Source organism: Neovison vison, chromosome X, assembly GCF_020171115.1.
Source record: "Neovison vison isolate M4711 chromosome X, ASM_NN_V1, whole genome shotgun sequence".
NCBI lineage: Eukaryota > Metazoa > Chordata > Mammalia > Carnivora > Mustelidae > Neogale > Neogale vison.
Window position 1 is genome coordinate 96,975,650 of NC_058105.1, and position 71,133 is coordinate 97,046,782.

Consider the following 71,133-nt stretch of genomic DNA (forward strand, 5'->3'; position numbering starts at 1 on the left):
TGCTTTCTCCCCTGCCCTCTGTCTCCTGATGCCTCATGACCTGGGTGGGGTGGGGGAGGACTGTCCTTCCCCAAACTCACTGTGTCCCCACCCCACCCTGGTTACCAGGCTTGTCAGTAGTCAATCTCGCGACTTAACTTCCTTTGTGTGGGCATACTGAAAGTGCCCCTTCAGTCAAAACGACCTTGGGGTTTTTCACTTCCTCAAAGTCGGAGCTGGGATGCGGAGCTGCCAAAGCCTTGTGGGTGGCTTTGGGCCTCCTCATTAAGCAGGTCATAACCTGCATATTCTCCATTTAATACAGCAGCTATAGGTTTGGGGGAGGGGCAGATAACACCGGCCTACCTTGCTTCCTTTTTCTTCCTTTCTTTTCTTAACATCTTATGACGGGAAATTGAGCCTTACGTACTGATGGATCAGGTGACCCTGGAACCCCCCCGCCCTTACAGGAGGGCGGCACTGTCATCACCAGGTGGCCCACATTTCTCTTTGGCGGTGGTTGGCCCAGCTCTTAGACTATGGGCACGACGAAGGAATGGTCAGTTGGGTGTTAAGGCCTTTGTCCCCAGTAGGACCGGGCTGGAAGGTAACAGACCTTCCTCAGGATGGCTGCCGTGGGTCCCTTCTTTTCCACACGTTGAACGCGGGCAGCCACCAGTGAGGGGAGGGGGGATCATCTTCACAAAGGACATTTGTAAGTCAGGTCCTCTTCAAGCATGCTCATGGGGCGGGGGCGGGGGAGCAGGCCAAGAGGGCAGCAGCCAGCCACCTCTTTTCATGAGGTGACAGACACCAGACGGTGTGAGGAACTCGGCTGCGCCTTCTGAAGCCTAGGCTCAGGGTAAGGGTGAGGAGGGTCAAGGTGGGCCGACATTGCCACTTCTTGCTTTACCCAGTGGGCCAACACCGGTCAGAGGGGCAAAGCCAAGTTCTCAAGGCGGTGCTGTAGGGTCTGCCCCTTTAGCCACAGGGGCCACAGAGTGTCATGGCTACATAGAGGGGCCAGGAATGGGGCCAACAAGGCCACCAGACCCCTAGGCAGTTTTTTTTTACCAGCTCCTGCCGACCTCACCTCATTGTGAGCGGGAAGGGAAGTGAACAGAGCACATGCTCGGAGCCCAGCACGGGGCCGGCCATGCTGTCGCGGGGGCCGCCTTGGAATTCCAACCCAGGCGGCCTGGGACTCTCCTGACTCACTGTGCCGCCTCCGCCATACAAGTTCATCGCACACCGAGGCGGCCTGTCAAAGGCAGACGAGGCCCGTGGCTATTTTTTGTGCTGACTTTTCACCAGGGGGACGCCAGCCAAACAGAGCTGGTGTCACAGGCCTGACGGGTGTCAAACCCTGTGCGTGAAAGATCGTCCGCCCGCATGATCCCAGCTCGCTCATCGCCACCCCCCTGGCCCCCCCAACACTTACCTCATTACGGAGGGGGCCGGGTAGAGGGTGGGGGGGTAGGGGGCTCGGGAAGGGAGGGAGGCCGCCTGCAAGTGTTTATTCTTTTCAGGAGCGAGTCTCTCTCCTAATTAGGAGGTGATTCTGTGAGATGAAGCCCAGGTGGGGCATGAAGGTGGGGGGCTGGAGTGGTGCTCCAGCCGCCTCTGATTACCCAAACCCCCAGCTGGGGTGAGGACCCCTCACGTGGGGCGGGAAAGCGGGGGAATAGTAGTTTCTGATACAACGAGAGACAAGAGAATAATTCTACGAGGCCATGTAGAACAAGCGGAGAGAGAAAAGCTCTTTGAGTGCAACAAGGAGCGGGGTTTTAAAATTTCATTTGCGCAGCGGCAGGTCTTGCCAATTGGATCCTTTCCAGAAAGCAATCTGCTAAGTCTGACAGTCGGAAGAAATGCCGGGCTGCTGAGCCAGGAGAGGCTGGGTTTTTTTAAGGGTTTATTTTTCATCCAGGTCCTTTGTGAGCAATGGCTTTTTTTTTTTTTTTATTCCATTTTAAAAGAAAAAGACACGCAGCGATCCTCTTTGTGAGGCGGGAAAGGGCTTCCCTGACCATCTGGGCCTCAGAGGGACTCGGGGAGAGGCGCCTTTGTGTGGGGGCAGTCAATCCCCGCGCGGGTGTCGTTTATCTGTGCTGCCACTCACACCGGGCTGGCCTCGCTGCTGGCTGGCCCGGGGCACACGCAGCAGCTCGGAGCAGTCCTCCAGGTCCTTATCTGTGTCACGGGCAGGAGGTCGGGGGTTGGGGGGGGCTCTCTGAGCCCACCCAGAGGTACATTGTGTTGGCTGCACAGAGCGACAGATCCTCACCGCAGACACGTCTCTTTGCCCAGCTCCATTCTTCAGCTTACAGCCCTCCCTCCCTCCCTCCCTCTGTCCCTCATTTCCCCCCACCCTTTCCTTGCATCCATCCCCCTGCTTCCAGCGGGGCCGGGGGCTTTAGGGTGAGCATGGCTTCTTGGTCGAGGCCAGCTGTTAGAAGAGCATTTCATGGCACACGCACGCACACACGCACACGCCCTCCCAGCCTGGCCTGTCAACCAGGCTCCGGAGCCCGAGCAATCTTTTTATAGAAATGCTGAGGTGACGCGCTGGTCCTTTCCTGAGCGCTGGGGCTGTTTTGTCCTTGGAAAAGATTACACTCCAGCAAGGCCCACCGAGGAAGCCTGGGCACACGCAGCTCCCCACGGGGGCATACCTGGCTGAGAGAGCGTTTTGGCCATGCTGGGGCTTGGGCTTTTCGGGATGGCGTGTTGCGGGTGTCCATTTACAGCGTACAGGGCTCGCTTTCACCCACAGCCTTGTTGGGTCCTCCCAACAACCCGGTAATATAGGATTATCTCACTTTCGGGATGTGGATCTGTCCCATTTCCCGGATGAGTACATCGAGGCCCCACAACACCCCTCTGGCCCGACTTCAGCAGCAGGGAAACGGAGCAGGGGTAAAGTGAAGTAAATTGCATACACCTCATTTATTCCTACCCTAGCCATGCCATTCCAGGATGCACTATACCTGTGTCCTCTTCCACGCTTGCTTACAAGCTTGACATCTGTTGCTTTAAAACCAAGGTGATTGCTGGGTGGAGGTCACCTCACCTTGCTGAGATGTCACGAGGTCCCCCATGGCAAAGCTGCTTTCTACAGAAATGTCAAGGGCTCGGAGGACACAATGTCTCCAAGCGACTGTGGCTCCTAAGACTCCTAGAGCATTTGAGGCTCAGCCAGGAGGAGGCTGGGGCTGGGAGTATGGGCTTGTTGAGATATCTATCTCTACCCAGAACCCCCTAGAATCCAGCCCTTTTTTCTTGGCTAGCACAATGCTTGTGACAATGGTAAGATGAGAAGGGCAAGAATTTGGGGATGGGGCGGAGGGGGGGGGTAGCATTTGCAGGGCCATCCCCTGGGTGCATCACAGGTAGTTTGGAAGCACCTAGAGGCATTTGCAATTTAAAGTCCAGCCTTCGAGAAGCATGTTGGAAACCTGAAGTTGTATGTGTCTGCTCTAGGTGGACATGAATCTTGGAAGACCCAACCGCCCCATTCTGTCTACAAGGTCACGGCCACAAGTCTGGAAGCTTCTGGATTGGGGGAGGGGGTGACTTAGGACTGTCCCGAGGACCAAAGAATGAGGTGCCAGCATGCCACCAAGCCTGGCTCAGGCTGGGGCTTCTGAACCAGGGCTCGAACCAACAGCCCGACTAATTGCCAGAGTACTGAAACGCTTCTGTGTCCGTGGTCCCAAGTGCTTCCTGCTACCGGGGCTGCCCTGACACAGCTCAACACACAGGTCCCTGGCCCAGGGAGCGAAGGGAGGCTGGCGCTCGCTCCTGATGGCCAAAGCCCAGGCTGTCCCAGCCGTTCCATATTTCAAACACCACCCCCACGGCACTCTGCGGCTCACTCCCGGAGCCAACCTCATGGGTTTCAGCTCCCACCCCATCCAAGGCCTCCAAGCTCAGAAATGCCAAACGCGCAGCGAATTCGGGTTAAGCTGGCCTTGCTTCGTTCCATGAGCCAGGCTGTCCGGAGAATAACAGCAGCTCCCAGGATGTCAGGCAAACGGCCCCTGTTGATTTTCCAGGACTTGAATAGCAGCTCCGTGGAAAACGTTTCTGATTTGCGCGGAGGCTCTCCCAGAGCCCCGGCCCCCGAGAGGCTGGCGTAATGCTTCCTTTCATGTGGCAGCATCGGCTATGACCAGCGTGGGTTCTTTCTGTCAGATATTACGAGTGGTTATTACCGAGGCAGCCTGGCTGCCGTGCGGGGCTCGGCCCTCACTCGGGGTCTGGCGGGGCGCTGCTGTTGTAGCTGAATTTTTTCATCTACAAGATCTGAATCCAATCTAGTTGCAGCGAGCCTGTTTGTGTAGCAGAAGGGAGGTGGCAGGGGTGGGGGGAGCAGAGGGGGATGGGGTGGGGGCGGCCCACGTGAGGCCGCTCATCCTTCCGGGAGGTTTTGCTGGTTAATGAAATCTCTGATTTGTTGGCTGGGGGAGGCCCCCTTTGGCTGACGTTGAACAGCTGATGGGGACATCGGCGTGTCAGGATGCCAAATGGTGACAGTTTGGACCTGCACCAAAGGAACGGGGGTATTTTCCGCCCTGATTGCCTCCAGTTCAAATGCGAGTGGGCTTTTTTAAATCAGGTGGATCCAGGCAACAATTGGAGAGGGGAGCACAGGCAGCCTTCGGCCGTGTGCGCAAATGTGTGTGTGTGTGTGTGTGTGTGTGCGCGCGCGCGCGCAGGGTGGCGGGCCATCATTTATAATTCCACATTTATAGAATTCGCAGGGCTGCGTGTGTTTTCAAGCTTTATTTGAATCCTGATGCTCTATAGACAGGCCAATTATTTCTCCCCTGAGGAAGGCAGGCCCCAGAAGGATGGGGGGCCAAGCCCCCGCCTGGCTCGGCTGCACAGCTTTGTGCAGGACGAACAGGGGCGCCTGTCTTCCTGTGGCCTTGCCCTCGTCCCACGCACGCTGAGCCTCGGCTAGGAGACTATCTTCTTTCATTCTCGGGGGCGGGGGGAAGTCACTGGGGAGGGCAGTAAAAAAAAAATAATAATAAGGTTCCCCCCACACACACTGCTGTCTGAAAGGCCCTCAAGGGCAGGTGCCTTTGGCCGCGTCAGCTGTGGTTTTGAGACAGAGGATTAGGAAGCGCCTAGCCCCTCTTCATCACCCCCCAACCCCCACCTATGGAGACCCTCTGCAAGGGTGGGGTGGGGAAGGGTACTGTGCTCAGTGAGGTGAGGGTTCCTCCAGCAAGGCAAACCTTTCTGCTTGGATTTACTTCAAGTGAAAATCCAGGGCTTTTCTCCTGGGTTGACACCTGCCCTAAACTCACCTCAAACCGGGCATTGATAAGCTGATCAGTTGAAGTAATGCATGGTTCTGTCTGTCCGAGGCAGCTCTGAGGCTTGTCCTGTAGCTTGGCCCTATACCAAAAAGGGCAAGGGGGTTGGGAGGGGGATCTGGGGTGCCCCTCCCGCATGCTGGGGGTAGGGTGGGGACAGCTGTGCTTTAGCCTTTGGAGGGGTGCTGGGGAAGTCAGACACTTGGCCTGAGGGGGAGGTCCCTAACCACATGTGGGGGGCCAGGGACGGGAGGATCAGGTAGATCTGTTTTCTTTCAAAATGCTGGGATTGTTACAGCCCCAGGGCAGCTCTGTGGGGCAGGACCCCCGGAGATCTGGTTGGGGTGCTTTCTCTGGTGCCATGGCCAGAATTATCTGCTTCTCTCCTGGCCTTGTCTTTCATCAATGCATTGTTTGCATGAGCCCTGGCGTAACCAGCACGGAGCAGATGAATGAATGGGGCATGGCCCTGCACAGGACAGGGAAGTAGAGGCTAAGAAGGGTGAATACATTCACTCCGTGTCAAGGACCCCGGGGCTGCAGCCGGGGCGAGAGACAGATCCTGTCTGGGGGATGGGGGAGGTGCCTCACGAAGCCGACTTTGGCACTAGGCCTTGAAGAATAAGGATTTCACAGTGGAAAATGACATTCCAGGCGTTAAGCATGAAGGAATCGTTCTGCGATGAAGAAGGGAGAGTCGCTCTAATTATAACTGACACACTGATTTAAACATTTATTCACTCCAACCATACAAATATACACGCGTGCTCACACTCGCAGCACAAACAGCAGGAAGGGCGGTGGGGGAGGGGTCCCAAGGGCTCTGCTTTTAGCGACAGCTGGAGTCTTTCGATGTAAGAGGACTCTGCTTTTTCCTACCAGGTCTAGTGTCTGCTGCTACACCTCATAGACCTGTGGCCAAGAGACAACCCTCAGGGCTTCAGAGGTCTCTGATGTAGGTAAAGGCACCCACTGCCTGGTCTTGTGAAAACCTGGTGACCGTTCCTCCTGGGGTGCTGCCCAGGTTGGGTTCCCCAGAAAGTAGGCTGTAGCTAGAGCTTTGTAGGCAGCCTCTGGATGGGGCACTTTCCAGATCAGCATGTGCAGGGGAGCAGAGGAGGCAGGAGCGGGCAGACAAGTTGGACTGGAGTGTGGTTGTCCTGGAGGCTCAGCTGATCCCACAGGGAACTCTGGGACCCGGAGGACCCCACAGGGTTATCCTGGAATTGACGCCAAGAGGCAAGTCTAATAAACTCCAGCCATTGGTAGCTGGCTGCCCATGGCTGCATGAAACCAGCTTGGCTGGCCCGCACAATTCCAAGAGGTTTCTTGGCTGAGGGCATTGAGAGCTGAGCCCCCCATTCCCCACAGCTGGGGAGATGCATGCCACAGCTGAGAAGGGCACTTGGAGGGGGTGCTTTGCAGAATCTATTTTAGGTCAAGGCTTCCAGGTAGGGGAGGGCGGTCCTACCTTGGTCTTCTGGGGCCACCCCAGGCTGGGTGTTGCTAGCTCATGTTCTTGCTCCATGCCCCTGAGTCACTTTCAGCACATTTAGTAAGCTCCCAGTCACACACACACAAACAGGAGGGCTCTCCACGTGTCCGGCTTTTGATTAGATTTTTTCTGTGTGCTATTCCAGGCTTTATTTTTCAGAAGAGTTTTAGGTTCGCTGCAAAATTGAGAAGAAGATACACCATTTTCCCACATCCTTTCTTCCCTCCCCACAACTGCAATCCCTCCATTATCAACATCCTCCTGCTACCAGAGTGGTACGTTTGGCATAACTGATGAACTTACACTGACATGTCATTATCATCCAAAGCTCAAAGTTCATTGTCACCCAAAGAACATTAGTATTCACTCTTAGTATTGGACATTCCGTGGGGCTGGACCAAGATACAAGGACATCTACCCATCATTAAAGTAGCACACACAGTACACACAGTATCTTTACAGCATTAATCATCTTCTATGCTCTGCTGAGCCATCCTTTCCTCTCCCTGGTGCCTGGCAACCACAAATCTCTTTATTGTCTCCATAGATTTAATTTTTCTAGAACCTCACAGAACTGGAATCATAGGGTAGGTGGCCTTTACATGTCAACGTTTTACCTTTGGTAATATGCACTTGTTTCCCTCATGCATGTTTTTTCATGGCTTGATAGCTATTTATTTATTTATTTATTTATTAGTGCTGAATAAGGAAGAACCCATTGTTTGGATGGACCACAGTTTGCTTATCCACTCATCAAACTAAAGGACATCTTTGTTGGCTCCATGTTTTTGGTGGTTATGAATAAAGCTGTTATAAACATTCCTGTGCAGGTTTTCGCGTGCACATACATTTTCAACTCCTATTGGGAGGTTAGTACCTTACTTGGATAAGTACCTTACCTACTAGGTAAGATACCAAGGAGTATGATTGCTTGATTATACAGTAAGCATCTGTTTACTTCTGGAAGAAACAGTCAAAATATCCTCCAAAGAGTTCCTGTTGCTCCGTATCTTCACCAGCAGTTGGTGATGTTGGTGATCTGGATCTTGGCCATTCTAATAGGCGTGTAGTGACAGCTCATTGTTTCAATTTGCATTTTCCTAGTGGCATGTGTGGAGCATTTTTTCACAGGCTTATTTGTTGTTTGTATATCTTCTTTGGTGAGGTATCTGTTAAGTTATCTGGCCTATTTTTTTTTTTTTTCTGTTTAAGTAAACTCCACACCTAGTGTGAAGCCCAGCATGGGGCTTGAACTCATGACTCTGAGATCAAGACCTGAGCCAAGATCAAGAGTTGGATGTTTCACCTACTGAGCCACCCAGGAACCCCTTGGCCCATTTTTAAAATCAGGTGTTTGTTTTCTTATTATTGAGCTTTAAGAGATCTTTGTATATTCTGGATAATAGTCCTTTATCAGATGTATCTTTTACAAATATTTTCTCCCATGATTAAATGTTTTTTGATGTGCTAGAGTGATCTTTCTTACCGAGACGAGGCCGACTAAAAGCAGAGTGTGCTCACACACCACTTAATTTTACCCTTCCCCTAGCCCTTCAAGAGAAGCAGGTTAGGAATTTTCACCTCCATTTTACACAGGTGAACACTGAGGATGAGGGTGGCCATGTGACTTGCCCACAGTATGTAGCTAATAAGTGGCAGAACTGAACCCCGTGGACAGTAGGATCCCTTAATGAAAATCGCAGCACAAACACTTGGGAGAAGAATTATTTCTTAGCCTATAGGCTAATGATTTCCAGCTGTGGCAGATTAGATTACTGTTTCTAATTCTTTATACTCCCTCACTATTAGGGAATGACATGTCATGGCCTTTGCTAAGTAACTTTGTGGTACTTCCTGCTAGGGTCAGTGTTATTTCCCCACCCCATTCCTGCTGGCCTTTGCCATGGGACTTGTTTTGGCCAATGGAATGATCATGAAGGAATGTGAGCTGAGGCCTTACATGTGCTTGCATGATTTGGCTTAGCCTCTTACGTTCCAACCATTGCCGTGGGAGACCTTACCCTGAATAGCCATTTGTCTCAGGATGAGACAAGGGTCCAGTTTATAATCTGGTCTTAAGTCCAGCTGAGCCCAGCTGAAATCAGCTAAATTGTAGCTGACCTGCAGGTCTGTGAATGAGAATAAACAACTGCTTCCTCTTGTAAGCAACTGGGGATTTGGGCCTTGTTTGTTATTCAGGAGTATCATGGTAATAGCTGACTAATACATTAACCCCTATTGTCCTTTAGAATAATTGGGGAGTTAAAAAATATCCCCATTCTTAGGCATTACCTACAGAGATTTTGATCTAATGGGGCGGGGGTGGGGTCCAGGCCTTGGTGGTTTTTCAAAGCTCCCAAGGGTATTCTGAGGTGTGGCCAGGGTTGAGAATCATGACTCTAGGCTTACAAAGTCATAGCAGCCCATCCCCATATCTATTCATCAGGGATGTGCCTAAGCAAAGCAATGAGGTCCTTGATACACAACCTCTTGGTTTAGTGCTCCTTCTGCCTTATTACTACTGTCCCTCTCTCCCATCAGTGTCCCCTCCTTTAGACATTTCTTTTCACTATCCTTTATGTTTCATGAGAATTCACATAAAGGAGTTGCTTCCCCTGGCATTATTTGCAGTTCAAGCTTCATCTCTGAAAAGTAGAATAAAAGACTCCTTTCCAGTTAAAAGATCTGTGGGTAAAAACTGAGCAGAGCAGAGGAATTTTTGGGGGGCAGACAAGAGTATTTTGCAGGAAATCAGACCTTCTGCTGGAGGCAGGGAGGGGTGAGTGGGGAAGGTGAAGGAGGGGAGTGGGGGTGAGGGGGCTCAGGTGCAGAGACTGAGGACTTCCAGGGCAAAAGGAAGATTAGGGAACTCGTAAGACTTGTTTCCAATGCACAGAAATGGGCAGGATCCAGCTTGTTGGAGACCCGCCTGTGCGAGTTTCCCCAGTGTCAAGAGGGAATGCAGTCACTGTTCTGGGCAGTCATGTGATGCCTACTTCCCACAGCCACAGGCCTCCCAAACCCCTGGGCTACAAACCAGAGGGACAAGACAGGACAGGTTCCTTCACTATTTCAGGGGCCCAAAGTGCCCCCTTCCTGTTTATTTCTCTGCCTCCCTATTACTCCTCAAGGCCTAGACACCCCTCCTTTCAGGCCTCCAACCCCTAAAGAGGTTGATCTTACCCTCTTCTTCTGATAATTGTGCTTGACTATCTATGACTGGGCCCAGACCTTTAAATCACAAAAATCCTTTCATACTCTGGCTTCAGGGAAGCCCACAGTGACCCGGCACCTCCTCATTTTTTTATCCTTAAACACAAAAGGCCGATTCTATCGAGTCTGGTGGGATGTCGTGTTTCACTGGTGACTCACACTCCCAAAGGGAGCCTGAGAGATTCCCTTGTACTTCTCTAAATGCCATAGAGGTGTAAATACAAGTCCAATCTCCAATAGGACATTCTCCTCCAACCTCCTCTCCCAAAGGTCAAGGTGTTAGAGGGAATCTGTGCCATAAGCACTGTTTGCATTACACATCTGTCTCCTGTGAGGATTGGCATGAATGACAGCACTCAGGGTAGGTGCGGTGGTCACCTCCTAGGTCCCTTTCAGTGAGGGATTGGTTGACCCAGTTGCTGGGAATGGTGTTGGGCCTTTGGTGGTCAACATCATCAGGGGCAGCCTCCAAGGTTGGGACTTTAGGTCACACCCCTTCCCGGGCCATCTCACGTCCAGTGATTAATCCACGGGACAGTGTAAAGGCTTGGCCCTTTCAGCCCAATGGGGGACCACTTGGAAGGGCCATTCCAGTTCCAGAGCTCATCACGGGGCCAAGGTCTTAGCTCTTTTTTGCTACCAGTGTCCCAGGCTCCTCACATCCTCTTTCCTTCCATTTCTCATCTCCTGCTCTGCCCCAGGGCTCTATTGGTTCAGTGTCCCCTGAAAAAGGTGCCAGGTCCTCGGCTTCCTGGAATGGCCCACTGGGTGCTAATGTGCCCCTGTCCTGCTTAGCATTTGCGACAATGGTTCACAACACTTGTGGAAACTGGTTTTCTGCTGTCAGCAGGAAATCTCCCCCACTTCTTAGCAATCATCATTTCATTTGGATACATTCTGTTCTTCTCCATCATTAGAAAGAGGGCATGTGTCACCCTGGAAATAATTAATTCTTGATAATTGCTGGTCTGAGAAATGACTAGATAACACACTCAAAATCACTAGATGTTGCTGCTGATAATAATAACTATAACAAAAACAATCGCGCACTCTTTATTTCAAATAGTTGTTTACCTTCCTCTTTAGAGAACTTGGTATTAGGGTTATTAGCAAATAGGAAAATTTGCTGACTTGAGCTTTGCCTCTCATTATCTTGCCCTGTGAGGAGACTTTCCAAACACCGAGATGGTCAAAAACGTGCAGCAAGAGAGAGGGGAAGTCGAGGGGAGGCCCAAGTGATCGTTCCTCTGATGGCTGGCCATTGGTTTTGTTGAGCTCCCCTATTTATTTTGCAACTCTCACAGATGTCTGTGGTCTTGCCTCCCCTTTATCTGGTAAGAGCATGTTGTCATTTGAGAAACCAACCATGGTGCTTCATTGTGGGTGTCCACTTGGCTGGGTCCCAGTTGCCCAGGTATGTGGTCAAACATTATTCTGGATGTTTCTGTGAGGGTTTCTTTGGGTGACATTAAAATTTAAATTGGTAGACCTTAAATAAAGTCTTAGTTTCTCAGATAGCAGGATATAAGCCTGGAATTGCTAGTGGGGCAACTTCCCACCATGCCAGAGAAACTTTCCAGACATGAAGTCAGTACAAAGGAGGGCAGAACCTATAAATGGACGCAGACAGAGAGAATGAGTACTAAGGACGTCATTTGAACGCCTAGATCAAGCCATGCCTGAAACTACATTCCTCTGGACTTCTTAGCTGCGTGAACCAATAAATTCTAAATTCACTGAGTTTCTGTGACTTTTAAATGAAGGAATCCTAAATGATCCAGTAACTCAGGGGCTTTTTCTCTTAATGTGTGTGGCTGAGTGGGTCAGGCCCTTCAGGGTAAAGGTAGCTGGGGAAACGGCGATGGAACATCCCTAATCACTTCGATTATATATACTGGGAGGCTGAGGCTGCATCCATGATTGATTAAGAAGGCCTTGTGAAGCTGGAGCCCTCTGCTGTAGTTTGTCACATTGGTGGCCCCAGTGAACCACAGCCGCCAGGACTCACCTCTTGTGTGGTCTTTTGCCACGCTGCCTCTGGGGACTTATCCACGTGACTTGCTGTGGTTACAGGGACACTAACTGGCATCAGGCTGAGGCTTCATAAGCACTTCTGCATTGGAGTTTGTCCTCTTGGAATGCTCTCATTTGGTAACCAGTAGTCATGCTGTGAGAAAACCCAACCCAGTGTCTGGAGAGGGCATGTGGAGAAGAGCCAAGGTCACCTTACCAACAGCCAGTGATGACCAGCATGAGTATGACTGAGTCCATCTTAGGCATTGCAGCCCCGCTGGAGTGTCCTCACGTCCGCGGCTGCATGCGTGACCTCAGCTGACCAAAGATCAGCAATGGTGATTCTCTGGTCTCCTAGCGAAGAAGTGAGAGGGGGTGGTCTTCTGGTGCTGGAGGTGCAGGCTTGGGATGCTGCTGAGTGACAGGGAAAGCGTGTCACATCCAGGGGCCTCCCATTTCATTATTTGGACTAGACAAATGACCCTTCGAAAGGCCAAGCCAAAAGAAGGGGCTGGACGCTATGACATTTTCAAAGTCATCCACTATCCGTTTTTGGGTTTTGTGTGTGAGGTGTAAATGAATGAATGAACGAGCCGCATGAATTGCATTGGCAAGGACTGTGAGGGCTCGGCCCCGAGAATGGGAATAGTAATTTCTCGAACTTACATAGACCTTCCTATGCACTCAGCACTTCGCTAAGTGCTCTGCCTGGCGCGTCCCACTCTGTCCTCACTACGATTTCCATGAGGAAGGTACTGATGTTGCCTCAATTTTACTGGTAAACAAACCCCAAAGTTAGACAGTTTAGGGTGGGTTTTCCCCCCTGAATCAGACCCTGAGCTGAAATCAGAGTGCGAGTGTTTGGTGAAAAGCCGTGATTCCAGAGAGCTCCGGAGGAAGCAGCAGCGATGGGCGGATGCTGCCGTGGCTGATCACCCCCCAGTCCTCCCAGGGAACTCCGGGACAGTGTAGAACACAGCTGAAAGTTGTCCCACCTGAGGGCAGGGGAGCTGGGGGACTTGTCCTCCGACTCCCGGCCACGTTGGCTGAAGACTGCTCCCGGGAGTCTCCACTTTCTTGGCACCTTGGTCCTGCCCTGTGGAACCACAGCGGCTTTCGCTCCTGCATTCGGAGAAAGCCCCCAGGCTCCTCGCAGGTTCTTGCAGCCAGAAGCTGTCAGCTTGCAAGGGAATCCAGAGCCCTGAGTGCACACAAGCGGGGCGCCGCCAGCATCTGCCACATTAAGTACTCGCCCAGGGTCACGGCGACGGTAAGCGGCGAAGCTGCAGTTTGAACCCAATTGGCCTGACTCCAAGTGTGTGCCCTTGACCTCTTGGTTCCCGAGCTTCTCTGGCGGTGGAAAAGAGCACACACAGCCACAGTGCTTTTTCTGATGACCCGTTGGAGTCGGTGTTAAAAGTAATTCATTCTAATAAAGGCAAAGCCACGGCTTCCACACCTTGAAAGAACACCAGCGAGTCTAAAATAAATACATCCTGACACAGCCCTGAGCCGCTGCTGCTGGAGAAAAATGCTCCCCGCAGACGCCAGGGAGGCCATGGCAGACAGACGCCGCCCCCTCCCCAGAGGGCACGATTGGCCCCCATCCAGGGGCAGGGAGGGAGATCGAAGGCCCCGTGCACTTTCTCCCTGGAGAGCTTGGTGAGCTGTGCCATCATAACTGCCCTCTGTGGGCTGCGCCAAGCCCAGGGGACAGACGCGGCACGGTCAGTGTGCCAGGTCACTGCCTCTGCTCTGTCCTGATGGCCACGGTTGGTCTGACCCCCCACGTGGTCTTCCTGCCTCACCAAGACACATGAACCACCAAGCCCAGCGATGAAAGAAGGAGGAGGGCCGGTGATGGAGAAGAGAACGTGCTGGCGGGGCTCTGCTGACCGCCGGAGAAAGCCTTGGGCGTCGGGAAAGCACAAAACCTTGGGAGGCAGAGGAGACTTGCCCTGCTCCTCTGGAGAGAGCCTTTCAAATTTGGCCTCAGGCTCTCAGCGATCCCCAAACTGCCTCGGAGCCCTGGGTCCCTGGTGGGCCAGGCTGGAGAATGAAGAATCCCTGCTCGGCGGTGGAGGCTTGGAGAGAGGCAGCCTCGGGGACCCTCGGGGGCCAAGGAGCGACAGGACCGCAACACTGGCAGGGCCGTTGGGGACTGTGCATCTCAGCTGTTTTTTTTTTTTTTTTAATTTTTTATTTTCAGCTGTCCACCCCACAGATGCTTAGTGAATTGGAAACCTGGGCCAGAGGAGAGCAGGCCAAGCAGGATCTAGGCGTGGCTTCCACCGCCTCCTCGCCCCTGCCCCTTCCCTGACCCGGCTTCATCTGGCCTGTCCCCCCTGCTTTTTTCTCCAGCCTCCAAGCCATCAGTTCCCACCCCCTCTCCCCATGTCTGCATCTCAGGTGCATTTTGGAGCTGGCAGGAAATGCCTCACCCAGCTCTTTGGAAATATCCGTTCTTTGAACCGGCCTCATCAGTATGATGAAGAAATAGAGAGCAGATCCAATCTATCGGCGTGTTTTTCTAATTACCAGATTGATTTACCAGAGAAGTCTCCCCAGGAATTTGACTTCTCTGCAAGGTCTTTGCGAGCTCTAAATTTGTTCTCTGAAAAAAGCCCGGCCAAATCCACACAGATTTGGGGGAACCGGGTCCCTCTAATCAGGGCGCAGAGCTTATTTGTTTTCTAATGGAATCTGAATAGAATTTAACGCACAGCCATTCCGTGTGGAGTGCATTCATATTTTTAATTAACAAATTAGGAGCTATTTTGTTCCCCTTTGAACGGCAGTCATGTGGGCCTGGTTCCTTTTCGGCCAATTTAGTCAACTCGGATGATTTTAATTACAACAGTCACGAGCACCAGAAATTCTGCGTCTGACAGCTTCGCGACCTGCTCCATTGACTCTCATTTAAAAGCAAGTTCTCCCCGAACAGAGATCTCCGAGGGCAACAGTGGGCATCAGGAGAGGGGGCTAGGGACGGTGCCCTTGGGCACGAGCAGAGAAAAACCTCATTTTCCATTGTGAGACCCATTAGTCCTGATAACAAGGTTGCCAGTTCTCTCAGGCTCCGGCTTCCCTTTTTTTTTTTTTTTTTTTTTTTAAAGAAGGGTGGCCCTTGCGGGAAGCGTCTGTGTATTGCATGGGCACAGAGAAAAATGATTCCAGCTTTTGAGCCCCCGGCCTACCCTGTCCTTGGATACTTGTTCCCGTGCTTCTCAAACTCTGACCCATGCATGGAGAGCTTACCATGCAGATTCTGACTCAGTGGGCTCAAGGCGGGATGGGGACCGAGCTTCTGCCTTTCTGACGAGCATGCCAATGCTATTGGTCCCTGCACCGTGCTTGGAGAGGCTAGGCTTTGGCTGGCTGTGTGTGTTTCGGCTGGGGCACTCCCAAATCCGGAAACAGGCCGGTTGGCTGAAATGTGATTGCACAAAGTGCAGGTGCCATGGCAATGAGTTTTGGGTGTGGGAAGGCAGGTGGGAGGGAGTCTTTGCTGGGGTGAGAGTCCCTTCTTGGATTGGGGGGAGCTGAACCTTCAGAGGCCCCTCTTACTTTCCCTGATCTGCTTTGGACCTCCCTCGACACATCTCCCATTAAGGTCATTGTCTGAGCCCTCGAGGCCACTTTGGTGGCCTTGGCGGACCATGTTGGAACAGTCTACCATGTTTATGAATGGCTGATGATTGGGCTGGTAGAGCAGGGGTGCCTGGGGGGTGGTCGGGGACTTTGTGGGGGTTGATGGAACCAGCAAACCACTTTGGAGGCAGAGAGAGTCCATACTGGAAACAAATCTGTCCCCCAGCCCTCCCTGTGCTGGCAGAATGGATGCTGAATTAGCAAAGCAGAGAGAACCCGGGAACACAATGTTCCCTGAGAGGTTGCAATCAAAAGGGTCCCAGCCCCCCACCCCCTGCTGAGAATTCTGTGAATTTATGATGTGTCGACAGTTTGAGCCCAGCACATAGCTGTCTGATGGGCTACAATTAGGAGTGTGTGCTAAGCCCCTCCCGATTCTTCCATCATGTATTCATGGAATTTATGTGGTATCAGCAAAGTGAGCCATGTGCACATTTGGGGCAGGAATTTTAGAACTATGATGTAATCATCCCCAGAGAGGTGGCCATGAGAGAAGAAAGGAATAGCAGTAAAGACAAATGAAAAGTCCCAAACCTATTTGAATCTGCATTCAGAACCAACAAACTGTGTGTCGTGGTTATTTTTTATGACATTTTTGAGACTATCGGGGATCTCTGATGGCATTAGGGAATTTTTGTTAATTTTAGGGTATGATAATGGAATATGGCCATGTTAAACAGAGGGTCCTTATCCTTAGTGATGGGTGCTGAAATATTGATGGATGAAATGATATGATGTCTGGGACTTGCTTTAAAATAACATAGGGATAGGGGAAGTGGGTGAAAGAAGATAGATCATGAATAGATGATTATTGGAGTTGTGTGATGGGTATGTGGGGAGTTATTATTTAATTCTATCTCTTTTTGTATGTTTCAAAATCTCCATACTAAAAAGTGAAAAGAGTTCTAGATCACATTGCTCATTTTGCTGATACCACATTAATTCCATGAGAACGTGATGGAGAGAGAGATCAATCTCCAAGATTGTGTAAAAGGCATTGCCCTGTCTCCTCTACCCTCTGGGCTGGGAAAGGGGACAAAAATGATCAGAACATGATGAACCAATGCAACCACACCTTGGTGGTGTGCTGTAGAGGAAATGAATGAGACTTCATTTTCGAAGAGGATGTGGGGGCTTAGGGTTTTACTCTGTCTGGGGGGAAAACACTAGTCTATTCTGGAATGTGTCTTCAAAGCTCGAATCATTTCATCCATACATCTCTGTGGATCTCCGTCTGCCTTTACAGGTGAATAGGATTTGGGGGACTATCTTATTGATTTCCCTGACCCTCGTCTCCACCCAAGGCTGGTAGACCAGCTACCCCAAGCAGACTGTGAGCCTGACCTTGAGAGTGTTAGGGGTGAGATTCCGAGATGGGAAGGTAGGCTGCACTGTGTCCATCATAACCAAAGCTATCCAAGGTCAAAATTATTATTTGGTCTCAAACTGAGTTGTCCAGGGAATGGTGAGGAAAGGGATCATCATGGGACTTGGTGGAACAGAACTGGAGGAGGGGGAAGAGGTAGGGGTTTCAGTCATTTTGGCTCAGGGTCTGCACAGTTTCCAATAATCATGCTGTTAGCAAAATGAATCTGGCTCAGGTTTAATTACAGCCCCAGCTAAACTTTACTGAGCATTTACTACCCTCTTAAGTAGATATTAATATGATTCCCATTTTGCAGATGAGGAAGCTATGGCTTAAAATGAGAACTTTAGCAACTTGTCCAAGATACTCAATTAGTAATGGTAAAGATTAGGGCTGGACTAGCGTGAGGCAAGTCCGGCACAAAGTGCGCGACATGTAAGGAGACCCTTAGTCTCAGGTCAAGTGACTGCCAATCCTTGACAGTTTACATGCGGGCACTCTGGGAAGGGTCAGAACTCAAACCAAGGTTTGTACAACTTCAGCATCTACTCTCCCAAGTGAATGCCCAGGGATTTTCCTTTCTAGCAGTGGACTGATTGGACAGGGTAGATGGGGAGTCATGATGGAGGGAGCAAGAATGCTAACCGGAGTTGGTGGGATACAAAGGAAAGAGTGGAAAAGGATCCCTTCATATTCCATCTTGACAGGATCATCCTTGGACTTGACCTTTTAGGATTATAGTCTTTATGGTAGGGCTCTGTTCTCTCTATGCAGCTGTACCTTGCCTGTCTCATGAGTCCGGGTGCTGGAAGTCTGAGATTTTCCCATCTCAGATGATCTTGTCCAATGTAGAGTATCTGCCACAGAATGCTGGAGATAGGCTTCTTTGGGACCTTCCCCTTGAACTTTGATAATATGGCCTGCACTATGATGGGTCCTTGGTAGATGCGGACTTCCTTACCCTTCGTGGCTATTTTTAAAAATTAGACAAAGACATTTGCAAAGGTCTTTTGCCCTATTTACTGCTGGTGGGAATGTAAATTGGCTCCATCCCCCTTTGGAAGGAGGCCCGTTTCACGATATCTGCTAAAGTGAACCCTAAGCCCATAACCCAGCAAGTCCACTTGGAGGTGAGCTCAGAGGGTTCACAGAGAAGCATTACTTGTAAGGGCTGCTCCCAAATGGAAACAACCCGGATGTCCGTCAATATGAAGATAGAAATAAACCAGAACACTACACGGCACTGAAAAAGAAGGACCATGGATGAATCTCACTGGAAAAAAGGCTAAGCAAGAAAGTCAGACACAAAAGTATAGAATGATTTATTCCACTTCTATGAAGTTCAAAAACCAGCAAAACTAATCTGTGGTGCATACGAATTATACTAGTGGTTACCTTTGGAAGGTAATGGATGGGTGATGGGTGAAAGGGTGCTTTCTGGGCTCCTTGCCATGTTGTATCTTTTCATTCTTGCGTTTGAAAAAGACATTCGTTTTCTCTCTTTTTCGCTTGGGGGAATATTGGAATTGCCTCTGCAATAGCTCAAGGTTCTCACTTGCAAACAATAAGGTCCACTCAGAATTGTTAAAGGAGAAAGTGATTTATCAAAAGATCATAGGTAGCTAATGAACCCCTAGGAGGGCCAAGACCTGGCTTTAGATGCGTCTGCCCCAGGGCAAGGCAGCCCAGACAACTTAGCATGAAACACCCATCCTCAGTGAGCCGATGCTTTAGCTGAAATCTCCCTGACCCTTGGACCTGCAGCTCAGCCCCCTTGACCCTCGGCATTGGGTGCCAGCAGCTCCGCCTCGTCTGTCCCAAAACGTAAGCCTGTGCCACATTTCTTGCCAGAAGATTTAATGTCCTTGCATGGGTCTGACGTCTCGCATCACTCACATCGTGGCCCAGCCTCATGGAGTGTGAGGATTGCTGGTACCCAGATCACGTGCCTGACCTTGACTCTAGAGGATCCCGGGAATTGTCGTTTTGAAGCTTTGGGGCCCTATCATGGAGGAAGGCAAGCGGGAACTGGGCAGTCAGCACTAGGGATGTGCTACGGCAAAGCCCCTCTCCCTGGGGGGAGGCTGGATGCCCTTTTCTCCATGGGTCTTGTCCACATTTAGCCCTGCTTCACTCTCCCATGCCCTGAAGCAGGCCTTGCTTGGCTCCTGATGAACTCCCTCCCGTGGTTGGCTAGGAGACACCAAAAGTCATTGATTTGGAAAACACAGTAGAACCACGGGCCAAATCTCACCCACAAGAGAGAAATAAGAATAACTCCCAGGACACCTCAGGGGAATTTCTGCAAGCATGATCTTCCCTTATTTTCTGCAACATTTGGAGCCTTCCTGCCTTAGAAGCCATATTTGACAATTGCAGCTGATTTTTGCTAATACAATAAGATGCATAAATTAACATTACATAAACATAAACATTAACATGTTTCTTAGGGAGCAGACTGTATTTGTGTGGGAGTACCTCCAGAAGCCTTTTGGGGTAGAAGCTGAATTGGGCTGGGAAAGCTGCTCTTCAAAAGAAGAGGAGGAGAATCTATTTGCATCTGAGGGGGAGCTGGCTTAAGGGATAAGGAAGCATGGAGAGAACAAATCAGATGGAACAGACCAGAAGCTGCATGACGTAAAGTCATCAGGAACTTTCCGAAACTCATGAAGTCACTGGGAGAATGAATGACTTGTGGACTTCAGGATTCTGAATCCGAAGAAATGAAGGCATCTGGATTTTTTTTTTTAAAAAAGATTTTATTGGGGCACCTGGGTGGCTCAGTGGGTTAAGCCGCTGCCTTCGGCTCAGGTCATGATCTCAGGGTCCTGGGATCAAGTCCCGCGTCGGGCTCTCTGCTCAGCGGGGAGCCTGCTTCCCTCTCTTTCTCTCTCTCTGCCTGCCTCTCTGCCTACTTGTGATCTCTCTCTGTCAAATAAATAAATAAAATCTTTAAAAAAAAAGATTTTATTTATGAGAGGGAGGGAGAGTGGGAGAAGCATACTTTCCACTGAGCAGGGAGCCCGACATGGGGTTCGATCCGAGGATCCTGGGGTCATGATTTGAGCCAAAGGCAGACAGTTAACACCCACCGAGCCACCCAGGTGTCCCACATCTCAATTTTTAACAACCTTTCCTCGTTATCATGATGCAGTTGGTTTGGGCAAGGAGGTCTTATAAACAATATTGACAGTTTCAAAATCCCTGTTGCGCTGACATGCTCCTTAAGATCACTGAAAGTCATATTTACTTCCCCCCAAACAGTTTTTCAAGAAGCACTCTCCTCTCACATTTTGTTCAGACCTTCCCAACCTTCCTTTCTACGGTAACACGTTACAGAGAATGGAAGGCTCTGCAGAAATAGATATTTCCACAAAACAGGTGTTTCCCCAGCAAGATATAAGAATCTTCTTGACTACAAGTAATAGGTTTGCAAATGAAATATGGTTTAAGTAATGAGAAAATCTAATGAAGTCTGGTTGCAGGGTTGGTTAATTCAACATTTTAGACAGGTCATTAAAAAGTGAAACTCTTCCTATCCTTCTTTACCATCAGAATACTGCTTTTTAATAATCTTCAGCTTGTCTCCTCATGATTACAAAATGGCTGCCCCAGTTCCAGCCCTCAGACCCTTATCCTACCATGTCTGAGGCAGGGCATAAAGAGGAGTTCCTCATTACATATCCTTTTCAATCAGGGAGTATCTCCTTTCCCAGAAGCTATGCAGAAACCTCCTCCTCAAGTTGCCCAGGGTGATATGGCCATGACCCAGCCACAAGGGAGCCTGGGAAAGTGAGTATCTGCCAGTCTTAGACTTTTCAGGCAGATAGGCTTTGACAGGAAGAAAGAAGTGGGAAAGAGGTGTTGGAGAAGCACCCAACAAAATCCACCATCGTGATTTCTTCGAGTAGCAATGAAGAGTTTCCAGGTGTTTTGGACAGCTGTGTTTCTTTCTCCTCCTGAACAAAGATGCAGAACCCCTCAACCTTTAGGGTAGACTCAGCATGGAGTAGAGAAAAGAGATCACCCCAGATATGAGTGAATTTGTGCTCCATTGCTAACGGCTGTAAGGTCTCTCACAGGTCCCACCCTCTCCTTTTCTAATTTGAAGGTTTTCCAACTCTAATTCTATCCTGGGCTGAGAAATCAAACAACCAAGTTTTATTAGGAACCTGTGTGGAATAGGAGTCAATAAGCTCCTAATGAGGGACTGGGATGTTTCCAGTGTTAGTACAACGTCTAGAGTGGCTCAGAGGCTCCAAGACTTTTTTTTTGAGGAAGGAAGTGACCAATTTATTTCTTATTTATTTAAAATCTTCTGATTTGAAAAAAAAAATCAAGCTTACAGTAAAGTGACAAAAACAGTAGCATGAATTCCCCTATGGACAAGTCATTGAGGTTCAATGATTCTTACCTTCTTATCCCATTTTCTCTTCCGTGTGTGTGTGCGTGTGCATGTGCATGTGTGTGCACATTCACACGATATCACTCCTTGTCTGCTACTATTATTGGTGGTATTATTGCTAGGGTAGAACCATTTGACCATAACTTGCCGACGTGATGATATTTTAATCCTAAATACTTCTGGATGTACCTCTTAGGAACACAGCCATTCTCGTATGGAACCACAGTACAATGATCAAGTCCAGGAAATTTGGCATTGGTATATGATACAGAGATTCTGAAATCGGACCCTGACACAACTATTTCCATTCGGGCCTCGTGCAAATAGTGCCCATTGCCCCCAGTCATATGCTTTATAACATTCGTCTTTTGATCCGGGATTCAAACCGAGGTCCTGCATCAAGTGGAATCAGAGACTTTTCAAGTCACTGTGGAGCTGGGGTCTGGGCTCTGAGAGCTGAGGAGGCTGGATAATGTGTGTCTCTTTGGGTTGCCGGCTCCAGAGGACTTGAAACTTTTCTGAAACTTCACTCACTTCTTTATCTCACTTGATCCTCACAACAACCCTGGGAGGTAAGTAGGGCACAGGTTAGCATTTCCATTTTACGGATGAGGAAACAGAGCTTCAGAGGGTCACGCGGTGGGTTCAAGCCAGGAGATCTGTGGTCTGGCCCCGGCTTTGCGCTAAATCCACAGACCTTTCCTCCACTCCCCAGGCGATTAATGGGCGGATGAGAGTTTAACCAGCCTCACCCTTGTGGGAGTTGGCCGTGTGGCGGGTGACACTGCCTGTGTCCCGGTTGGCGGTCGTCCCCGTGGTGCCAGGGACAGGGCAAGCAGAGGTCTAGGAGAATGCCAGCATGGGCAGGAGACAGGCAAGCGGAGAGAGCCCTCTCCCCTCCCCTGGTCCTGGCTGCAACGTTCCTCTGTGACATCTGAGTGCTCCCGTGGGACACTCACTGGCTTAGGGACCAATTTCCCCAGCTCCAGCAGGAGAAGGTGGGTGATGGGGGGCAATGACTTTCGTGGTCCCATCCTAGGGCATGAATACAGAAGGCTGTGGCTGCCCTGTCTCCAGCCCCATTTGGCCCTTACCCCATTAGGGCACACCTCTTGCACTTCCAGATGCCAGCCTCCTCTGCATCTCTTGGTCCAAGGGCTTCTGCTGCACCCCCACACACGGCAAGAGAGACGTGGTGCCAAGCTCCCGCCCCTGCTCGCTTTCCCTGGACGCAAGCCTCACCCCATGCATTTGTCGATAAATACCCCAGCTCCCTTGCCTCTCTGATGGGCAAACTGAGTGTGGTCCTCGAACTTGTGCCAGTCTGGGAGCTGTTCATTGCTGGTTTGTGATAAGTATGGGAATTGGGAGTAAGCATTTAGGAACTTCTGTAGGAATTTTTTTTTTTTTAAAGATTTTATTTATTTATTTGGCAGACAGAGATCACAAGTAGGCAGAGAGGCAGGCAGAGAGAGGAGGAAGCAGGCTCCCTGATGAGCAGAGAGCCCGATGCGGGACTCGATCCCAGGACCCTGAGATCATGACCTGAGCCGAAGGCAGCGGCCCAACCCACTGAGCCACCCAGGCGCCCCTTCTGTAGGAATTTTGTGGGTAGTTATAGGTCTCTTGCCCCAATCATGAAAAAAAAAAAAAAGTGGGCTTGTATTTTGCACATTTTTGTTTTTTTAAATTTTTTCTAGTAATTCATTTTTATTGTCTACTGAGACAAAAAGCAAACAAACAAACAAACAAAACCACCACGGAACAAATCCTTCACTGTTGATAGTTTGTGGAGAATTGTCTCCTGTCCCCAGCGTGGGGCATTGGGGTCAAGTCGTGTCTCTCCCCACCACTCCTAGCGCATGCTCCGTGGGCCAGTCTGTCCGTTCCTATTGGGATTCCCCACCTCCCCATAGTGCTTCCCCAGTTAGACCCCCATACAACGGATTTACATGCAAATTCTTGTCTCGGGCTCTGCTTCTGGGGGGAACCCAGCCTAAGACAATGATTTCTAGCCCTTTCTAATTATCCTGCTACATCCTGTGATTTGCAAGTAGTTGTACTTTTGAAATGAAATGCCGTGAAGTTTCTACGTGGAAATAACTTTTTTTGAAATATCTCAAGACTTAAAGAGCATTTAGAGTCCTTCAGGAGGCATTTTCTCCTCTCCCCCTTTTAAAATAATCAGAAAAATATGTTCTCTTGCATTTTAAGAAGCCCAGTAGGTCCTCGGGGCTGGGTAATTCGGTGGCTCAGCAATTCCATCAGGGACCCTGGTTTTCCATCAAGAGGCATTTTGTATCCCTTCCGTGTCTTCATCTGTCTGAGAAAATGATCCCGAGTGAGATTTGCAGGACTGTGGTCATCTCTCTCGATCCGCACCTTGCCTTCCTGAAAGCCGCTCGCTGCCCATTGCCCTCCCTCCCATCCTGGGGACCCCCACCAATGTCTCAAGCATTACATACCCTTTGCATTTCTTTCTTCAGCTCCAGAGGTCCCGGGACCTGGGAGGGGGAGCTCTGAAGCTGGACTGTATTCATTCCCCAAGTCTTCTAAATACAGGGGATTTCAAAGGAGCTGATCACAAATCAAAGTAAAGAGCCACAGTCTTGGCTTTGTTCCCTGTCTGCTGTTTGTATATTTTATATTATCATGGGCCGGGGGCGCCCACAGCGGGGCCTGCTGGTTATAACTACAATCAATCAATCCCAACCTATTTTCAGGACCTGCCAGCCATCGGGACAACTTCCAGAACAATCAGAGTCCTCTTTTTATTATTTAAAGGCAGGCAAAAGGATGCAAAAATACTTAATGAGAGGGTCGGGCTGACCAAGGGACAGACTGACTAAGGCCTGAGTGCCTCCATCTCCGAGGCCCAGAGGGCAGACTGGGCACGCAGGTAATCACTTTGTCCTTGTCGTTGGGGTAGGGTGGGTGAGCCCCACAGCTCAGATCTAACATGGAAGAGGTGCCTAAGGGGTCAACGAGACATTTAGTACGGGTGTCCTTGCCACCTTCTCAGTCCAGACTTCGGTCCCTAGCCAGGACACAGCGGCCGGCATCCCTAGATATCACAAGTGGCAACCGGTGGTGATGCCTGTGGCTCTCCAGGGCACACATGGAGCCAGCAAAGGTCCACATGGTCCCCTTTGGACTAGAGGTGTTCAAGAAAACACCGGATGGCCAGGTACATTTGAATTTCAGGTAAACAATACTTTTAGTGTAAGTATATCCTAAATATTGCATGGGGATATACTTATGCTAAAAAAGAAGATGGATTGTTTATTTGAAATTCGAATGTTAGCTGGTCTTCCTTTATTTATACTTGCTGGATCTGGCAGTTCTACCTCGGGTCCCTGTTACTGTCGCTGCACGTCCCTCCCAATGGCTCCAGTGGACTTTTTCCCAGAGGACAATGCCTGGGATTCTTCCCCACAGGCCTGGTCTCGGCTGCTGGAGCCTCTCTGCCTGCACATGTGTAGAGCGGAGGTGCCTAGGGGTTCCCTTTGCCTGCCCTGCCCCAGGGTGGTCCAGAGCCCACTGCCAATGATTGCTGGGACCAGGGGTAGGGAGGCCCAGCTCTCCTGCCTTGGATCCGGAAGGGTCAGGTGGAAGCTCCCGTTTGCCAAGCTAGGCCCGACGCTGCACAAGCAATGGGCTTCGCGCCCTGGCCTGGCTTGCTTCCCTTGAGCCCTGGCCAGTTTTTGCTGGGAACTCTTCCTTTGAGAATAGTTCGCACTGGAATCCTTGGCTCCAGGTCTTCTCCTGGGGAAACTCTGCCCAAGACAGCTAAGTTGGGGTGGGGTGTGGTGGTCCTTAGTTGGGGGGGATGGAGGCTTACAGTGAGCTGCGAAGAGGGAAGGTGGAGGCAGCAGGGAAGCTTCCAGAGAGAAAGGCCCGGGTCCCGCCTAGCTCCCGAGGGAGAGGGAAGCATCGGAATGAGGCAGCCTGACTCCTTCCTAGTCTGGCTGGGGACGGAGGGTTGCCAGCCACTTGGCCTCCAGAGAGGGGCCCGGGCACCTGTGTCCTTCCAGGGAGCCCAGCACTGCCAGTGGCCCTCCAAAGCCCAAACTCATGTCTGAGGGCCGCTCAAGCCAGACACGAGGCCCTTGCTCTCAGTCTGGCCACTGGTTAGACTTGCAAGCGTTCAGCGTGCTGCCCGGCATGCAGAAGGTAGCCCGGGGAGGTTGAGTTACTGCACGGAGTTGCTCCGTGCTCTCCCTGACTGTGCACCATGCTTCCGGAAGCCCTCCTGCTCAGATCTGCAAAGGCCCCGCGGCATAGGACATTTGACAAGACTTTAGGTTCTTCAGTGCTGATGTGGGGACGCCAGACGCCATGGCAGTAGCATTGGCAGGAGGTGGGGGGGGGCATGCGGTGGCAGGGGACCCAGGATCAGGCCGCCCCCATTCCCTTCAAAAAGGAAAGCTTATTCTCAACCTCGGCTGCACATTTAAAAAAACCTGGAGAAGTTTCTAAAAATTTCAATGCTTGGATCTCACCCCTAGGGACTCTGTTTTAATTGGCCTAGGTAGGGCCTGAGCATCGGGATTTTTGAAAGCTTCCAAGAGATTCTAGTATACAGCCAGAGCTGAGAGCCACTGGACGCGAAAGTTCTATGCTGGATGGAATGCTTCAGGGCACCCTGGGAGAAATGGGATGGCAGTGTTTGTGGTTTTGTGGTGGTCACAGGTTGCTGGGCCCCCCTCCCTCTGACCCACTCCCCAGAGTTGCTGACTCAATAGGTCCAGGGCTAGGCCTAAGAATCCTCATTTCTCAAAAATTCCTAGGTAATGCAGATGCTGCTGGTCTGAGGAGAACAGGTGCAGAACCACTGAGTCCCTGTGAACTGTATCTGGGGCTTTCCTTTCTCTCATTCATTCCGCATTGGTTTACCCTTCAATGGCGTCCTAAGGGACTGTGTATTCATTAGTTTTGCGTGTGATGACAATCTGTAATGAACCATCCCCCACATCTCCATGACTTCACAATCGCAAATATGTGTCTCATACTTGCAGACCTGGAGGTTGGCTCTGCGCCTAAAGGTGGGCAAGATTGGGGGCGCCTGGGTGGCTCAGTGGGTTAAAGCTTCTGCCTTCAGTTCAGGTCATGATCCCAGGGTCCTGGGATCGAGCCCCGCATCTGGCTCTTCGCTCAGCAGGGAGCCTGCTTCCTCCTCTCTCTTTGCCTGCCTTTTTGCCTACTTGTGATCTCTGTCTGTCGAATAGATAAATAAAATCTTAAAAAAAAAAAAAAAAGGTGGGCAAGATCAGAGCCCAGGCTTCAGTCTGGGTTTGCAAATGCTCCACACGGACTCGTTCTGTGACCCGGGACAAAGAGGCCGTGGCTATCTGGGACATGCTCTTTTCATAAAGGAGGACAGAAGCTTCAAGTAGGCTGGCGGAACTTAAAGCTTTAGTTTGTCATTGACACGCCGTCACTGTCACCCACATTTCCTCGGCCAAAGCAATCCACATGGCCAAGCTCCAAGTCAGAGGATGGGGAGATATACTCTGTCCACAGCGGACGGTGTCAGAGACAAGGAGTAAAGAAAGAATTAGGGACAAGTAATATTATCTATCTAAACCTGTTAGGTGTCAGGCCCCGACGTGAAACTCTGGAGAGACCCAGGAAGATAAAGTAGGGTCTCAGCCTCTGAGAAGCACAGACTGGCCAGAGCGACCAACAAAGATACAAGAGGGTGCTATCCATGAGACACAAGACGGATAAAGAGCAGGGGCCCAGAGGTGGGAATGCGTCTCGTCGCTGGGATGTCTGTCCTCCCACACTGTGAGTCCAAGGTCCTGGAGCCTTGCCCGGGCTGCAGTTGTGGGAGCCAGGACTGTGTGTGGGAGTAGCCCAGCCGGCCCACAGCCGTAGGGCATGGAGTAAAAGGAACTGGGTCTGTGCCTGGGCTGGAGCAAGTTTGTTCCAGAAAGTCCAAAGTACCTAGTGCAGAGCAGAACACCTGAGGGGAGCTGGCTTTTTTCCAAAGGGCTGGCAGGGAAACAAGAAATACAAGTGAGCCATTGAGAAAGTAAAGCTGAGGGCGATTGGTGGAGGCCACAAGTTGGAGGATAAGGATTGGGGGACAGGGTGCTTATTGGGGTTGGGGACAAGGAAAGCACTATGAAAGTCATTGCATTGGAGGATGCACAAAGGGAAGTGGGTCTGGGCAGAGAGGGCATTCCAAATAGGGTATAGCTGCTGAGTAGGAGTTTGTTGGCAGATGGAGATTAGATGGTGGAGTGTTAAGGGTTCGGGTGATCATTCTAGGGGCACACAGAACCCCCCCTTTTCCATAAAGTTCCCACACTTGTTCTCTCTGAGCCAGCCGCCCTACAAGCCAGCATTTTGCTCGGTGTTCCAGACTGCCTTGCAGCCCAAAGCGATCTCTGTACTTCACAGGTCGCCGACATTTTATTGCCACTGAGGTCTAAGGAGCTTTTTTTCTTTTCAAGTAATTACCACTGAAATTATGTGGTTTGATCTTTGAGTGATTATAAAACTCTGAGACTCCTGGCTAGCATAACTTAGTTTCCTGAGGACCGCGGCCCAGAACCCCAGTGCTGGGTTCAAACCCAGGACCCATCAGAACATCAGAACTCCTTTAGCTGCCCTCGCTGGGTGGGTGGGGGGAGCCATGCCTCCCGGGGAGGCCTTGCTCTGCTCCCAGAGACAGGGTCATGTTCTGGTGGGCTTCTATTTTTAGAGGGGTCCAGTAAATCCCCTGGGGTGGCATAATGAAATACAGCAAGTTCTGAAAGTCTTCTTTTCGGGGATCTAGAAGCTTCTGGGGAGCCAGCCATGACCATTCCTAAGCTTCTGAGTTCGATGAGCTGATGAAGCCAGCAGGACCTCAAGAAGGAAAAGCTTGCTTGAGGCGCAAAGGGTTAAGTTGGGAGAAGGGGCTCAGTGAGGTGAGCCAGGGCAGCGGAAGTGGCTGTGCTCTTGGAAGCTCGGGAAGGGGGAACGTACTGAACAACATTTTTGGCACGGATTTCAGTCAGCTCCCCGCAGGGACGGAGCAGGTGATGTAAGGGAATGAGCAGACTGGCTTTCTCTCTCTCTCTCTCTCCCTTTTTTTTTCCTTTTCCCCGTAATGGTGTCTTAGGCTCTGTCGTGTTAGGCGCAAAAACACTTTGCATAGTAATCACATAAGGAGAATCTCCACTCCCACCAAGATATATGTTCGCTCCCACTGCGCTTTAAAAGACACAGCCCTTTCCTTCCCGGACTTTCGAGGGAGATGCGGGTGTAAGGAATATTTCACTCTCCTTTTAATGACACCACACCAGACCCGCAAAATGAAAAGAAATGATTTATGGCAACGGATACCTGAACTCGATGTCGGGGAGCAGTCGGGGGGTGCCAGGGTTGCTGGAAAGCTGAATACACGTGTCCAGACCTATCACGGGCCTTTGGCTTCTCTGCTTCAGCTTCTGGGGCCAGATTTCCTAATGCAGCCAAAGAAGTGGGGAAAAGATATTTTAATATAAAAGCTTTCCAGTTTTGGAACATTGGCAGCTAATTCACATTTTGTACAATGCTGCCGAGGCCAGCAGTGGAATGGGGACCCCTAAGTTGTACTTTCTCCTCCACATTTCCACTGGGGATAGTGTCCCTCGGGGTGGTATGGTCAACTTTCCCCAAGATAGACCCCTTCGAAATGCACAGACCTGGTCCAGGAGGCCGTGTGTGTCACAGGACCATGTTCCCTCTGCGTGCTCCTGGGGAAGGATCCCTCCTTATCCCCTGTAGCTCCCGGTAGCAGGCAGCCCTCCTTGACATTCTTTGGCTTGTGGGAATACCGCCCCTCCCATGTCTGTCTCCACCGCACCTGCCCACCTTCCCTGTGAGGGTCTGTGTCTCTCCATAGCTCCTTCTTCTTATGACAGCAGGCACTGTGTTAAGGACCCACCCAGATCCAGTAGGACACCCTCTTAACTCTAGTACATCTGCAAAGACCCTGGTTCCAAAAGAGGTCGTGTCCTGAGGTTCTGGGTGGATATGAATTTTTTTAGGGGGGAACTATTCAACCCAGGATGTGGGCCAAGTGAAATCCCTGCCTCAGACGTTCATCAGGTGAATGTCCCAGGTGTCCAGGCCACAGTCCCATCAGGCTGCACTGAGGCCCACCTCCGAGTCACTGCTGCCCCAGAGGGGCCGGTGGGAGCCCCAGGCAGCCCAGTTGGTTGCCAGAGGGCTATGGTAGAGGGTGGGCCTGGCTCCCCCCAGCAAGGATCATGTGGAAGCAGGAGGCAGTCTCTGCCCCGTGCTGGGCAGGACATACAGTTCCCGGGACCCCCAAGCTCCGGCAGCACGGGTCTGACTCCAGGCCGCTTCTGGCCCTGGACATCTGTCCTGACAAGTTGAAAGACAGCTGCTGCCCAGGAAGGGCTCCCGCAGCCTCCAGTGGCTCAAGAATGAATCTCCGGCATGCAGAGAGGGAGCACACAGACAATTTGCATGATGAATCTCAGACCCTTCCGAGGGGCTCCGCAGGGGCCCGGAGAACCTGTGTCTCTGATGTCAGGGGTTGATACACCCCGGCCTTCCACGTTTCCATCATTCAGAGAGAGCTATTCCGCCCTGGGGATCTTGCATCGGCCCTCACAGTGACGTTGTGGCCTTTCCCTGCCTGTGTTCCCTGGTGCTGGCTCTCGAGGGAGGGTCTCTGGTCTCCGTGGGCAGAAGGCACTGCATGCACACAGGAGGGGTAGCAGAGAGCCCAGGGAGCAACTGCAGCAACTTTGGGAGGATGTGGACCACCCCCTCCCCCACCCCGGGACAGAGGTTCTGGCATTCCTGAGTCCTATGTGACATTAGCTGCCGCCAAATGGAACCTTCTTTATAGCTTTGAGCCTGCTCTCCATGGGCTGCTCCTCGGGGGGACACGTGTTTGCAAAAACCGCAGACACAGGGCACTTGCTGCCCCCAAGGCAGCCCAATTCATTTTAGACAACTCTAATCTTTATCAAATTCGTCCCGATGCTGAGTCAGAATCCTTCTCCCCTGCACTTCACCCCGTAATCCCGGTTTATCCACTGGGGCCCAGCGCACAAGTATAATTCATCAAATCATCAGCTATCAGAGCTGGAGGCCATCAAGGCCAACCCCTCTTCTTCAATTCCCTCTCCTGCTTCCGATGCCACTTCCTGACGCACCAGCCATGGCCCGAGTGTCTGCCACCGTGTTTGTCTCCTTGCAGATTTGAATAGCATTCGATTCTTATTTCCTTGCCAGACTCAGGTGCCCTTTTGAAAAGATCAGGTTGGCCTTGTCATCCCAGGGAAGGAAAGGAGCGTGGCAAAGGTGTTCTGTACCCGCCTGCCAAGTGGAGTCCTCGTGGCCACACTCGCGAGCCCAGGACTGGAGCGGGCAGGAGATAGGTTCACCCAGAGATGGGAGGCAGGGGGTGAGGGTGTGGGGGTGGGATGGCTGATGGCAGGCCCAGCTCCCTGTGCGCCCCAGACCTACACGTGACCCTTGGCTGCAAACAGCTGCCCTTCTTCCTGCTTGCAGCCCCCCCAGCCCGATATAAAAGCACACCCATCACAGTATTTATAGAACTAGTAAATAAAGAATAAAATCGCGAGTTAAAGTAGGTTTTGATTGCCTACGTGTTGGTAAAACCCAGCTGGAATAATTTGATTCATGCATGAAAAAAATGCCTCCGAAGCAGGGCCTTTTTTTAGTGAGCCGAAACTGAATCCCTCCTGCCACAGATAGAAATCTCTGTTCCTATAGTTTGGCTCCGAGACTAAGAATTAAAATCTAAAATGAGATTCCAAGAGAACTAATTATTGGCTCCCTCGAAATACACCAACTAGCCTTTCCCTGATCTTGCAGACGAAGCTGCTGAATGAAGCAAGGGACGAAGCTGTCCCCACCCCCGCGGAAGGGAACAAAGACCGTGGTGTCTGTCGGGCCTCTGGACGCAGCCCCATGGCTCGGAGAGCGGTGTTTTTAGGCCAGATTAGTTGCCATGTGAATTCGATTTCTGTTCCCGGTATCAAGGGGCTGTGACTAATTTTATATTTTGTGAGTGGTTTTTGAGGAATGAAAAAATCTATCCTTCCCACCCTCAACCGCCCACTCCCTCAAATAAGGGTTTCCCCTTCCCACAACGCCAGACTGCTTTGCAGACAATGCCTCTCACTTGTTACAGGAGACTCCGCTGCCGCTTTCCTGCCTGTGATGCCCCCTTGCCAATCCGCCCCCCCCACCACGTACACAGATGCACATGTACATGAAGCCTCAATATGGTGACCTTAAGAGTTAACTGGAAAAATACTTTTGTTTTAGAGACTAAAGATGGAAAGGAGCTGCAACAATTAAAGGCTATGCTATGGGGGACATGATCCCAGGAGGCAAGCTCCCAGAAGACATTCCTTCATTTCTCTTGACAGTTTTTCTTTTACTTTGATACAGGATCTACCAATTAGGCATCCAATTGGATTTCTGAGATTTGTTTTTATAAAACTGTGAACACTTTGGAGAGGATGAAGGCATTCCCAGTCACTCACAGTTTAGTGAGAATTAGTGAGAAACACAGTTGCTTTGCTCTGAACACCTTCGCGGGGTCAGCTACACTGAGACAGTGAGATTTGGGGCAAGAAGGAGGGGTCATTTTCGTGACAGTGTGCCTTGGGGGCGGGAAGAGGCTTGCGGAGACAGAGGACCTGAAGGAAGGGATAGCAGGAGGGAGAAGAGAGACAGAGAATGGGGAAGAGGCTGCCCCGAAGGCAGATTTCCTCTTCACTACCACATTGCTGACACTCCTACATTTGGCTTCCAAAGTTTTATCTGACGGACTTCCATAATTTGTTTAAAGGAACGACCCCCATTTTAACTGTTTTCATGGAGGGAACATTTGCTCCCAGTTCCGAAAATTCCAAAGTGAATTTTTTGTGGGGAGTGAGCAAGGACAGAGGGAGAGGGAGAGAGTATCTGAACCAGACTCCCTGCTGAGCGCAGAGCCTGTCGTGGGACTCCGTCTCATGACCCTGACATCATGACCTGAGCTGCGATCAAAAGTTGGACACTTAACCAACTGAGCCACTTAGGCGCCCTGTGAATTTTTTTTTTTTTTTTTTTTTAGTCAGTAATTTAGGTTGTACAAATGACAAAACTGACATTCAGGAGGGCAAAAGGTGTCACATGTGTCATAGTGAAGAAGAACTCATTCTTCTTGATGTAGAGCACATCATATCACAGATCAAGGGAGGGTTCTCTGTACCAAATAAATCACCTGGACAAGCACACGGGGGTCACGGTCAAGTGCTTTGTCACTGACCCCTCCCGGCCCTTCCCCACTCCCTGCTATCCTTTATTTTCAGTTCTCCCCTTACGTGTGGTGGGGAAGGAAAGGGGTTCTCTGAAGTGCCCAAATCCCTCTCGGCTGCCTGTAGATGTTCGTAGATGTGCATTCCCACCAGAGGGAACGTCTGCGGAAACCTAGTTATCCATATTCCGATGACTGCCGTGGCTCCAGCGGTTGAAATGATGCATGACTTCTTGTCACGAGGACGCCGCTAGACCTGGCAGACTCCCGTGCCGGTGGCGGTTTCAGGACAGCAGACAGAAGTGTGGATGCAGGGGAAGGAAGACTTCACCCCACCCGGCATGGCAGACGGAGGGTGCCCAGCGGGGGCAGTGATGGTTAAACACTTGTAGGCAAAATGGCACGTGGATGTTTTGGGGGACAACGGTGTTCATTGTTTCAACAGATTCTCAGAAGGATCCTGGTGCCACCACCCTACCTCCCCAGCCCCAAAGACAGAAAAACCATCGGCACAGATAATGAGCTACCGTCACAGTAAATACTTTGTTATTAGAGAAGAGACTCAAAGAGGGAGGGTCGGTTAATACAATGACTTCATCTGTCGGCACAGGTAAGACCGAGCCTTGGTACCAAATTCAGTGGCTGACCATCAAAGAACTTATTCTGTACTCATAACCTGAACTTGACACGGGCCAGCCGGGGAAGATACCCATAACAATCCTGGACATGCCGGGACTGAGAGAGTCTTCATCTCAGCCCAAGTGTGCCTCGTCGCCACAGTGCCAGGAAACCAAGCTGCCCCCAAACTCGCTGATGGCCAGGCCTCCACCCCAGGAGTGCTCAGGTTTAATTGGCCCAGACAAGTCATACGGCCAAATCGGAGGTGGGGCAGGTGGGAGGTGGGGTGGGGTTGGGGATATGTGGTCCAGCCACGTGCCCCCAAGGAGAACTGAAATATTTGTGAACAGCCCTAATGACTCCCGCCACGGTATAAAATTTTTTGAAAGAAAACCATAAAGTGTTCAGCTCATCCACTTTAAAAATTAAGAGCAAGGAACATAAAACTGTATTCACTAAATATAGGAGATAATAAAAAGAATTTCGCTTCCATGTTATGGCCAATTAAGATAGACAAAGTTAAGGGGGAAGAGATTACAAGAGAGGGAGGGAAGGAAAGTGGGAGAAGAGGCAGAAGTAGAAGAAAACGTGGAAGGGGGGCTTTTGTGGGGAGGAAGGGGGGGCGTGAGGCCCAACATGTCAGCAAGTTCGGTCTTCTCCGCTGACCGAGCCCCACATTTCAGGTCCTTTGGCCCCGGCTCCTCGGAAGTCTGGCAGTCTTCCAGTTCTATCCCAGCACCCCATCTTTCTGGGGGCCGCCCCCAGTGCCCACATGGAGCTCCATTCGAGAAACACCTTTGCATGTGTCTTTCACAGGGGCAATGGACAAGGAGTTATGGAAATGGATCTAAAAGCCAGGCATCATTCCTGGGCAACTTCCCTACCCTCCATCTCCCCCTGCACCCTCCCCCCCCAACCCCCTCCATCTCCAGCCACCAGGGTTCCTTTTGTGTATGAATCCCCCCTGCTGCAGAGACACCAAAGTCTGTCAAAACCAGCAAGGAAAACCTCCTTCCTTAATGCAGTAACTGGATTCAAGGCACGTGGTGAAACTATTGCATAAATATGCTAAGCACATCTTTTATAATAGAAAAGACTCGTTCGTTCTCTCTGTACGTCCGCATGTTTTAAAGGCATAAACTAGCCCCAAGGGCTGCGTCTTCCTCCACCCGCGCTCCTTGCCGGGCTCCCAGGGCTGAGGTATCCTTCTGCCCTAGGAAAGTGCGGCTTCTGTGGCCGCCTGCTGTTCCCACTCACAGCTCCCGGCTCAGAAACAGGGAGGTCAACCAGGAGCTGTCTCTGGGCTCCCGGAGGAGAGATGTGTCTAACCGAGAGATGGGAGAAGTCAGGGGCAAGATGAGGGCTGGGGTGTCTTGTGATTTTCCAGATTCGTTTCGGTTTCTTCTTCATTGCCATCACCCCAGGCTAAGGTGGTGGGAATAATGCCATTCAGGAGCCGTGAGCCCTGCATCAGTGGGCTGTTGCTGTTTAACAAACGTCCCCAAGATGTAGTGGTCTAAAACAGGGACCGTTTATTATTTCTCATGGATCTGTGGCTTGGCCAGGAGAGTCTTCTTGTCTGGGCTAGGCTCTAGGTCTCCACAGGGCTCACTCAGGCACCCAGCAAGCTGCTGTGATGACTGCAGGACCGGCCCGCCTGCCAGGCTAGCCGGGGCTTGTTTACACGGCCATCGGAGGGTTCCAAGAGCAACAAGAGGGCAAGTCCCAAAGCTCCAGTGTTTTTCAGACCTTTGCTCAGGTCGTTTCTGTTACTGTCTCATTGGCTAAAGTAAGTCAGGTGGCCAATCTGGATTGAAGGGTAGGGAAATAGACTCTAATCCTTGCTGGGAGGAGCTGTGAAGTCCCATTGTAGGGACAGGGTTGTCAGGAGGGGAAGGCTTTGTGGTCATTTGTGCAACCTACCACTCCTGAATCCGGGCCTTTCCATTCCACTTCTCTGGTGTAGGTTTCCCTGATGCCCCTCCTTTCTGCCCCACAGATAGGCAGCGTGGGGTCAATGTGTACCACTCTGTGAGGGATTTGGGGTATCATCACGCACAAGCAGAGGGACCATCTTTCTTGTGTGTATGATAGCAGAAACAAATCTAAAATGACAGAGGCTTTAAATAAAATAGAAGTTTTCTCAGGTTAAGCAAAGAATCTAAGAGCCTCAATGCCATCAGAGACCAAGGCTGCTTCTAGCTCCAGGATGCCTACCACCCTCGGACAACTTACCTTGTCCTCATGGTCTGAGAAGGCTGCTATAGCTCCACTCATCACATCTGCAGGCAACAATGGGAAGGAGAAGGAGAAGAACTGATCTTTCACTTAAAAGAGAGGCCTTTCAGTAGTCTCACTCAGTCCTGCTGACATCTCGTTGGTCTGAAATGAGCCATTCTTCCAGGAACAGGACACATCTACCTGCTAGGGTGACTGAGGAAAAGCTGGGCAAGTTGATACTCTAATACCTTTTCTGATTAAGGAGGAGCAGCAGAAAGGATATTGCGATCTTTGCCAAAAGAGGTCTTTCACAAACATGGTATGAGACTGAAATCACGAGACATATTTACATCTCCCAGGGCGGAGTCAAGTCATGTCATCAGTTCAGCTCAGGTAAAGGCACACATACCCCCCCTTGTGGCTTGTCATTCCCTGTGGCCCAGCAGCCGCTTGGGTAATGCTCTGAGAAGGCCAAGGACTGGCTCCCCTACTTCATCCCAGGGGTGAGGTTCATTTTCACTTTTTCCTAATTTTAACTCGGATATGACACTCACACAGTCAAGTTCACAGATCTATAGCACATGGCTCAAGGACCTTTTAACGTATGTCTGCATCCATGTAACCACCACCCAGATCAAGTTATAGAACACTTTTAGGCCACCTACCCCCACCCCAGAAGGCTCCCCAACCTGGATTCCATTGACACCCACTCCCAGAGGTAACTGTGAGTCTCACTTCTGCTACCATTGTGTGCAGGCTGCCCAGTTTTCTGAATGGCACCTATGCTGTGCGCCTCTGTTCCTTGCCTGGTATTTTGGGGTAGTACTCCCCTCTCCCTGTCTACTGTAGTCAGGCAAGAGGAGAGCCAGGAGGCAAGGCTGCAGCATGTGGGGTAGGGCGGAGCTGTGACCAGACCGAACTTTCTGGCTGAGCTTTTCCAGAACTCAGCTGCACCCAATCACCAGCAAGGTCCCGACCTCCTGATGCCAGGTTATAAAATAGCATGAAACAGGTCTGCCCAGCGAACTGGTCCTCCTCTTCTCTTCTGCAGCCTCTAAGCAAAGGCTCTCTTGTTCTGGTCTCCCTGGGTCTCAAGGCTTCTTCGTGCTCCCAAAGGAACACGGCGTCCCTGGGTGGGCACCTATCCCCTCCTATACCCACCGCCCTGCCTCGTCATGTTCTCCCTGCTGGCACCCCATCCAAGGAGCCCAATGATCTTTACAAGTTGACACATTCTTTGTGACCACCATGACTGATGTGTGCAAGTGACATGGAGACCCACTTTGGTTCAATCAAACTGATGCTCCAGACTGAGGTCCTCAGTCCAGTGACATCGGTCCCATCTGGGAACATGGTAGAAATGCAGACACCAGGCCCCCATCCCAGACCCACTGAACCTTGTCACTGGATCCCTAGAGGATTCACGTGTCCATAATGTTTAGGCTGTGACACCAAGAGGCACTCTAAGGGGGCAGTGGGCCCTTGATCGGGAAGCAGGGGCCCCCAGAAGGACCCAGAGCTCGGTGACCCCTTCTGGGTGCTCTCTACTGGGGAGCAGCTGGACAGAAGGCCCCCACCATTGTATTGTCCCTGGAGGGCTTCCTTACCCTGCCTTCTTGGCCCCATCACCCTGCCCCCGGTTTTAGAAACTGTCTTTTCCTTACTACCAATCCACGATCCCTTCTCTGCAGCAGAAACCCCAAGATTTTCTGTTAAGTTTGGCACAGATGCATTTGGCAGCAAAACCTGGTTTGAACTGATGTGAGGCTTTTTATAGTCATTATTTATCGCACTTTGTATGTCTCTTCATATGTTTCGGCACAGCAATATTAACGTGCCTGATTGCCCGCCAGGGGATGTTTCCGAAGACCTGGTTTCGCAGATCTTCCCTTCCTAATCCACTAAAACTTCTCAGTTCAGAACTCGTCTGACCCTGAAGGGTCTAGGAAGAGGTTAGGGACCTTTATCTCCTTTTCCCCTCATGGATGATGTGTTGCATTTTTTAAAAAATTCCCCCTTCCTGGTAAATAATGATAATAATAATTGTTATTATTAAGTACAAAGGTAAAACTTGTGTGGAAAATTTCAGGCTATGGAAGTAGAGGACCCCCATCTCTGCTCTTTGTCCTGGCTTGGTGTCTGCATTATTTCCATTTTCTTTTCTTTTCTACACTCGCAGAGGTATACCCTGAAATTCGTGTGAGCACACACATTTTATGTATTTGTTTATTTGTTAAAGATTTTATTTATTTGCTTGAGAGAATAAGGATGAGAGAGAGAGAGAGCACAGAGGGAGAGGGAGAAGCAGATACCCCCTCTCCACTCCCCTCCAACCTCTGGCTGAGCAGGGAACCCGACATGGATCTCGATCCCAGGACCCTGGGATTACGACCTGAGCTGAAGGCGGAAGCTTCACTGACTGAGCCACCCAGGCGCCCTCACATTTTAATACTAAAAGTGCAATCACATTTTGCCCGGCCCCTGCACCTCCGCCCACCCCCACTTCAACCACATAGCAGCACTTGACCTCTTGGCAGGGGGGCCCTGCTGTGCCCCTGGGATCTTCCCACGTGCAGTTGTGCCTTCTAACTGCCAAGGTCCATGTCCTTGGGCTCGAGGGCTGTCTCCAATGCCAAAGGCAGGGAAGGCTGGAAGCGCCAGGGAATTAAGAGCTCAGCAAGTTGTCCTCAACCAAGGGATCTCAGGAGCTGGTCTACAGTCCTGCTGGCTCCCTTGCTCTTGGGCAATAGCTCTTGGAGGCGTTTCTTAGAGCACTCCTTTTTCTTCTTCTTCTTCTTTTTTTAAAAAAACACCCCAACATTTATTTATTTTAAAGAGAGAGAGTGAGAGCACGCTTGTGCTTGCTCGCAAGTGTGGGGAGGGGCAGAGGGAGAGGGAGAGACAGAGACAGAGAGAATCTCGAGCAGACTACTGGCTGAGTGTGGAGCCCGAAGCAGGACTCAGATCTCACGACCCTGAGATCATGACCTGAGCTGAAATCAAGAGTTAGATGTTTAAACTGCCCAAGCGCTCCTTGAGGGCCCAACTATTGCTTGCTTTCGCTACCCTGACTCCTGCCCCTACTTTTCTCTACCTCCCACCCATGCCTCTCCCGGGTTCCCGTCACCTCTTGAATAAATAATGTGACTTCTAATGCTTGTCTCAGTATCAGTTTCTTCAGGAACCCAAACTATGACAATTGCAAAATACCTTTTGCTCTTTATTAATTATGGATATGCCTTAATTTCCGTAACCATTTCCCTAATACGGTCCTATTACTGGATAATTACGGGACTGCTAATCTTCCAATGGGACCCGTGAGGCTGTGGTAAATCTCCCTGTGCATATATTTTCGGGCACAAGCTTGAGTGTTTGTGAAAGAAAGGCTCGTAGAGATAGAGTTTCTGGGTCAAAAGGTAAGGACATTTAAGATATTGATAGATACGCGGGCATTTCCCTTAAAATATTTTGGATGTTGCATCGTTTTCTCTGCCAGGTGTTGGGGAAAGGCACGGTGGGGGTGTTGGGCATTCGGCCACCCTAGCCCTCTGCCCAAGCCATTCATTTTCGTCTCCATCATGGCTGTCTGTCTTCCCTTTCCAGTTCTTGTTCTAGAGGATTCCCTGTCTACCCCTGGGCTAAAATAGATTGATATCTGTCTTTCTGCAAACACTTTGAATAGGTCTTATCCTTGTCAGGGATGGGGGTAAGAGGAAGAGCTGATCTGAATGCTGGTGAAGAACAGCTTCCCGAGGCTGTTGCTTAAGCACCTAGAACTAGCCATACCTGAAGCCTCAGTATTTGCCTTTGTTTGTGTCTGTAGAAGCAGTTCCTGAGATGAGAGAGTTTGATTGAAAGTAGTTTCTTTGTAAAGTGATCCCAGGGAGTGCAGGTAGGAGAACAGGGAAGCACTTGTCTCTCGTGTCTTGTCTTTGGCACTAACTGCCCTATAGGAATCATTTGGTTTTTCACCTATACTTCTTCTGTCCCCAAGCAGCCTGAGGGCCTAACTCCCTGGGTGTCTACGACATGCTAAGCCACAGCTCCCCTAGGAGGTCAGTCCTTGGAGGGTGTTTGATCCATAAGGTTCAGTAAGAGTAAGCAACTTGCCCGAGGTCACACAGCTAGGACAGGACGTGGCAAAAACATGGGCTCAGGTCTGGGGGAGCTGACGACCAATGTTTCTTGCTGGTTTTCTTGCTCCAGGCCACCTGTCCTTTACCCAGCCCCTTCTCCCATTAGGTGCCCCTCTCTCAGATCCTCCTCCCCTAATCCCTGCAAATAAGAACAGAAAACAGTTTCCCATCCTTGTTGGTTCCTTCCCAGAACTCTGGCTCACTGACACTAATCTCCCTGTGTTTTCCCCACATAGAGTTCTTTGCTATGGCAGATTCTCACCCCACACCACGGATAAGTGAGCAGGCCCAGAGAGGCAGTATGGGAACCCTGAGACTACACAGCCGGCAGTGGGCAGACCAGGCCTTGGGAGCTCAGTTTGCCTGGAAACTTAGGTAGGGCTCCCTCAACACAGGGTGTTTTCAGAATGCCTGGTGGTCCATCCTGCTGTCCAGATTCCCAGGGGCAGGGAGCCATCTGTGACCTCACTCAGGGGTGGAGTCGTGGGTCCTGTCTTTATCAGCCTTTGGCAAAAGGAATTCGAGTGTCCTCAGATGCGTCTGAGAAGGGGACTAACAGAACAGTTCCCAAAGGAGCTGGGAGCATGGGAATGGCCTCACTTGGCCTTCCAGGGATCCTCAGCCGAAATGGCCAGAGCAACCCTTCCTCCAGGAGCCAGGCCTGTGCTGCTTCGATCCGTGACTCGCGCAGCAGCGTTGACACTTAAGGCCTACAAAGCCCTCGGAGGGCAGGATCCGCCAGGGGCCCAGGGCCCCAGGAAAATGCAGGTCCCGTTCAGCTGTCGCCCGGCAACGCCACACACAAACATTTACTGACAGGAAGAGGCGAGCGGCATTAAAGCCGCCTGACAGGGAGGTGATGGGGCAGCGGGGAGAGGCGGAGGTAGACAGTGTGTAATTGCCAAGCCGGAAGGCTGGCCCGTGGCCAGCGCACTGAGTTTAACCGTCTGTGTCACTGCCCTCCACATTCAAGGAGAATGCTGCCCGTGGCCGTGTTTCTAGGCAGAGCACCCCGTCGTGGCCTGACCCTGGGAGGACACACGTGGGGCCGGCTTTTGGTGGGGGGGTCCCCACCCCACCATCCCCTCCCATCCCATCACAGCTCTGGGCAGCGGCGCCTGGACCCAGCTGAGGAAGGAGAGGCCAGCTCTGGTTCTGGGGCACCGCTCCACCGGGCTGCCCCTGCCTTCCTCCGAACAGTTGGCAGGCCCCCGGTTCCTGTCCCCCTCCTCCCTCTGCCCTTCTGAGGAGGGAACGGGGCTCGTGGAGGGTCTTCCGGTGACTGCAGCCCCTTTTCCCTGATGCTCTGCTCCGTCAGACCAGGCAGAGTTCAGCCTCAGCCGGGAGGCCCACACGGAGATGCTGAGGCTTCCACGTGGGTTGGGCAATGCTAGAAACATCTCCCGCCCTCCTGTCGTTCTTCCTTCTCAGGCTCCCCTTTACTCAGCGAACCTCCCACTTAGCCCCGAATTAGTGACAAAGGCCCTTCAAACATGCCCACGGTCGCTGTGCGGCAGGGACCCAGGCAAGAGACAGGAGTGTGGGAGCCGGGACGAGCAGAAGCAAAGCCATTCCCCCCTCCAAAGGCAGCCGGCCCCTCGGCCTCTAGAAGGTCAACCCGACAGCAGGCTGTGGAATCTGATAGCACTCCTGTAGCTTCCAAGAAATAATTATTCCCAGGAAAGTGTTTTCAATTTTAGATAAACTGCTGTTTAAAACGCAGAGAGGACAGAACGTGAACAGTGGCAACAGCGTGCGGCTTCCCCCAGCGGGCCCATCATTAACCATTGCTCCCTGAGCTAAAGGCTGCGGCTCTATCCCCAATTAACAGCCACATTCCAGCAAGCTCCCTGTTTATCAAGGCATTAGCGCTGACATCTGGGGATGGGCGCCTGCCCAGGCCTGCCAGCCGGGAGGATGGAGCTCCCGTCCGCCCGTGCTCCCACCATGGCCCGGGCCCTCGCCCCAACGAAGTGTGGGCCCCCTGCTAGGTTGGCTTCTTCTCACTCCCGGCCCAGCATTGTGTCATTCTCCCATCAGCTGGGTACGAGCCAAGTGGCCTGGTCCCTTTGGGGACACATGTGCCTCTGCATGACCGTGTGTGTGTGCCCACGTGCCCGTGTGCAAGAACCTGGTTTCCGGAGAAGACATTGTTTGGGGACAATTCTCTAAGGAATATTCTCTGGGAGCAGAAATGCCTTCTCTACCTTCTCAAGCCCGTGTGTGTGTGTGTGTGTGTGTGTGTGCATGTCGTATGGGTGTGTGTACGGTACGTGAGTATATGTCTCCTCTCCATTACGCACCCTCTTTTTCTTCTTTTCCCTCATCAGCACTAAAGCATTGATGAAACACCTTCCTGCCTCCTTCTCCTGGGACCCCTGAGAAACAGGGATGGGCCCCTTCCCCTCCAGCGGAAAACCATGCCCTCCGCCCATACTGGGCTCTCGACGTCGGATCCCTCCCACACGCAGCTGCTGGATTAATCGTCTCTCACCTCTGCACTTAGAACTGATTCCAGTGAGTCGAGGGTGGACAGCGTGGGTGTCAGGCCTTTGTTATCTGCAGCGTTGAACAAACACTGGTTACCATTTCCAGGAGCATAGGAGGGTGGGGTGAGGCGGTCGGGGCGCACCTCTCTAGTGAAGCCTTCTGAGGGGAGATCTGAGCAGTTGGGGTCCATTCTCCATCTTGTCCCCAGTCCCCGTGGTTCAAGTGAAGACAGCCATGCTCCCAGGGGCCCGGGCTGGGCCATGCCCATTTCTGCCAGGCAGCGGCAGCCCTGGGGAAAGCTGGAACTGTGGGGATAGGATGCCCGTTCTCAATCACGGTTGCTTGACTAATAATATGTAAGTCTGAAACTGCTGGTGGTCATCTTGTCATCACTTGGGATAAGTGCCTGGAATCAGCCATGCCTGAAGCCAAGTACCTTTTAACATGTTGCTTTCCCGAGCCAATGCTTTTTTTTTTTTTTTTGGACCGAGCCAGTTTAAATGGTGTTTTTTGGCCTTACAACCAAAAGAGCTCCGCCTGGCCTAGCTCTGAGAGACCTCGCTCTCTCTGGGGCTCCAGATCTTTGCTTCCCTGACCCTTCACCGGGCTCTGACCACATTTGGCTTTGTGGGTGCTGGGAGAGGGGGCACATGTCTCCCGCATGCCAGCAGCAGCCCAGAGGTGATCATTACAGACCGAATGGGCAGATAAGTCCCAGAGCCACCTCGTGGTTCGATGCCCACCAGGCACGATTCCTGCAGGCTAGCTCAGTCCTTACCACTCCCTGAGATGGGAATGATGCCTGTCCCCATTCTGCTGCTCGGGAAACTGAGGCACAAATGAGTTAGAGAACACCACAAAGTTAACATAGTTAATTTGTCACAGAGGCAAGATTTGACTCCTGGCTGGCAGCCAGGGAGCTCCACTTAGGACTGGGCCGTCCTCTGAGGGAGCCTGGCCTGTCCCCTGGTCCCGCGTGCATCATACCGGGGGCCCCTCACCATCGCTGTTGGGAGGTGAAGCGGCTCTGATCCCACCTCCGACAGCTCTGTCTCAGCTACCCCTTTGGATCTGTAGCTCCAGGTCTGGGCCCCACTGGAGAGCCTTCCCCCGGTGGTGGGGTGGCCAATCGGGTTGCATTTTCAGGCAAGAGAGGCTTGTGTTAGGGCTACCCATGGGAGGTGGCCAGTTGTCCCTGGTTCTACACTTTGGCAGCTGCTTAATTTTGCAGAACTCTGTAGCCAGAGCGTATGCACTAAAAACAATCCCTTGGAGGGCGCCCGGGTGGCTCAGTGGGTTAAAGCCTTCGGCTCAGGTCATGATCCCAGGGTCCTGGGATCGAGTCCCGCATCGGGCTCTCTGCTCCGCAGGGAGCCTGCTTCCTCCTCTCTCTGCCTGTCTCTCTGCCTACTTGCGATCTCTGTCTGTCAAATAAATAAATAAAATCTTAAAAAAAAAATCCCTTGGAGCCCCTTTGACTCCACTGATGAAAACCCTCCCCTGGTCTTGCTCCAGCAGCGCAGTGTCAACATCGTGGTCTGCAGTTCTCAAATTACTGTATTGTTTCAGCATTTTGTTGTTTGCTGTTATGATTACTCCCATGATGTGGATGAGAACACTGAGGCTCGGGGAGGTGTTAAGTAAATCTCCTGGCTTCAGGGGAATTGTCTTTGTCTTCTTGACCTCGGCAGGATTTGGCCCCTTCAGTGAAGTTCATTGATTGAACAATCGTACTTCGGGCATTTTCCACCTGCCCGGTACTGGGCTTAGAAGCTGGAGATACAGGAGCGATGGCTGCTGGCGGACCTCATAGTCCCAGCAAACAGCCATGTCTGATGTGGTTGGTAAGAGCCGTGATGGTATCGAGCATAGGAGATTGTCCATTCTCCCAGCTGCAGAAGGTGACAGTGTTAGAGAAGGTTCTGGATAAGTGACACTGTACTGCTTGTCAGTTGGTTGAGACGCACACATGGGCCCCTGGAGGACATGGACAAACTTTTCAAGTCTTCCCCAGGCTGGCTGTCGTGGTTGTTCACCTGTGAGCTTGACCCCGCCCACAAATTTTTTCTTATCCTTGATATAAATGCAAGACTGGTAATACACCCACTTTAAAGATAAGAAAACCAAAGCCTGGAGGGGTCCCAAGACTCAGGCCTCTTATCTCAGTTCTGAAATTTGAAAGGCTATCTCTACTCCAGAGGTCATTGCGAGATCCACAAGGCCACTACTGTGACCCCGTTGCCACTCAGCTTTCCCCCTGCTCAGTCTTTTTCCCTTGTGTAGACATAAGTTTTGACCTTGAGACCATGACCCAGTAAACCTCCTTCAACCAATTTTTTTTTCTGAATTTCTTTTCTTAAAGATTTATTTATTTGAGAGAGAGAGGGTGTGCCCGAGGTGGGAGGAGGGGCAGAGAGCAAGAATCTTCAAGCAGACTCCCCCTAGCGCAGAGTCTAACTTGGGGCTCGATCCCACGACCCTGAGATCATGACCTGAGCTGAAATCAAGAGTCAGACACTTGACCGGCTGAGCCACCTGGGCATCCCTCCACACAAAGTTCCATCTCAAAGTCTGCATTCTGGAGAACTTGATCTAAGACACCATGGTCCGTATCGTTCTCATCTGATTTTGGTAGTCTGTGAATAACAAAACTTCCAAAATAACTGTGACCTAAATATGCCAGAAATTGATTTCTCATGTAAAATTTGAGAGATTGGAAGTCCCAGGCTGGTAAGAGGGCCACCGTAAGAACTATAAGATCAAAGCATCAGTAACTCAGGATCCTTTGGAGTCGTTGGTGGCACAATGTGATTTCTGGACCCAGAGTTACCTCATGGTTCAAGATGGCAGCTTGAGCTCCCCACTGGATCCCTCTTCAAGCGTGCAAGACAGAGGAGAGCAAAGAGGGATGCACGTTCTTTTTTCTTCCAGATCTCATTCCAGAAGTTGCTTCTGCTTGGATCCCACTGGCCAGACTTTGGTCACATGGCCACACAAGGCTGCAGGCTGAAGCTGGGACACATAGTCTTCACTGGGGGAAATGGGCGTGTATCCAGCGCAAAACTGGTGATTTTATGTCTTGGGGAAAAGAAGTAGATGGGTATTTACCACAACTAGCAAGCTCTGGATGTGTGCCCCCCTACACCCCAACAAAGCTACCCAGGGCTGTTTGGAGCCCCAGGGAGGGCAGAGGCTGTGTGGGGACTGCCCAGCCTGCCAGTCTTTGGTGATCATCCCTCATCTCTACACCTCAGTTTAGATCCAGGAGGACCATTGGTTCTTGCTGTAAGGCCGCTTCTGCCTGGCTTGAGGCCTCCTTAAAGGCCAAATCAGTTCACACCCTCCCTCCCAGAAGCTCCCAGGGGAAGAATGACTTTTCTTCTCTTACTTATCCCCTCCCTTTATCTTTGATCTTGTGGTTCTTTAAGCGGGTGTCTTTCAGTCTCTCCTGGGGCAAAGAGGCATCCCTTGTTTACCCACAGATAATTAACTGCTATAGTCATTTCACATACACACAGACGGCATCACCATAATTATAGAAAATACATTACACATCAGGCACACGGAATGGGGGCAATTCACCACCCAGTGGGGCCTGGAACCAGAGGTGAATGGATGCCTCAGCTGGCCCCAGGTTTTATCCCTGGCTGGGCCCCCTTTGTGCAGATCTGGGCCTCTCTCTGTGCCTTTGTAGCCTTTGGACTAGGATGGAGAGGAGGGCTCTGCTGGGAAGGGGGTGGGGAGGAGAAAGAGGGGGAAGGGAAGGGGAGGGAGGAGAAAGCCAAGGGACTGATTGAAAGAGGGCCCTGTGGGCAAAGGCAGAGGGATGGGCTCAGAGCTCCTTCCTTAGGGTACTTACCCAGAAGGGAGAAGAATGCTAAGCATCTACAGCTGAAGGGCAAGCCTGCTGCCCTCAGTGTGCACACAGAGCAGCTGGGAGGAAAAGGGCGCCCTGAGCCTGGCTGTTCGGATTCAGTGTGTCTGAGGATCTGCCTCTCTCCCTGGTTTCCAGATGCTGCTGCTGCCCATCCGAGGACCACGCTTTGAGTAGTAAGGATTCACAGTCATCTTAAAATGCGTTCTCTCTTCGAGTCCTCCTAGTGACCCTGTTTCACAGCCCAGGGAACTGAGGCTCACAGATGCCAAGTACCTTGTGTGAGGTCCCCGGTCAGCCAGCCCACGGCTTTTTGTTTGTTTTGTATGTAGAGCTGCGTCTCCCGGAGGACATTTGCCATTGTCGGTGGGGGAAGGGGGTGCGCTGGGGAGGAGGGCTTGAGCTCAGAGGGTCGGAGAGTGCCTGGGATGCGTCTGGTGTGTGAACCCCGAGGCCCTGTTTCTGAGCACCGAGAAGCCAAGGCGCACAGAGTAAAGAAGTGGCCAGGGTGCCTGAAGCAGGGTAGATCAACCCGGGGAGGAGACGCGATCCTCTGTTAGCCACAGCTGAGCGGGACCGTGTCACTAAGCCGTGGGCCCAGAGTTGCTCAGCTGGCGGGTGGCTTGTCTCTTGCAAAACGCTCACACTTTCTAAGATCAGATCTCTGTGTTCTGCCTGCAAATATCTTGGTTTGGATTCACAGAGGAGGCGGCGCTCTCTGAGTGAGAGTAAGTCATAGAGCTGTCTTCGAAGAAGGGTGTGCTTTGGGGGCTGGGTATGTGCGGAGAGAGGAAGTAAATGAGGTAATGCATGCTTCGCATTGTGCTGTGGGCGCATCGTGCAATTGTTTTCTGGTGGATTATATTAATCAATCAGATAGGCATTTTGAAATACGATCTAAGGGTTTAGTGGCCACGACCTCCCTACCGTGGGTCAGCTACACCTGCGAGAGCCACAAAAGTGAGGTGCCTTGGGGATGTTGTTAAGTTCTTATGGAACTTCGAGTTTACCAGGGAGATGCCAAGTTATAAAGAGACTCGTAAGGAATGGGCGAATTCTGGTGTCTAGACGGGGCCCATATCGGCTAGAGGTGGGGTGGTCCTCCTGGGAGCGCCATGCAGAGGAAGGAGAGGGAGGAAGAGGACATGACAATGCTCCTGGGGGTAGTCTAGGTCCTCCGAGAATCAGATGCCAGAAGAGGATTAAATGTGTAAGGATTTTATTGGGGGACATTTTTGTGAGAGAAACGGGGAGGAGCTGGGCAAGGCTGGGAAAGCCTCTCAAGAGCTAGTGATGCCCTCTGACCCAAGAGAGAAGGCAGGGAAGTGGATAGGAGAAGCCTGGACTGTCCTGGAGTCTCTAGAAGGTTCCGCAAGGTCGACAGACAGTCCTCCAACCAGTCATCAGTCCTAGAAATCCCATTTTCTCGCAGCAGCATGGCTGGCTTAGCGCCAAGTGTCTCTGGGTCAGTGGCGGGGGCCTCGGGTGAGAAGGGAAGCCTTGGCCTCATGCTGGCCCGATTTCAGAGCTGGGTGGTGGGGGCCCTGGTGTGCTTTTGTTCCCTGGAGTCCCGAGCGCTGTGAGGCACAGCTTACAGGACAATCGCGTTCCACTCAGTTGCCTACCGGAAGGGGAAAGACCTTGACATTTTCCGGGGACAGGGGCCCCAAGCCCATTGCAGTGCCTCCCATGTCGTTGTCATTCTATAAATATTTGTCAGCCGGCTGCAGAACCGGAAGCTGGATTCTTCTGTCTTGAGGGGTTTGTTTTCCTTTTGTTCTACGTACCCTCAAAATAAGATCGATTCCTTTTATTTTTGAAACGTTTCCCTTTCGTGACATTCAGCTCTTTTTGCAAAAGTGGCCAGGGCCTGGTGCAGCCCGCTCGGGAAGTCCTCCAGGCTGAGAGGCGGGGGCCTCGTCCACGGCCTGGGGACGACAAGGGCTTGGCTGGATTGTCTCTCTGGGGAGAGTCTTGGTCCCACAGAGCCACCTTGGGGTCAGACCTGCCACAAGACAGAAATCTGAGGGGAGGCTCCCTTGCTTCTAGAGGGAAAGGCTCGTCTGTCTTTCATCACGTGGCTCACTCCGTTCCCTGTCCCTCTGCCCCATAGGCAGTGTGTTGTCCACTTAGACCCTGTATGCAGAAAGCCTGCAGCAGACATGACCTCCAGATGAGGGAGGGAGCTAGGGAAGCTAGCTGGAGACCACTGGAGAGAAGGGGAAGCAGCCCACGGGATGGTCCAACCTGCCCCCCAAGGACTCCGGGGATCCTGCCTCCAGGGGCAGCCTCTGTCCTGCTTTTCCAGAGGCTGCTGCCAAGCCACATGGAACCCGGTTTCCTCTGCTGATGGAGGCAAATGCTCCAGCAGGAGACATCCGTCTTCCATGCACGTGCTTGTGCCTGTAGAGAAAGAGAAAGCAGCTTGTTCCTACTGCTCTGCTACATTACCGTGGCGTGGCCTGTGGCAAGCGAGCGCTGATTACTGAGTGCTGGTCTGCGCACGTACGCACGCATACATGTTAGGGGGAGCCTGTGAAGCTGAAGGCGGGGGACAGTGTGAGCAGTGCTGAATTTCTCACCTGATGGTTGTCACTGTGAAGGAAGTTTACAGAATCTATGAGGGCCAGTAACCTATAATCCCCAGCAACAATAATAATACAGCCCTTGCTCCCTTGCTCCGTGCAGGTCCTGTTCTGAGCTCTTTAAATGTATGACCTCACTGAACCCTGATAGCACCTGATGAGGAAAGGTCCATTACAATTTCTACTTTACAGACTGGCAAACTGAGGCACAGAGAGGATAAGTCATTTGCTTTGGGTCGTTTATGTCAGAAGTGACAGCACTAATTATACCTCCTCTCCTATAGGTTTTGGTAACCGCCTTGCAGAAGGAAAACAGAAAGCTAAGCCCCAGGTAGGAGTGGAGTTCTGGAAAGTCTGCAGTGCAGAGCACCAGACCCTGGGAAAATCTACAGCACACTTAAAAACAAAAAACCCAAAAGGGCACCTCATGTCCCAGATTACCAGTTACCAAAAAGCCCTGCGATTGATAGAAGACATAGTTTCTGGTGCCAGAGAGAACATCTAGAAATGCGGAACTGAATCCATGTGGACCATCAGCATTGCTTTCGAGAAGGATTCCTGCCTTTATGTCATTTGCTTGTTTGTTACCTGCCAGGGGTGAAGTGGCCAAGCAGTTCTGGTCCCACGTGCTTTTTAGGTTGCCGGACAGTGAATAAACTGAGGTAAGGTCTGGGAGTCATGGTGACGGAAATGCCCCTCCAGGGGCATGGGCAGGGACATGGGCAGGGACAGTGGACATTTCATACATGGGGCTCTGGGGCTCACTGAATGCCTTTTGAAGATCAAAGAAAGATTGGATAGTTAATCTTGTCTTGGTTATTACCGTATGTCTTCTATTTTTATTGTATTTAGACTCATGGACGTTGGAAAACTGGTTTTGTGGACATAGCAGCTTAGTGGGTGACAGTACAAACCAGCTATTTTAGGATCTCCAATGGTTTCTGTGGGTCAGGACTCCAGGAAGGGCTCAGCTGGGTGGTTGTGCCCGGGGCCTCGGATGTGGCTGCAGTTGGAAGGGGACTGACGCGGGGGTCTTGGGGGGTTGGCCGGGCATTTCTCTCCTTGCCTGCAGGCTTGGGGCCTCTCCATGTGGTCATTTAGCACAGGCTGGTTTGGCCTGCCTTCTAGCATGGCAGCCTCAGGCTAGCAAGACACAGTGGCTTGGTGCTCCGGGCCCAAGTGTCCTGCTGAAGCCAGCAGAAGCCTCATCGTCTTTTATGACCTGCTCTGAGAGGTCACACAGGGTCATCTCCACCACAGTTAGGTTTAGGGTAAGAGTGCAGACCTCACTTCTCCACGTCCTCATGAAGAGCCATCCTTGGAAAGTATGATCTGCCACAAACAGGGAATGTCAGGGGTTCCAGGACAGTGTGAGAGCCCTAAGTGGGTCCCCGATAATTATACCTCTGCCTCCTTGCTCCCCAACAGGACTGCCCAGCAATGCTAACTAGCTGCTGCATGGCAACCTGCCTAGAGGAGGAGGCCTGGGAGCTCAGGGAGGAAGGAAGGCAGTGAGGAGAGGGGTCACAGGAGGCTGAACAAGCTGAGTGACAGGACGGCAGAATCGGTGACCCAAGCCTCACAGATCAGAAAGGCTGAGCAGTAGATCAGGGGGCAAGAGTGGCTGAGTTCAGACTGCCCTGGAGGAGGGGAGGGGAAAGAGTGGGGCCAAGGCCAGCATGGGGAGTCGGCATGGACAGTGGCTGCTGCCTTTGCGAGGGCCACTGGGAAGAGGGCTCCAAGGAAGGACGGCAGGCCCTGGAATGTGGCATCTGCCTGAGTTGGCTTGGTGTTACCCTCTCGACGTGGTCCCCTGACACCAGCACCTGGGGCAGGTGGAAACCACCCCCCCATCCCGGAGGAGAGGCCAAGGTCTCAGGGAGGGGGGCTGTAGGTAGAGAGGCTGCCTCCCAAATCCCTGCCTGGGACCTTGTGGCCCACAGCCAGGCCTACATGAGAAATTGATTACGTGGCCAACTTGACCGCTTAAGGCCTCGGCAAGCGGAGAGCGACATCCATAACACACAGCCGCCCACGCCGGGCGCCTCGGCGGCCTCTGTTTGAAGGTAAATCCATCCATAAGCCTGCCGTCACTCTGGGCTTAATGTACATGATTTCTGGCATTTACAGCAGCGCGGCTCCGAATGCTGGAAGAAACTCCAGCAGAATAATTTGCCAGGGGAAGGCGCGCAGAGTGGCAATTGCTCACGGCACATCTGAATGGCGACGGCTCCTGGGAAAACAAGCTCCCTGACAACGCACTGGCCCACCGGCCTCTCTCCACCGCTCACCCCAGCGCTAAGGAGGGCTCTGCTACAGAGGAAGGCTGAACGCTCTGGCCCCGAGGTTGGGTATCCTTCAGCCCCTGGCGGGGGTCAGTCCTCGGGGCCCTGAGGGATTTTCTTGGCCTTCGGGACCCTCCACTTGGATTCAAAGTGAGCCACAACCGTGTTGTCTTGTCCCTTGGCTGGAGGGGCTGGGGGTGGTCATCACACCTGGCCCTGGGGCTGTTTGCTGCGCCCCCCACCCCCAGCCCCTGAGAGCATTTCCGGGCATCGTTCTATGGCCCTCTAGTGATCTCCTTGGCAGACAGATCTGCTGTTCTCAGCCTCTCTGTTCCTCCCTTTGTCTCTGTGTATCTCAGTTTCCATTGTGTGCCCTCAAATTGCCTGGCCTCTGTCTATCTCTCCGTCTCTATCTCTCTGTGTCTCCAACTTCTTGTCTATCTCTCCCTGTTTTTAATCCTTCTTGTGTTTCTCTTGCTGTCTCTCTCTCCCTCTCTTGTCTCTCTGTCTCTGTCTGTCTCTCTGCCTCTCTGGGAGTCTCCTTGCCTGTCTCTCTTTCTTTCCCTCAATTTTTCAGTCTCTCTCTCTTTGTCTCTGTCCCAGACCCTGTGGCAGTTCACAGCCCGAGAGGGTGTCCCAAGCAGACTGGGAAATCAGCCAAGCCAACACTGGATTCTCTTTTTCCCCCTGTAGCTCCCTCAGAACCACCTGCTTCCCACCCCCTCCCCCAGCCCTCCCAACCCGGCCATGAGCAGCTTAGAGGCATGACCATGTAGGAGTCCAGCCCAGAAGCAAGGCCCCCCGGAGCTGCTCTGGCCATTTCTCTGCTGCAGGGACTGGCTTCTTTCCTCCTGCCCCCTTTAGTAATTTGACTTGGGCATTTATGTCTACCCACACAATGCAGATAAGACCCCCTTGATCCCGATTTGGATGAATTCTTATACTGGTTCCCCCTTCTAAAAAAGCTGATTGTTTGGGGTGAGGTTATACACAACCACCCTCCCAACAAACCATGAAATGAAGATTCATGCATAAGGGATTTAGGAAGGAAAGGCTCCCAGGAGTCTGGGAAGAGGGGGGTGGGGACAGGACCAGGAAGGAGATCCAGGTGAAGAGATAAGCTCAGGCAAAGTGGAAGGCAGGCTTGGCCTGGTTGTACAGGGGAACCATGGGGGGCAAGTGAGGTCCCTGAGTTGTCCTACCCCATCCAGGTCAGGGACCAGGGGACAGTGGTTTGTCCTTGGCTGTGGGGGGTAAGGGAGGGGGGATGTTAAAGTCCCATGCATTTCCAGTTCCCACACTTAGACTCAAACCTTCAGGGCCTCCCCGGATTCCTCTCAATGTGTCTGACGGTAAAGGTGGTGGTATCAGGCAGAGCCCTGACGGCTAACACATGTCAGGCACAAATCTACATGCCTCATGTTTGTTAACTTGACAGATCCCCATAACAGCCCTATGAAATGGTTACCATCATTCTCCCCCATTTTACAGATGGGAAAACCCGTGCAGAGACAGGTGGTTTCCCCAGGGGACACTGTGCATAAGTGGTAGAGCCTGGATTTGAACCCAGGAACACTGGCTCCAGAGCATGACCGGCATGCTACGCCCAGTCTCCCCCAGCATGTGGTCAGAACACGGGGATGTGATCCCCTCCCCCAGCATTAGAAACACCGCTTTCATCCCTCCCCAAACACTCCATTTTTAGAGATCAACTCTGAATGTCAACTCGTACTGATTTTTGTGGTGGTTTTCATGTTTTCAAAAGTCCACGTTTCACAGCCTCTGGGGTCAACTGTGCTACTTTTTGGGACAAATGCCAAATGGCACAGCACAACACGAGACCCTTCAAGGAGAGAGGCCATGTCTTCTCTGTGAGCCCAGCCCCCAGCAGAAACCTGTACCCTACAGCAAACCACGGCCACAAAAGCTTCTGCCTCAGCAGGCAAAGGGCAGGGATGTGGGATGTAGTCGACTTGTTCGGTGACAGAAGCAAGCTGTGGACAAAAAAAGTTATCAGGGTGTGTGCAAGCCTGGGGCTGTGTGACTGGCCCCCTGGGGTCTGCTCATACCCCTTCTTTGCAAAGCAGCCTGAGCCCTGTAAATACGGTCATAGCACTGAGGTACTTGGAACCTTCCCATGGCTTCCCATCACTCTTGGAGTAGACACCAAATGCAGGGCCCTCGCCCTGCAAGATCTGGTCCCTGTGGATATCTCTAGACTCATCCTGCAAGTCCGGCGGGCACGGCCCCTTTGTGCATGGGAGCTCCAGCCACCCTGGCCTCACAGAGTCTCAGATGGCCTGGGACCTTGCCGGCAAACCAGATCTGGGAGCCTGGCCCCCGGACCTGCTGCATCAGATGCTCTGGGGGTGGGGGCCAGCACCGTGAGCTTGAACCCACCCTGCAGGGGATTCTGATGGCCGCTGATGGTTGAGAACTCCTGGCCCAGGCGTCACCAGTGGCAACTCCGCCACCACCAACAGCCCTCACTGTGGGCCGAGTGCTATCCCCAGCCCTCCGTGGGCATTAAACACAAGGTGTTTGTGTGTTACAAAGTCTGTACAGATGTTAGGGATTCCTGCTCCAACCATACCCGGGAAAGGAAGTGGAGGGTGAAATTTCGTTGTGCCCCAAAGCGTCCTGGCGGGTATCAGGTGACCTCTGTCTATGGCACCTCAAAAATCGTGGGCCCCTGAAAGCAGGACGCATTCTTCCCACTTTTGTCTCTGTCTGCTTGGGCTGGTAACAAAATGCCATGCACTGCGGGGCTTATCGAACAGGAATGTATTTCTCACAGTTCTGGGGGCTGCAAGTCCAAGATTGAGGGGCTCGCAGAACCGGTGTCTGGTGAGGGCCAATCCTGGCTTGCAGATGGCTGCCTTCTCACTGTGTCCCTAACAGGACAGGGAGAGAGACCTCTGGTGTGTCTTCTTCTAAGGGCACTAATCCCATCATGGGGGCCCAACCCTCCTGACCTCATCTAAACCTAATGACCTCCCCAAGGCCCTGCCTCCAGATATCACCATGTTGGAGGTTAGAGCTTCAACATATGAACTCTGGGGACACATGTTTAGTCCATAATACACATCCTTCAGGGCCCCTGGGATCACTGCAGGCAGCTTTAGGGTCTGGATCAATGTCCCCTAGGACGTAGGGCACCTGAATTCTGGGCATGTTGGGCTTTTCCCTCTCCTCCCACCTCCACAGGGTAGGGGGCTCTGGAGCAAAACCCGTGTAGCCTCTAAAATTCAGAAAGCATTTTAAAGAACCTTAGCTGAGTGACAAAGGATGGGTGTCGGTGTCCTGATGACTCCCTAATGGCCCCTAGGATCTCAGCCACTGCCCTGGAGTCCAGAGGAATGTGTCACATGGAGACAGAGGAGAGGGGATGGGAATGGATCCAGAGGAATCATCCTTTCTCACACTTATGATGAGGAAAAGCAAGAAATGGCTTCAGAGAAATCAGCTCGGGGAGAATGGCCCCACAAGAGGCCAATCTGCTCTCAGCGGCTTCTCTAGGCCCCTGGGAGCAAGAAAAGCAAAAGTGCCAGGGACTCTACACCCCCAGGCCAGCCCCAGCCCAGTAACTGATGGCTGTGTGTGAGGGTGGGGTAAATCCTCCTGCTCCCACGCTCCTGATGGGGATGAGGTGTGATCCTGGCTGTCCCCAAAGTTCCCCTCCAGGGGACTTCACCCAACATCATACCTTCATCTGGCTCCTTCTCTAGTCCCTAGTCCCACTTCCTTATCATCCCCTTCCTGGCTTTTTTTTTTTAAGATTTTATTTATTTATTTGACAAAGAGAGAGAGAGATCACAAATAGGCAGAGAGGCAGGCAGAGAAAGAAGGGGAAGCAGGCTCCCTGCTGAGCAGAGAGCCTGATGCGGGGCTCGATCCCAGGACCCTGAGATCATGACCTGAGCCAAAGGCAGAGGCTTAACCCACTGAGTCACCCAGGTGCCCCTCCCCCTCCTGGGTTTTACTGAGAACATTAAGAAGGCCCCTGACATGGACGCTTGTCTCAGGCTCTGCTTCTGGGAAATCTGTCGTAAGACAGTAACACCAGCCTGAGTCATTCAAAGAACGATAGCAACAGCAGCCCTTTTCAGAACACCTGCCATGTTCTGAACTCTTTACAAACACAGGAGCCCCTGGAGCCTTCAAAGCACCCTGAGTGGCAGTGAGAAAGCTGAGGTTTCAAGAAAGCACGTTACTGTCCACACTCACATGTCTACAGTTGTAGACTTTCATGCTGGAAGGGAGCCTCCCCACTGCCGTCCCCACATGCCTTCCCTTCTCCACACTCCTGCAGGGGATTGTCTGGCTCCCATTGGAGCACTACATTCATCAAACAAAGACTCTGAGCCCCACCCGGGAGTCAAGCAGTGGGTATTGGGGCATAGTGATGAAAGGGTATCTGTCTTCAGTTAATAGGAAAGAAAAGCAAGCAAATGGACAATTTGGGTGGGGAAAGTCTGTGAAAATTCACAGCGTGCTGTGGGAGCTCATGTCCTGAAAGGGAGTCCTCTTGTTGCCCTACTAAAACTTGGAGAAAGTATAGTCCTTTTCCCTAGAGCAACTTCTCCAGCCAAACTGTGGCTCCCTATCCTCTTTAGACTTTCCTCATTAGGCTTGGTTTTCAGACCTCTCAGAATGTTGGTTGCCTCTCTGAATACACCTTTGTAGATGTTCCCCCTAAAGTGTGAGACTCAGCCTAGCTCAGAACCCCAAGTGGTGTGATCAAGGCAGAAAGCAGCAGGCATATGCACCATGACCTCCCCTGAATGAGACCCATTGCTCCTATTAATGCATCCACAGTTGTTGTTTCTCACTAGAACTCAGAGTTGGTCACACTTCTGAAACTTTTTCACATGAAATCTGTGTCACTTCCCATTGAAATATGTCCCATATCATTTTTATGCAACTGACTTTCTAAACTGAATGCAAAATTTTACATGCATTTTGGTTCTTCTTTGTGCTAGGTATTCTCCTTTCCCTCCCATATCCATTCTTTGATCTTTGCTCTGTTCTGTTCTGCTTTCTCTACCGATGGTGTCGCTGGCCCCCCGGTCCTCTGACTCCATTTTGGTTGTAACTCCATTTGGTCGTGGCTGTGGGAGTTTAGAGTGAGGGAGGGGGTGGGGTTGGGTATTTGTCACTCCCACCCCCAGTCTCTCTTCCAGGTCATACTTCTGGCAGTGGCTGCATTTCTCTACCCATAGCCACAGTGCCTGTCTTGTGGCCCTTCTTTCCGTGGTTGCCATGCTGAACTGTGGCAAACCATTCATTCCTTTGGTCCTTGGAGGCTGTCTCAGTCGATTGGGCTGGTTACGCAGCAGGCATTTATTTCTCACGGTGACGGGGGCTGAGAAGTCCAAGGTCAAGGTGCTGACAGTTCTGGGGTCTGGTGAGGCTGGCTTCCTGGTCTGTAGACAGCTGTCTTCTTGCATCCTCATGGTGGAGAGCACGGCATGAGAGAGTGAGTGCTCTGGTGTCTTTTTATCAGGACACTAACCTCATTCATGAGGGTTCCACTCTCATGGCCTGTTCAATCACGTCCCCAAAGCCCTGCCTCCTAATATCACACATCAGCATATGCATTTTGCGGGGTTGGGGGGGACACCGAAATGCAGGCTACGGCACAGGGTTAGGAATGGTGCCAGCATCTCATCCCATATGCGCTCCCCCAGATCCGCCTCCACCTCTGTAAGTGGCCCCTTGGTTTACACTGTCTTCAATGAAACCTTCCGAGTGTGTGATTTGTTCCTGCCCTGACAGAAATCATTTAATTTTTCTTGACTTCAGCTCCTCACTACGGTCCGGTGAAATCTTTTCAAGGCTTAGTTTTTCATCCATCATAATAGCTTTTATTTCCAGCTCTGTTTTACCTGGAAACTTGCTAACCAAGCCCGATTTCCTGTCCAGAGTCAGCCAAGTCCCACACTGCCCAAATGCCTATAAGGGGATCTGGCATGAACAGCTCACCCTCTGAGGAAGCGGGGATCACAAGCCTTCCCTGAATGAATTCGATGTGCTAGAGAGTAAGAGCAGGCTGGAGGGTCGTTCGCCTGGTGGGGAGGATAGGAAGGAGAGGGATCTGCAGAGAGAGGGGTGTCCAGGAGAGTGGTCGAGTCACGTATAAGACGGCATCAGGTACAGATCCGTGAAACCCTACAGATGCATCCAGTGCCTCCATTTCCACAATAATCCAGTCCGTGTGAGATCTGGCTTTGCAGCTCTCTCCTCCTGGACACCTTCAGCGAGCTGCCTTTACATAAGGTCACCTGAAGGGTTCACATGCAAAAGACTAATAAGGCACATTCTATGTCTTTACCCAAGTCACTGAAAGAAGTAACATTGCTTAGGGAGGGGCAAGAGATGGAGTGTGGCTTGCCACCCGAGTCCACCAGCATCAACGCATATCTATACATGCTGCGGGCGCTCACGGCCACCCGTCTTGTCTTCTCCTTCCAGGTCACGGGGCTAAACCCCATCTCCTAGCCCCTTGATGTCAGGTGGTCCTCTGTGACTGAATTCTGGCCCATGGAATGTGGGTGGAGATGAGACCCACCATTTCTACTCCTGGCTGGCAAAAATCTCCCACACAAGATTCTCCTTCCCTGGAAGGCTTGGGCCAGAAATTAAAGATGGCTGCCTCGAAAGACGACGGGTCCGCGTGTCCAGATGACTCTGGTGCGGGGTAGGGATTGCATTGTGCTCTGATGGGATCAAATGATTTTGGTGCTTGAGCCGGTGAGATTTGGGGGATGTTTGTCACAGTTACCCTGAATGATACTGCAATGGATACCAAACATGGGATTTGAATCCACATGGGCATACGGTGAGTCAATCAGCTGCAACTCAGCAAACTGTACTAGGAGCCAGCCCACTTTTGTCCGTATTTTCCATAAGGACATGCTGTGAGATTTTATAAAATGCTTTGCGTAAATTAAGAATCATTGTGTTTGTTACTTTTCTCTGATCTACTGGCTGATTTACCCTGATTTACCTATAAAAAGATGTAGAGTAAATTTGGCCTTACTTGTATGTAACGAATCCATTATAGGGTTTCATTAGGGAGGACTCAGAGTCCTCCCTCCCTCCCTTCGTCTGCCCCTTTCTTTCTCTTTCTTTCCTTCCTCCCTCCCTCCCCCTTCTTTCCTTCCTTCCTTCCTTTCTCTTTAATTTTTTCTTTCTTTTCTTTCACCAGGAATTAAAAAAAAAAACACTTAACACTCAACTTAAAATTTTTTTTTTCTAGGAATCATCTTCAATCATATGGTTCTATAATTCCTCAAATCTGTATTTCTCCTATATTTGGGGGGGGAAAGTTGGACATTTGTTCTTTTTTGGTAGATTTAGCTCCCACAAATGTAGAAAAATAAGTACTTTGACCACTTTGCAGAAACTACCAGAACCTTCTAATAGCTTAACTCCGTTTACTGCTTTCTGTCCTCATAACTTCCATCCACCGAGAGTGGGCTGCAGACCGACACTCAGCACATACATATCCACGCATTGAATCCTCCCTGTAACCCTCTGAAGCTGGTGATTTATTACCCCCATTCTACAGCTGAGAACACTGAGGCACACAGAGGCACACAGAGGCTAAGCAATCTCCCTGGGGGTTTCCCACCTTACGAGCGACAGCTGGGCTTCAGATCCTAGCGGTCGGCCCTTGACAACCACGAGCTCAACCACCACACTCTACAGTGTCCTCTGCCAACATCGAGGCTGGATTCGGTTTATTTTCATTGTGTTTTCCTTACTTTCCCAAATGGATCATCTGTACTTTTCCCTCTCCAGCAGAGTCCCCATGAACAGAAAGGAGCACCCCAACCCGGCAAGAAGATTCCAGTTCCAGGCTGGGCAAGGAGACCCAGACGACCAGGCAGTTTAAGCCAAGTCTGGCCCCCAGAAACCCCTCCTGCCCCCGGCGGGGAAGAAGACACCCTTGGCCCTCCACCCACCGCCCAGCCCTGACATCAGTGGAGCCCATCAAAGCCACTGTCTTGGACATGCATTCAGTTGCTACCTGGTATCTTCCCTTGGAGCACTTGGGGGGCAAAGGAGAGGGAACACGCCTGCAATGTAATTAACACTATAACAACTTGTTTCCCCCTTGGAGAATTACACCATTAGCTGCTTCAATTGTGCATGAAATATAAATCACATTACTCGGAGGCATCGTGTTGGAGCAGACGCGATGCTAAGTGACGAGGCTCTCCGTGGTGTGTCCCCCTCCCCAGCCGGCGGGTCAGAAGGAACAGGAGCCCCAGGGCCTAAAGCCAACAGAGACGCCCCGGGCTCTCCCTGGCTGTTCCAGCCTCAGAGGACCCAGCAGAGAATCTTTTCCGGGTGGTCCAGGAAGCCAGGTCTGGGGAACCTCATCCCCAGTGCTTTTTCCCTTTCTGGAAGAGTGTGGAGCTATGCACCAGCCCCTTTTCACCCCCAGCTCCTGCACACAAGCAGCGAAAAGGGGCTGTTCTCCCTCTCACCGTGCGTGTGTGTGTGCGTGCGTGAGAAGCCTGGAGGAGCCGATCCAGAGTATTAACCTGTCAGGCCGAATAGGAAGCAGGGTGGGGGGTGCACATCGGCTTGAGAAGGGAGGAAGGTAATCCAAGTGCTCTGATTCCCCACCTGGGCCAGGTGCACACAACTCCCTCCTTTCTTTCAGTGCCAGCTAGCTGGGCACTGGCCTCTGCCAGCTTGGGACCCTTAATCAGGGCTGAGTTGATAAGCTGCTGAGAAACAGGATGGGGGGGTTCTGGTCTGTCAACCTCCTTGGAGGACAGAGAGAAAACTTTCCAAATCCTGCCATCGGGAGACGGCCTCTTTGCTGTTTCAGAAAAGGCCCGGGTCGATTTGTATCTGTTTCCATTTTGAGAGGGGGAGGTAACACTGGGTACAATTAGCAATGGCCTGGTGCCTGGTCCCCTGGGGACTTGTAGGGAGGGCTGGCCCCCGGGCGCCATCGGCAGCTGCTGGGAAAGCTCCGAGCCAGCCCCCTCTCACCAGAGCCCCTGTTAGGGCAGGAAGTTTGGAAACCCAGCCCGAAGCTGCAGGAGAAATTTGGGAAAATATCATGCAATTACCCTAATGACAGCTGTACAAATCACACAACCGCCCCTCAAATCCCCTGCCGCCGAGTGGAGCCAAAAACAGGAAGAGCCAAAACCCACATATGGATTCAGGGAGACCTCTGGAAGCTGTCCCTGTGGAGGGCCTGGGCTGGGGGGAAGGGGAGCCATAAGCGAGGGCTGGAAAGGCTGCAGGGGCTCTGGCTCTGCCTGGGCAGGAGGGGACCACTTCAGGATGGGCCCCCTCTGGCTTAGACCCACCGCAAGGAGCCCAGCCCCAGGGAAGGCCTCGTGCCTCGCACACCCTCCCAGACCAGAGAGGTCCAGGAGACTGGATAGGGCCCGGGGGGGGGGGTGGGGGTGACAGCTGTCAGCTCCCGGTATTTCTCTGGTTTGGGAAATCTCCGCCATTCCGTAAATCCAAATATTTTCTTGGACTTTGATCAAGATCCAGATCGAGCTTGTCCTCCTCTTTTCTCACAGAGCCGTCCCGGGCTCCCTCCCACAGCCCGGTCAGAACACGGAGGGGCACTCAATTGTGCTCTGTAGCCCGCCTCTTGATTCTCCGTTCCCTTAGAACCATCTGCTGTGAGAAATCACAAAAGTGCCAGATGGGGGACAGAGAGGTTTCTGTTTCCGATGTCCCCCTCTGTCCCCCTCCCTCCTTCTCTCTGTCTCTCTTGCTTGCTGTCCCATAGTTTTAAACACACACTAGGTGTTTCATTATACATCTTCCCCAGTGCAGTAGAAAATGATTAGCCTTCAGATGTCTGGTTTCCTAGGATAGAATTTTGTTCTTCCGGTGTCTAGAATTCTAGGTAGGTATGAATGCCTCCACTTTACAGAGAGGGAAAGTGAGGTTGGCGAGGCACAGTGGGCTAACAGGTACTCCGTGTCTGGTAAGCGCTTGGGCCAGGCTCTGGATTGGCCATATCCACCAGGGATGATGGATATGACGAAGGCATCATGTCTGAGCCCCGGGAGGCCGGAGGGCTTACTGCAGAATGAGAGGATGCAAGTCTGCCCTCCCCGGCCACGCATACCATAGATGAAGACTCAGAGTTCGGGGGGTGGGGGTGGGAAGCCTGTCCCTGGGGAGTTCTGCACAACTTACTGACAAGCAAACACAAGAGAAAGAAGACTGCTCTGCACCCCTGGCTGGAAGGGCTGTCCCTTGTCCGTTGAAGAGAGGAGAGCTGGAGGGACAATAGAGACCGCGTCATCTAGTGACGAGTCTGAAAAGATGACTGCTTTTTTCAAGGAAAAGTTGGTTTGTAAGTAACCCCTGACAACAATAGCTACTATTTTGTGAAAGGTCACCCCGTGGGAAGCCTGGTGCGGAATCCTTTCCGTACATTAACTCTGTTGGGGAACAGACTGCCTTGGGTTCCAATCCTGGTGCGGTCCGCCACATCCCAGCTAGCTATGTGACCTTGAGCGTCCACCTCACTCGGGTGGAAGAGGGGTTAAGGGCATTACCATCTGTGTGGGATTTGGAATCTGGAGTACCCTGAGCGTGGTCCGTGGACCGGCACCTTCTGTGTCACTGAGGGCTCATTGGCGATGAAGGGTCTTGGGCTTCATCTGTCCCGGACCTGCCGACCCGGAGCAGGTTCACGTGCCTGCTCGAAGCACTGACTGGGAACAGAGCCTGGAGCCTAATAAGTGCTCTCTGGCTGTTGGCTGTGAGTACTGTTCTTATTTATGATCCCATCTAATCCCGCAGCACACCCACAGCGCAAGAAACCGAGACTCAGACGAGAGAAGCCTGCTGCCTCGGCGCCCACAGGCAGCAAGAGGTAGGACTCCAGGGCAGAGAAAGTCAGCGAGCCGCCCTCTGCACCAGGACAGAGGGGATTTTGGACCTCAAGTCAGCACAGCCCGGGAAAACAGGTGTGGTTGTCGTTATTTGCCTGCGGTGCGGAGTTTTGGGGCCCTGGCTGCCGAGGGATATGACATCATTGCCACATGCGTTTTTTAAATTGTGGTTAAATACAAACGTCAGAAGCCTTACCATTGAAAGTGTGTGATTTGGGGCCAATAAGTGCATTCTCAGTGTTCTGCAACCATCGCCACTGTCTGGTTCCAGAACTTTTCCATATCCCTGAATGGAAATCCTCCCCCACAATTGCAGTCCGTATCTATAGATTCATCTATTCTGGACATTTCATCCGTTGATGGTGGACACTCTGGCTGAGTGAACATTTTTGTCCATGTCCCCGCTCGAATCCTTGCTGTCAGCTATTTTGGGGGTACCCCTCAGGAGTGGAATTGCTGGGTCCCACAGTAGTTCTACGTTCAGCTCATTGAGGAACAACATGTGTTTTTAAGCCCTTCTATGGGCCAGGCACAGAAAAGACCTTTAAGATCCTGAGGGAATTGTTCCCTGGACCCCGACCCTCGGGGCCCCAGTCCAGGGGTGAGTCAGCAGGCCTGCCCACTGAGGCCCAAGATGCCCCCCTGGGTCATTGGCCCAGGCTGGAGAGCCACCATTTTGCTTTTCTGCTCTATGCACCTTCCTTGGGGGAACTGGAAGAGCATTTCCTCTAAGATGTTCCAGCCCAAGAGACTTCTGTTGATCCTGAAGGAACACTGGAGAAAACCAACGGGGGCTGAAGAAACCAAAGGGAGAGTGCCCATGTGTGATGCAGTCCTCATGTGTGGGGAGCCGTCAGCGCCCCATGGGAAGAGATGGAGGAGAGAAGGCAGTGAGGGAAGGTGAGAATCAGTTGTGGATCCATCCTTGGGGAAGGAAGGGTAGCCCCGAAGCAAAGAATCAAAAATCACTCTTCGCTTTCAAGAGAAACATCTGGGCCATACCTTGTCAGAGCAGGCCAGGGCCGGCCAAGCGGAAGTCCTAGGCAACAGAGGGCCCATCACAGAGTGCGCAGTGCCTGGGCGGCCTCCATTCAGAGGCTTCCTGTGTATCCTGGGCTAATGACTGGCCTGGGGCGACCCCCTGGATTCTCTCCCAGCGACCTCCGGCTCCCCGAGGAATGATGCCAGGTAAAGGCTGCCATAGAAGGTGGGAGGGTGGACCACGAGAACCTCCCCATACCACCCACCAGGTTGCAGCAGGAAGCTGGGCTGTCTCCCTCACCAACACTCAGTGGGATGGGAACTGGGCTTTGTTGTTAGGAAGTGAGAGCAGAGAGCAGGAGGAGGAGGACAGTGCTTTCCTTGGAGGAAATAATGACCAGAAGGGCTACAAGTCAGGACGAGGGGTGGCGGGCACACAGATGCCACTACTGAGGTTGTTGGGTAATGAACGAGGGGAGAGGGAAGGGGGAGGGGTCATGGAAGGTTAGCCTCAAAGCTGTCTCCAATAATGTTTCTAGTCTCCGACCCAGCCGAGCAGGCTGTTTTCCCGTAAACACTCTAGCCTTCGCTTCCACCAAGCACTGAACCCCAAAGTGGGGCCCTTATCTGCCCGCCCCTCCCACCAACCTGTCCCTGTTGCCATGGAAACTATCTGGGGTAAGGTGATCTCTCTCTACTTGCAACCTCCCTTGCTTTCAGCACCAATCAATCAAAGCCCCCAACCCCATCTCTCAGGGGGAGGTCCTAGGGGAGAGTGAGGAAGGAGGGAAATTAAACACAGGAAAAAGAACCACAGTAATGAAAAATGAACAAAGAGAGGGGGTGATGTAATTCTGGCTGCTGATCAATTCCTTTTGTCCCTCCGGCGGCCACACCCTGACCAGGGTTAACCCCTAAAGGAGGAAGGGACTCTCAGTGGGGCTTTCCCAGAGCCTCCAGGCTGGACTCGGGGCAGGATTTCTGGCCGTGGAGGCCTTCTGAGCATTTGCCTTCCAACTGTCCATGCCCCTCCTCTGAAGGAAGGTCACTGCAATGACGAATCAGCCCGGTCATGGGTAATTAGACACGGACTGGAGCTTACCTGCCAGAGTGAGCAAGGTCATAATGGGGTTGACCATCGAGGATTTATTTCCCTGTGGCAGACTATTTTGCACAAATGGCTAAAACAATACTTTCCGCCCGCTCTCCGTGCTTTTCCGGAAACTTGCCTTGCCCCCCACACCAAGGTGGAGTCTGCATCCCCTCCTCTTGAACTTGAGCAGGCCTTCTGGCTGCCTCTACGAATCATGCATGGCAGAAGTCACGTTACATGGCTTCCGAGGCTGGGCCAGAAGAGGCAGCCCAGTCTCTGCCTGGTTCTCTCTGGGGCTATGATCCTTGGAGCCCAGCCACTGTGCCGTGAGATGGCCAAGACGACATGGCGAGGCTGCACAGGAGAGGTGTTCCTGACCATGGCCCCCACCGAGGTCCCAGCTTACAGCCACCATCAATGGCCAGACCTGCACGAAAAGCCACCACGTGCCTGACACCAGTAGCTAGCCTCTCCAGGGTGAGCCCAGCCGGCCTGCAGAAACACGGGGACAGGGACAGTAATTGAGCTCCTTTAGCAGCTTAACTTCTCTGCCACTAGAAACATAGAAGTTGAATCATTTCTCCCGTGCGGGTTGATGGTGGATGGAGCGCATGGCACCCACAGCCACAGTCGGTCACCGCTCTCCTCGTTCAGATGCAGGGAGGGGTCCAGGTGAAGGCTACCATCCAGACAGCATTTGTCAGTCACAAAGCCAAGGGGCTACCTGTGTGTTCTCTCAAGACCTCCTTCTGCGACTCTGGATCCTACCTGGGTCGCTGGCTTCCTCCGGGGTAGCTGCCTCCTTGCTTTCTGCTCACAGTTGAGCTTTTCCAAAGTCAAATACATCAGGGGTCTCAAACCTTCACTTGCATCAGTGAAATCTAATGACTTCTGCTCATTCCTTACCCTAAGCTGACATCCAGGCATCATTAAACACCACTGACCGCTTCTTCCCCTCCCCCACCCCCCGCCTCCTACTACACCGCCCTTTTGGTTCTGAACCTGTCTTAGGGTGCTTTCTTCATCTAGCCTTCCTTGTGCACGTCTCAGAGGTCCTCCCTCTCAGTTGTTCTTCTTGATCTTTCTCTAGACTCTACCCTTTCTGCCTGACACCTGCTGTCATCTTCTGTCTACACAGCAATGCCTTCTGAATGTATTGCTCTGGCTGTAGCTTCTCTCCTGGTGTCTAGGCCCACCTTGTTCCAGCCTACCGGGCATCTCGAGCTGGGTATCCCGGAGATATTCGGCATCTCCAGAACCTCCTTCCACCTTCATTGGTAGACATGCTTTCCGTCCCTTACCCTTCTTGAAGCCTAGCTGTGATTCTCTCCCCGCCCCCCCCCCCCGGCTTTCTCATCCAGTCTCTCCCCTGCCCCCAAGCAGGCCTCGTTCAGGTCCCCCACTGGCCTGGTTTTCTGGGTCTTTTCCTTGCCACCAGCCTGCTTCCCCACCATTCCATCTGGTTACATATTACAATTTAGGTTTCCGACGCAGAGATAGGATCCCTAAACTCCCTGACTGAAACAGTGGCATGACTCCCCGGGCATGTAGCAGACACTAGCGGGACCACACCCTCCAATCTCGGTCATTTGCATGGACATCAGCTCCCAGCACGCCTTTACAGCTGAAGGCCAGTGCCTCTTCGAGGAGGGCCTGCGCTCGGGCTGCCAGAGCCGCTTGATCTGTGCTGCTCACATGGACTGCCCAAAGTGTCTCAGGGAGTAGCCTGGGACCAGTAACTGCAAGATTGGGCCAAAGTTGCCCTTGGAGGCACTATGCTTAGTATGGATCCTCGCCTTGGCTTTTGACCTACTTCCCTTCTAGCTCCTCCTGGTAACATCTCCTAATAAATCATTTTCACAAGAATCCTAGTCTCTGGGTCTGCTTCTGAGGACCTTGACCTAAGATAAGTACACAGGGGATAAAATGAAAACTCCTAAATCTGGAAATCAAGGCCCTTTGAAATCTGGTCCTAACAATGTTTCCGGATTCATCTTTCTCTGAGTTCCATCTGACACTACAGCCACATCAAGGACTTGTGTTCCCAGAAAGCACCATGTGCTTCCAGACTCCTGCGGCTCTGATCGGGTGTTACCCCTTTGGGGCATGTCAACCCCGCTAATCCTTCAAGGCCCAGCACACATGTGAAGCCTTTTGAAATCCCTCTTCTGGTGCCATAGCCCCTGTTCCTTTTGTCTTTGTATTTTGTGTATTTCCCTGCTACAATACTTATTGAGTTAACGCATGGGAGTCTGTTTCCCACATTCAAACACGAGCTCCCTAAAGCATGAGCCGAGCGTTTCATTAAGTTTGGTATCCTCGGCGCCCTGCAACGTACTCGATCCTTAGCAGGTGCTTGCTATGGGCTGAGTTGTGTCCCCCAGAAAAGATGGGTGGAAGTTCTAAATGCCAGTACCCCACAGTGCGATTTTATTTGGAGAGAGGGTCTTTATGGAGGTCATCGGGTTAAAGTGAGGTCATGAGGGTGTGCCCTAATCCAACAGGACTGGTGTCCTTATAAAAAAGGGAAACTGAGGCACAGAGATATGCACATAGGGCGAACACGATGGGAACGTGAAGGCAGAGAGCTGGGCAGTGACTCTATAAGAGAAGGGACATCCAAGACCGCCAGCAAAGCCCCAAAGCTCGGGGAGATGCCTGGATCAGATTTTCCCTCACGGCCCTCAGAAGGAATCAATCCTGCTGACAACTTGATCTTGGACTCCTGGCCTCTGGAACTGTGAGACAGCATCTTTCTGTTGTCGTCAGCCCCTTGATTCCTGGTACCTTGTTATGGTAGCCCCAAGAAGCTAACACAGTGCACGGTAAATGTTCATTCAATGAATGACTTTGATGTGATTTATTTAGCTATGAGGCAAGTATTGTCACCACCGTCATTGTCCAGAGGAGGAGGAATTTTAGGCACAGAAATGTGGAGTAACTCATCCAAGGTTGCAGAGTGAGTGACAGAGTCAGAATTTGAAAAAGCGACCCTGACTCCGGAGCCTAAGGGCTTTGCCGCTCTGCCACACTGAATTACGAGAATTCTTCTAACAACTGTTGCAAATGAGGTTGTCAGGGCACAGGTAGGCAGAGGAAGATCCTGAGACAGAGACGGTGGGCTGAGTTTCCTGTGGGTGGTATAAAGGGCAGAGATGGAAATCGACCTCTTTTCTCGGACTCCTAATCTAGCCCCCTCGCTGCAAAGTAGAAGAGATGGGCCTTGAGAGTGTCTCATGATAAATACTCACATTTGAGAGTCATTGCCACGAGTCTGGGTACCGGCCAGTAAAAACGGGGCGGAGAGTTGTTGTCAGGGAGACCTGGCTGCCGGGGCGGGGGGGACGCACCGTCGCTGGTTATGGGCTAACAGTGGTCGTGTAAATTTTCATTCTCAGTGAGTGTAACTTCCGTGACTGATGGTCATAGGTAGAATTGCTTGGGCTTTAGATTTGTGGACCTGATGCCCATAAACCACATTTTCATATAGAATACATGTCTGAGGAGAAGCGGGCGTGTTTTAATCTCGTGAGTTACGGCACTGCCTCCCTCTAAAACCTCAGAGCCAGCCTCCGATGAGTGAAGAGGTTGCTATAACAAGGGAAAAACCCACCCAGTGCCTCCCAGCCTCCCTTCCCCACTCTTTCCTCAGGGACCAGCATTTATTTACTCTGTAGGAGGGGAGGATGTTCTAATCGGTTTTTAAGGGCTCTTGCTGCCTCGGAGTGGCAAGGAGAGAAGAGATGTGTGCACGCAATTTTGGCCTCTCCAGTCATGATTCCAATAGCTGTTGACAGCCGAGTGGTTCGGCGATGAATTTGGTTGCAAAGGACAGTAGTGGTGATGGTGGTGTGTGTGTGTGCGTGTGCCCAGGTGTGTCTGTCCTTCTTCACAACCAGCTTGGCTCTGCTCACGTGTATTTTTAATGCCGGGTGACTTTGGGGTTGACCGAGTTGACCGAGTGGGAGGAAGGAAAGTGTGCTTGTTGGAGAGCTTCTGGAAGGACGAGTCTTGCTATATAGATGGACAGAACATGTTGGCAGGCAGAGCACAAGTCACGAGCAAGTCTTATACCAGGAGGGGGTGCTATGAAGGCGCCGCCAGATGGTTTGAGGCTGGTACAGGTGCAAAGGTTGGCCCGTGTTGGTTTGGGGCTGGAGGTCTGATGGGTTCGGAACAAGGCGAGAACCAGAGCGGAGCTGCGACAGACATGTGCAGACAGGCTCACGGCTGCTTGGCTGAGGACTGGACTAGATGCCAGGAGGAATGACACAGTAGGGCAGGGCAGAAGTCAGGCCTGGAAGTAGGAAGGTGATTGAGCAGCAGGGATGTTGAAAGAAACAGGGAACAGATAAGTGGGGGCCCCAGTGCAGCTTTGTCTTGGAGGGGAGGCCAGGAAGGTGCTGAGCCAGTCAGAAAACCCCAGAGGTCTGCTTTCTCTGGAGGGATTGCTCTTATTGTTGGGGGAACTTTCCGTGGTTGTGCCGTGGTTGCGCCATGCTTTCATCCCAAGGTTGTCCCATGTTTCACTTCACTCTCAGGGCATCTTCCTCTCCTGGCTTTGCTCATCCCTCTGGCCACTCTTCTTCAGACTCCTGTAATAGTTCCTTTTTTGCTAGGTAAGAAAGAATCCCTCACCTCCCCAGTGCCCAGGACTCACTCAGCACTCTCCTCTGTCTCCACCTATACCCCAGGTGACCTCATCCAATCTCATGGCCCTGAATCTCTCCCGGAGGACTGGCTGATTCTGTCGGCATTACAGACTCCCGGATTATAGCAGTCGCCTTCCAAGGGACCACCCTTGGAGCCTGTTCTTAATACGACACCTAAAATGCTCCTTTAGAACATGTCAGACATGTCACCTCACCTTCCAACGGCCCCCCATCTCATCCCAAGTAAAGCCAAAGCCTTCAAGGGGCTTCCATGGTCCCACAGACCTACCCCCCCCACATCGCCCCACGACTTCCTTGCCTGCCCCACAGTGGGCCAGACACGGCCTGTCTTTGGGCCCTTGTCTGGCTCTTCCTTTGTTTGGAGCACTCTCCCTCCTCTCCTTCAGGTTTTGACCCTTGACCCTTGACCTTCTTAGTGACACCTTCCCAGACCACTCTGTTACTGCAGTCCCATTGTTCCCCATTCTCGCTATAACCCCCTTCCTGTTTTATTTTTATTCATAGCACTTGGCTAACTTGCTATATATTTTTATTTCTCTGCTAGAATGTAGGCTCTGTGAAGGCAAAAATTTGGATTGTTTGGTTTACTATTGAATCCTTAATACTTAGACCAGGGCCCAGGACAAATTAAGATGCTTAATAAAATCTTGTTGAAAGCACAAAGTTAACTTATCTCCTTGGGTCTTAGTCTACACTTTCCTCCCTCCCTTCCCCCCCCCTTCCTCCTCCTCCCATGTTCTCTCTTGCTCACTCTCTCTCCTTCTTAACTAAATAATGCTTACTACACCTCCATTTCTGTAGCACTTTACAGTTTTTAATACCCTCTGACTTGTTTCATTTGGGCTGCTGTAATTCCACAGAAATACCGTAGTTGGGGTAGCTTATAATCAACAGAAATCAATTTCTCACTATTCTGGAGGATGGGAGTTCAAGATCAAGGTGCCACCAGATTCTGTGCCTGGTGGGTGCCCAATTCCTCACAGATGGCCATGATCTCTCTGTGTCCTCACATAGTGGAAGGGGCAAGGGCGCTCTCTGAGGTCTCTTTTTTCAGGCACTAATTTCATTCACGAGGACCCCACCCTCATAACCTAACCATTTCCCCAAGACCTTTCCTAAGACTATCCCGTTGGGCATCAGCTTTCAACATATCAATTTTGGGGGTGACATGCAGTCCATAGCAGCCTCTCACACATGCGATCTCATCTAACCTTGACCACAGCCCTCTGAGGTCAACCAGGCAAATTCTTCCAACCTCCTATGACTGAGGGGTCAGACCTGTACAAAGAAAAATGAAACAGGTCTTCCAAGGTCCCACAGCTTATTGTCACGGCTCAGGGGTAGGGCCGTTCACCTGCAGCTGTGGTAGACTGTTTCTAGCTTGCTGACTGCTTTCCCCCTCCAGCACCTGCTCTCCTTGCTTTGATGCCCTGGGCATGCCCAGTTGAGCACAGGTATAACCAGGAAGGACAAGGAAGTTGATGTCCTCAGGGCAACCGTCAGTCACAAGGAATGGGGGTTGGTAGACTTTATGAACTAAATATTTGTGTCATCCCCTCCTCAAGTTCATATGTTGAAGCCCTAACTTCCAACGTGATGAAATTCGGTGGTGGGGTCTTTGAGAGGTCATTAGGTTTGGATGAGGTCATGAGGATGGGGCTCTCAGGACGGAATTCTGTCCTTATAAGGAGAGAAGAGATCAGAGCTCTCTTTCTATCATGTGAGGGGACACCAAGGAGGCTGTCTGCAGGCCAGGAAGGGGTCCTCACCGAGAAGTGGTACACGGGCACCTTAGACTTTCCAACTGCAGAACTCTAAGAAATAAAGGTCTGCTTGTTACACTATAATGTACAGTATTTCGTTATGGCAACCCAAGCTAAGACTGTGGGTAAATGACCCAGCCTCCTTGTCCTCTGGTGGGGTGATTCTAAGGCATGTTTGACATGTTTCCGGGAGGTTCTGGGGGGGGTGGCTGAGTCCCAGTTGCCCATGGGGGTAATTTAGTCATTAACAAACTGACTTCTGTTGGTTTGTCTCCCTTCCCTGCTCCCTTGCTGGGCTTCCTGGGTTCTCTCTTGATCAAACCACCGGCATCTGAGTCCTTTCTCAGGGTTGCCTTCTGGAAACACCTGTTATGGACTGAATGTTTGTGTCCCCCACCCCAAATTCATGCTAAAACTTGACCCTCAGTGTGATGGCATTAGGACATGGAGCTCTAGGGAGCTAATTAGATCTTGAGGCTGGCCCTCCTGCATGGGATGAGTGCTTTTATAAAAGATCCCAGAGAGCTCTCTTGCCCCTTCCTCCATGTGAGCATTCAGGGAGAAGATGAAGGAAGTGGGTCCTCAACAGATGCCTTAATCTGCCAGCACCTTGATCTTGGACTTCCCAGCTTCCAGAACCGTGAGAAACAGAGATCTACAGTTTGTCAGTGACCCAGTCCACGGTATTCTGTTACAGCTGCCTGAATGGACTAAGACACACTGAAACTGACAAGGGAGGGGGCCAGGTTTACTGATGATCCAGAGAAACCCCTCTGTG

General features: G+C 51.7%; 1 long non-coding RNA gene across 1 annotated transcript; it reads left to right on the forward strand.

The window, feature by feature from the left end:
• Positions 1 to 48,955: 48,955 nt before the first annotated feature.
• LOC122896747 lies at positions 48,956 to 57,866 on the forward strand. Its single transcript, XR_006382426.1, has 3 exons — positions 48,956 to 49,324; positions 50,793 to 51,008; positions 57,422 to 57,866. It is a non-coding gene; the product is annotated as an uncharacterized LOC122896747 (long non-coding RNA).
• The last annotated feature ends 13,267 nt before the right edge of the window (positions 57,867 to 71,133 follow it).